This window comes from Crassostrea angulata, chromosome 3 (assembly GCF_025612915.1).
Source record: "Crassostrea angulata isolate pt1a10 chromosome 3, ASM2561291v2, whole genome shotgun sequence".
Classification (NCBI taxonomy): Eukaryota; Metazoa; Mollusca; class Bivalvia; order Ostreida; family Ostreidae; genus Magallana; species Magallana angulata.
The window spans coordinates 46,374,357-46,435,304 of NC_069113.1; the positions used below are offsets into that span (position 1 = coordinate 46,374,357).

The following is a 60,948-nucleotide window of genomic DNA, read 5'->3' on the forward strand; positions in this document are numbered from 1 at the left end:
CTGCAGGTTCTTCCCAAACTGCAGCAATGTCCAGTGCACCTTCTATCATCCAAAGGTAAATATTTCAATATTGACTTTATTTAAAGTTTACCTGGAATCTACCAGCTACAATCATGTGTTATTTTTTTTATCTCATTCTAAGGGTTTTCTGTGATAAGTATACAATATATAGGCCTTTTTAATTGTGTTTGTAAAATGTTTGTATGAGCATGAAATTTAGCATGCACTGGTAAGCCTAACAGATCATTTTATTCAGTCTTATTGTATTTTAGCCTTGTAGATTACAATCATGTGTAGTCTATTTATTTTTACATTATTCTAAGGATTTACTATGCTAAGTTTAGAATATATAGGCTTTTTTAATTCTGTTTGTAAAAATTTTACATGATGTGTGAACATGAAATTTGCACTGGTAAGCCTATCATGTTTTATTGGATCTTATTGTATTTTAGCCCTGTAGATTCGGAATGCAGTGTATGAATAAATCTGTCTGTACATTTTACCACCCTGCTGTGCCAAGCAAAAGCCAGTTAAAGTGGTCAGCTACCAGCAAGCAAGCTAGTACACACATCAGGTATGTACAACACGTAAATAGGAAATCATACAGTACAATGTAACACAAGCTAGTACACACATCAGGTATGTACAACACGTAAATAGGAAATCATACAGTACAATGTAACACAAGCTAGTACACACATCAGGTATGTACTACACGTAAATAGGAAATCATACAGTACAATGTAACACAAGCTAGTACACACATCAGGTATGTACTACACGTAAATAGGAAATCATACAGTACAATGTAACACAAGCTAGTACACTCATCAGATATGTACTACACGTAAATAGGAAATCATACAGTACAATGTAACACAACCTTGGCTTCTCTTAGTCTAAAATCCTTTACAAATACAAAATGTAATATGACATATTATCAATATCAACTTTATTGCACATGCAGTACATAATAATACACGTATTTTCGAAATAATTTTGTGACATTTTCATATCTTTCAATCTTTCATATCTTTCTGTCTTTAAGGTATTCAATGTATAACGAAGGGATATTGAACAATTTTGAATCATTTTAAACTAGTTAAATAAGTATTGCTAGATAACTATGAGAGTAAAATAAACGATATTCACATGACAGACAACATATAAGGAGCTGGTCATTTTGCACCCGAAGATTTTTTAAAGAGTTATCTCCCCTTGATAAAAAAAGAAAATTTTAATTTCGTCAAAATATCTGCGGTAAATGATTAATTTTATTTCATATTTTGATAAAGAGACAGTTTATGCAAGTATTAACCAAAAGAGTTTTACAAATCATAATTTACTTTTTACAATATCTTGATAAAACATATGTTGCCCATAGACTTCAATGCAAAATTCAAGGTGTATATAGTAGGACCATAATCAACATTTTGAAAATTCCTTCGGTGGAGTTTTTTATTTTGAAAACACCTTCAAAATGATATCATGATAAAGAATATCGGACCATTCATTTATTAGGTACAAAATGCGGTCGTTATACATCGAATACCTTAATAGAGGGCTCTTAACCCCTTTATCAATTATTTCAAATATTACAAAGATTTAGTATGAGTATTTTAGGAGCATACCTTTCTTTTCTTACATTCATTCCTGTGAACATTATAATACTACAATGCAATGTCAATGGATGAAGTTTAGCAAGATCAGTTCAATAAATTTCTTTTCAGCCCATATCAACTAAATATATACTGTTAACTCTTTTTTTGCAGCCAAAGACAGTTTGATGCAGGAGTTGCCGAGTCCTTGACAAGCTCTTGAGGGAGAGATGACCATTACATATCTGTAATGTTATACTGGTTCTTGTCTCTAGAATACTGTACTGGTACCAGACACTGAAAGCAATGGCAGCACAGTGGGAGGAACAATTATTTTCTTTTAAACTTCTTAAAAAGGACAGGGAAATTCATTATTTTCCTTAAACCTGTTTGTATTTAGGAAGATTCTTAAATCCAACAATTTATTTACAGTAATAAACTTTTAAAAAAGAAGTTCCAGCTAATTTAGATTTTTTCTCCATTTCTTGTGTTTTAGGAAAATCTCATACTTAATGTGTGTATTTTGGATTTTATTCTGCTCTGAGATATTTCCTGTTAGTGTATAATATTGATTCATGTTTTAACGACTTGATGCTGTTATTGGTATTGTTTTAATACTTTAATCATGTTCAAAGAGGGGATCTTGAATTTGAAATGCACAAGAACATTTTTTAGTTTACTATGCTAAGGGCAGCAACTGTGCAACTTTTACTGTGTTTATAGAATTCTGTAATTTGGTTTTGTTTAATTAGAATTTTCTGTATTGAATTTTCTTTACAAAAAATATTGACAACATACAAACCAACAAGAAATAAAAGATTATTACAAATGTTGCTTTTTGATATTGTTTTTATCATTAATACATGTATTTCATAATTAGATACAGCATTTGAGAACTAAATCTTTTGCCATTTATCAAGCTTTGGTATTTAAAGATTTTATGTTGTTTAACTTGTATCATAGCTTGCATCATAACCATGCAGATGGTGCCAAACGTTACTCACATATTGTGACAAACAAGCCCTAGGGATCAATTTTTACAAAGTACTTGCCAGTTTCATGAACATTTTGAAATATTTTTTTTTTTACAAAATTGAATGAATTATTGTTTTTAGTTGCACTAGATGTACAAACAACATGGTGATCTATCAATAATCTGACACAACCCGTAATTCAAAATATTATTTGTGTTTTAATCCTAATTTCTTTAAATACCTCTCTCTCTCTCTCTCTCTCTCTCTCTCTCTCTCTCTCTCTCTCCAGTCTAAAGAAGAATGTCAAATTATACAATTGTAGATGTAAACCAACCCTAAGTAGTATGTAAGCTAATTGTTCCATCATGCATTGTGCCAGGCTAGCTAGGTGGGTTTTGAAGTCTTCCTTTTGCCTTCCTTTAGGGAGTCATTTGTTCTGTCCCTCACCCTTACCATTATCAAAGATGAAAGTCTACATACACTGTACAATGTACATGTCATGTGTATCTGCAACTTTGAGAAATTGTTTGACGCCTTTTAAGAAGTTGAACACAATTAAGGTGTTGAGATAAAATTATTTCGGTTTTTGTTGTTCTGTACAGATGAACATTGTCATTTTGTATTTATGACGTTTTAATAAACTCCCAATATTGTGCAGGAATAGGTAAGAAATTACTCTTGCACTGTACTCATTTTTGACTAGACTACTTTTGTAACCCTAAGTTGATTAAAGGGTCAAGATAAAAGTAATTCAAGGATTGTAGATGCTTGTAAATTCTTCAATGACTCATCTCGGACTGTAGGTAACTATAACCTGATTGCTATGACGTGGCTATGATGTTTTTTTTAACGCAGTTTGTTATGGTGTGCACTTAGTTTATCTATAAAAAATGATGCATGTAAAATTTCATGAATTATTGTCCACTGTATCAAATACCTATTCGGGATGACATATTTCCTTTTTGGATGAAGTACATAAATGCCATTATGTTTTTCAGTTCAATCGTGACGATTGCTCTCGTCGATAATAACTTTATTACATAATAACCTGCATAATTTTAGAGCAATTGCTTATACTGGTGCTTAGTTTCTCGCATGCATCATATAAACCCATGTCAATTGCTTGAGAGAACTATTCTTTTTTATTATATCCTATACTATCACGAATAATTGTGTTGGTAACCGTTGAATGAAGTACATTGAAAACTAACTTGATCTAGACAATCTTGCAATATAGCTAAAATGTGTTACGTATAAGGCTTATTTCTTGGTGCCGTGACCAGGATTGAAGAAAGGCTGAGGAAAGTCAGACAAACAGGACCCCCCCCCCCCCCCCCAAAAAAAAAAAAACACCCCAGAAACTGAAATTGCAAGTGCATCAACAAATGAAGTTAAATGGGGACCCTTGAGAACTTTGGTAAAGAACACGAGAGATTCAGTACGTGCTTTATATGTCACCAAAATAGTTATCCTGACCACATATCCTTCCCAGTTATGGATGAAATGAAGTATCATCTAAAAGCAAATGCAGATATTGCCTCCTGCAAGTTCGTAAATATGAAATTGAGAAAATGTTAACTCAAAATATATGAACTGGTGATTGAGTCAAGAAACTATAACACCGAGTGTTGATGAAGTTGGCCCTGGCAGTACTCTTCATATCAGGAGTGTTTAGGATGTTTACGGCAAGTAACATCGTAAGGAAAAGGTAATTTATGAGAAAATTTAAAAAATATATTATCTTGTGGAAATTGAACAACTATATTGTGTACGGTCACATAAAAATATTTTTATCTCTTGATTACCAGAAAATCCTAGAAAAGATCTCGTGTAAAGATTTAATTATATCATATAGCAAATAACACCCGAACTCTGTTATCGTTTATTGCTTGATTAAACGTGGTTATTGACTATTGTGGGGGTACGTTCTGTTTTCTAAGGAAAAGAGAAACAACTCTTGTCTGGTAAACGGTAAAAACATGTTTTATAATAATAGTTATTATTATTTATAAAGTACATGGAATCTTGTCATAAAAAAAAGAAATATTTTTAAGTTCAGGCGCCTGTAATACACTAAATTAGTTCTACATATAGAAGATACATGTGGGCCTATAAAGACTGAGCAGAATTTCATTATAGAAGTTTATTTTAATACTTATCAACAAACTTTTATTACATATGCGTATATCCATTTCGTAGAATATGATATGTTGCATTTTTCCTCCCCTCAAAGCAATGAATTAAAAAAAAGAAAGGACGATATTTTTTCCCTGCATGTTAAAATTTCTGTTTTAAACTCGATCACACTCTCTGACAGCAATACATAATAAAAACAATATTATGCTTTTAATTCATTAGGATTAAAACACCTGAGACATCGGGGTTGCGTCTTTAAAGACCGGGGTTGACCTAGTTGAATATCCACACGGACGGCAATTAAGCATATAAGGAAGCAGGTCCCTCCTCCAAACTGATAACACGGTAGAGTGAATCTATTAACAGATAGCTGCATACCAGAAGCACGTGCTGATCAGAGAACTAGATAATTTTAATGGTCATTTAAAAATGAAACGGTGTGCATAGTTCCTTTCCCTGATTTTCATCTTTAAGTAATAAGCATCTACACATGCATGTACTTCTAAATTGATCACTGCCAATACAAGCATCCCTTTTGTTGTTTTGTTTTTTGTATCTAGAGCTTTGTTAAAACATCTATCATAGTAAGCATCAATTCTTCACATACATGTAATTATTTAGAAAATACTTTAAACTTAAAAAAAAAAAAACACCAAGAAATTCACTGGTCAGAATAACTCTAATCAACAACAGTGTGGGTTAGGTGCAAGAGGCTAATGCACAACTAGTCCTGACTCAGTGGGGAATCCCTCCCGCCAAATGTCAATAAATCAGCCTCCAAATCTGCAAATGTGAAAGAGGTTCCAGGGAGGAAAAACTATATCTACCTGATGATTTTGCATGTGGGCCTGAACTTTAATTATCAGAAATATTTTAAAAAAATATTCACATACAATTTATTAAATTAGATGTTAAGGTTACACACTGTAGTTCACTGTAGTAGATTACAAGCTCAAGTTTCCTTTTGGTTTACCTCTGCCCTAATAAAATTCCCTCCAAAACATTCTTGTAATCCAAATTATGGCGGAAAAGATCAAACAGGGTGAATTGGAAGGAAGAGAAATTGTAAAGTTTTTCAACTCATAAATTGGGATGTAGAAGAATTATCGACTAGTGATCTAAGATAGTGCAAAATGAGACATATGAAGACTGATGATTTACAGGGGAGTTTGTTGAACGTTAATTCTGCACGATTCTGTCAGAACAGCAATAACTTAGGAATGTCCCCATTGTTTATGCAGACCCATTAGAGGCTGTCCGATATGGTGGAAATCAAATTTTGGAAAGAAATTAGACTTTATTGAAGGGACAAACTTTTGACAATATGGTTTTACAGAGCTGTATTCTAGCCCAAAAAAACATCTGTGGGAAAGTTGGATTTTTCGCTAGAATAATGATATCAGCATGATCAGTGGCATCAGTGCATAGGATTGCTTTTAAAATTTCTCAACTAATGTGATGACCTATATGTTTATAATAGAAAACTGCTAGAACCTGTGACCTGGGAGGCCCCATGCGTAAACAGATATTGGAACTTGATACTATCAGTGTGAAGCTGCAGGACTGACTCTCCGGCTCTACACAAGTGTGTGTTCTTTCTCTTTGTTTTTAGATTACCAGTGATGATAGAGTAATAAAGCAATTAAGAAGGATTACTTAGTGTTATTCAGTTTTGAGGTAAGACAAGCTGTCCCGCCATTTACTGTGCGTCTCTAGCAATAGGCATTTCCGGTAGGAATGTAAACAAAAAGCCGATTTCTCATCTGTCAATCAAATTTGAGGAAATTTGAATTTCTGGTTCACTTCAAAATTTTGAATATGAATTTCTCAAGTAGTAATGCATCAATAATAATTGTTTTACTATCTAGAGATGCCTTTCAGTTTACTTTAGTTGCATGACAAAATTTAATTTATAGTTTTTGCAGATTAAAGTGTTAATTCAGAAATTTATCCTCTGAAGTGAAAGGTGGCAAGAAAATTGAAATTTCCTCCATTTTCCTCATTGGCTGCTATTTATACCCCAGACCCGGTCTTTAAGGCTATATATATATACAATTTGCATATACATATGACCCGGCAAGGTCACTAGAAGCGCCCTTAGAACTCTGTCGGCGCGCTAAAGTAAGGCACATAATCGCAGTAAAGGCGCAGTGGTAGGTCGAGAGCGCTTGCACGGAAACTTCTCGGAGCGCTTTGGGATGTCATTGCATCACATGGATGTCCTTTGCACGCAGTCAGCGCAATGAACACGCTGTGGGCGCGAGGTAAAATCACTAGGCACGTCATGCATGGCCACTCAGCTAGAGCCCAGTCATGCACGCCAGTTACACGTCGAGGGAGCTCCGTAGAAACGCCTTGGTCGCCGTCAGGACACTGTGACGTCTTTTTTACTGAGATCTTACGGCGTTTCCAGAAATTTCACAACGCCTTGATAACTCTATGGGAACGCTACCTGGAGTGACAGGGCCCTAACCAGGTTTCGGTTATGTATTTTTATGGTTTTATTTTTATCCCTGTTGCAAGTAGTTTCATTTTGTGTCTAAAATTATCCGGAGTTTAGGGTTATCCCATTAAACACTTTGCATACCTTGGGGTTTGTCAAAGATTTAGCCGTAAAGAAAGGGGAAAATTTGGTGATATCATCTATTCGAATTTGTGATATCACTTGTGACAGCTAGTATGACTGTCACTATAGGTCAGTCGGCATTGTACATGTATATAGAGGTATATGCAAATATACATGTATACACGAGACGCTTTCTTAAATTCTTCTTCTAAATTCTTCTTCCGATGAAGTGCGGGACTTATTAGAGTACCATCGCACTTCCTGTAATTTGAGCCACTGCATGGTCGTCATACGTAGTACCACTGTAGAAATCTTCATAATGGACTTCACATAATGTAAGAGGCAAACACTGTCTTAATCGTTGTATAACTTATAACTTGCCAATTTATAGGCAGATAAAGCTTTAAAACCGTAAAATTGTAAGTTTATTACAGAAAAACAAGTTAAACGTATAAGGTTTATTTTTCTATTTCATTGATGTGTTTTGTTTTGATTGCAGTTTAAAGCCATATATACATGTACGACATCTGCGTCGCAAGAATATGAAATATATGTATTATCTATATTTCTTAACAAAAAATTGTTCTAAAATGCTGAGAAAGTTTTTGAAACTCATGAATGTATGTTGGATGAACTAACGTGAAATAGATGCAACCCAAACTTTTTGAACTGATAAAACTTTGTCAAATCTTTTATATTATATTACTTGAAAAAAGCATGCACATGCACTTGCGAGAATATATTTTTACAATTTAGTTGCTAAAAAAGCATATTTAGTGCAATCAAAAATCTACGCGACGTCAGACTCTAACTTTTGCCATCAAAATCATTAACATTTAAATCAAGTGTTATGTTAATAAAAACCGTCAGTCAGTAACGAAAACAGAAATTCGAGAATTATTTTAACTAGTTTATAAATATATTTATAAATTTATAAATAAAAAATAAAATTTCTAGAGAAAATCGTATCTAACGTCAGTTTCTCTGTGACACTTGGGAGTACGATATTAGTAGGTCTACAGCCTGTTTAACGTCTGGGGATATAAGCGAAATTTAGTGCTTCTGACATGCTGTTTTGAACGATTGGCAGGAATATCTTCAGTGGCAATCGATTAATCTCGAATGCTTGATCGATCGATCGAATTATTACCAGGCTCGAAAAGAACTTTCAGACACTCAGAAACAATGCACTTTTTGAAAAAAAAATATTTGAGCCATTTAGCAGACTGTTGCAAAATCTTTTAATGACAGTTCCATAGTGATAAGATCCCAGATACCAATTGTTTGAGTTGAAGTGAAATAATTGAATCCATCATATGTCAAGATTCCATATACTGGGTAGTTATCTTGGTATTAAAATCATTAGTTTGTAAAAGTGTTAAATTTAATGTAAATAAAAATACTCATAGTGTGAAATCCTAGCTCATCTAAAATTCACCTTTTAAACGTAAGGAAAATGGCACGACAAAAAGCATTTATAACTTCAGGGCTTAGCCTAAACACATTGCCCAAATATAAGCATGATTAATTTATTTTAATCCATCTCAAAATTCCCCGAGTTTTACATCGATCCACCACCTCGTTTGCATGTCAACAAAATTAGCGAAGGAATTAAAGGTCAATGTTCAAAAATATCGACGACGTTTTGATCCCGCGTGTGACCTTGCCATTCTATAAAGTTTACACACACCATGTGCGGCGGCGAGACCGATGAGCGACGTACGAGGAACCATGCTGGATAAACTCCCGAAAAGACACAAATTCAGGTTTTCTCAAATCTTCGTGAATGGAATAGTGTTTGTTCTTTCATTATGTGCGTGTATACCGAGTGGTTGGACTTACAACTTCTTTAATTTTGAGTGTGTACTATACGCCGACTTGTCGGTAAGTGTTGAGGATAACAGTACTGTTGTCTTGGACTGGGCAGGGTCAACCTGGGGGAAGCCGACCCAGTGTCATGTGGTCACGTATGCCCCCGTGGTGGCCGCTATACACGCCTTCATTTGGATCTGGTTTTATTTACAAATGGAGGAGTTAGACGGTAAAATGTAAGTGTCATTATTTGTGTTTACCTGAACACAGGGCAACGACGCTCATCAGCTGTTTAAATAATGGATTAATCCTTCTACACACCTATGCACAGTTGTACATAAAACTACCAATTTAAGAAATAAGCTTGTTAAAAAGAGGGGGCCAAACTTCAGTCCCAGTATAGAGGGCCACGATTCATTCGTTTTTACTTTAATAATTATATAGGTGTCTGTTGTTGTCATTTTCATCAGTGACAGCAATACAGGTGTTATCTGCTGGGTAAACCAGTGCAGGGAAAGATTTATCATACAAATGATCAGGTGAAGTCGGGGGAGATGGGTGTCACTAGCCCTTAACCTTTTATTATGGAGAGTGTATGTTTGTGCCATACAACCCTCTCAAATTTTTGTTACGTTGCTTTATTGATGAATCAGGTTTCAGCTATCTGCATAACACACATTCACACAAAATTAGAATGCACAATGAGCTAACCCTTGTACAGTGGAGTCAAATGATTGGCGTGTGATGTAAATTACACGTGAGCTTTCATGACTTTTTGTTATGACGAGAAACCAGTAACCAACAGTCCGTGCTTGATCCATACCTCCCAAGAACTAAATATATAATTTATAAAGAATAATGTATATTTCATAATCAAGATCGGTCATTGGAATGATGAAAGATGAGTCTGGTGTAGGGGTTTGTGAGTGATTAATGAGATTACTCTAGTTGTACCAATGATTGAAATCACAAGACATAACACTTACAAATTCATTATCTAGATAATTAATCAAGTTTTAGATGATATGTCAGCTGGAAATAATTACACAGTTAGGAAGACATTTTCATCTTTTTTTTAATTGAAGAGGATATAAAATAGCATGAATGAACGGTGATAGGAAATGAAAATTCCTATGTAATAGTATCATATCACCAATCCGTCCCCTCATCCCGGAATACCAGGTATAAATTCAGTCCACTGTGGACACTATACAGCGTTCGTTTCGTTTTGTCGTCATGTACCGGGACGTAATGTATCAACACGAAAAAATTATCTCTGTTTATGTATTCTACTTGATATAGTTTTTGGTGGCATTTCCTCATTATCATCACTTGTCAACAGTTCATGTAATGGAATCTAAAGCACCTCTAACGTTGAAAAATGCGTTTCAAAATCATTTTCTTTTTATCATCATTTATTGTAATGTAATAAACAACACAACTTTTTATATGAATACAATTTTAAAATGCTCATATGACGATCCCCATCTGAAGTCCTCGTGTAATTATATTAGTGAGTGAGTGATCCAGCTACACACAGAAGCAGTCAATTAGTGAATCTGTTGCCATGGTTTCGTTACAGCCAATCGCTGCCCGCCCTGTTGTTTGGCTGTGTCCTCCATGGCTGTATCAGCCTGGCCCTCCTCGTGTCCAGTGGGATGCTGACGGGAGGGGTGAACAAGTTGTGTCATAACCTACAGTCCAGGCTCCCCGCATACAGGTAGTTATTGGGTTCATACAGCCCCACAAGGTATAGTAAAGTATCGGGGTTACATACTAGTAACGCTGTCCATTCAGTATATAAAACAATCACATCTTAATATTTTGAAGTCTAACACCAACAAATGTAAATTAATACTTGTAACGAAATATTTACTTTTATATTTACATTTTCCAGTGTCTTTGTTTATGGTAACACTACCGATCAATTTTGTAATGTATGACCCAATACATTTCTTTATTGATTGTACAAATGCTGAAAATTAGATAAATAATAAATATTAATAAAAGGGAATCGTACTTGGAATATTGTCATGTTGTAAATTTAGAATTTACCGGGTGGCAGTAGATACAAAATTTACAACATAATTTTGTATTTACTGCTATCCGGTAAATTCAAAATCTACAGCATGACAATATTATGAGTTTATCAAATACGGTCGGGCAGGATCAAATCTATCTTAAAGCCCATTTTTATTGGATTTGATCACCCGCGTCCGTATTTGATCACCTCATAATACCCAAAAAATAATTCCTTGTTCCTTTGATAATTGTTACTTTCTCACGTATTCTGTTGGTTAGTGCACTGAACAATTTATTTACCCGAGTGTACTAGTATGCGCTTGATCGGATTTATTTCTACAATCTTTTATTTCTGCATAGCGCATGAACTTAAGCGTATAGTGCATGTTTTCTGTATAAAATTTTAGCAATGCTGGGAATTTAAAGACGATATTACAATGTTCAGACTTTTTTGGTACTCATCCTCCATGTGGTATATATACCAGTAAGCCAAAACGCAAAGGGTCCCGAATAGATATGTTATACGTGGGTAAAAAATGTCCCTTCATGAAAGCAGTTTATCGTAAAAGTCATTTTTGTAAAGATACAATATTATCGTGATGCGGTATGTGTACAGCGAGTGCATCTGCAACCGATGCTGCACAGTGTGCAGAAATATCACCAAAGTGACCACAGTCTGCCTGTCTGTATATTGTCTAGTCTGTACGTTGGGAGATGCACGGTTCGTTGAGGTGGCATTAATGGGGTCTGTTTGATGAAGCCGGTTATGTAGAACTTGTAGTTTGTAATCATGTATCACAGAAAAAATTCACGGGGTTACGATTATATGTGCGCATAAGTATGAAGCATGAGGAGGTAAACTAATAAACTATAAAACCAAGATACCGTGGCATAAGTTTTATTACAAATTGCCGTAAAATCTGGGTTAAATTGACAGTAAAACTCAAATTGTGTTCCTACTGTGCTAACAAATTGAGAAGTAATACGTGTAGGTAACTAACCAAGTTTATTCCATAGTTTTGCATGCATTGTAGAAAAACCGAATTCTTAAAAATTTCTTGATAATCATTAAAAAAGCATTGCTCAAGAAAGGTTAAAAAGATATAAGGAAATCATCGCTCAATATGCATTTCGCGTAAAGTTTTCTATCTTTTCGATCAAACACCTAAGAAAATTGTTGTATTTACTTACGTTAAAATTATACCCAAAAATACTTAGAAATTCTGAATAACATCCCATTTTGTCGCCTCTTTAGTTGTTCCCAGTTGGAAGACATGCAGTGGACAACACTAAAAGGAACCGAAGAGTTTTATACCTATATGAAAGTGACAGAGGTACGTGTATGTTATGTGAAACTTAATTAAAATAAAGAAAGTGTCTATACATGAATATGTAAATCTGAACGATTATAGTGACAATATATTTAGAAGTACAAATACGTGACGGAGTTTAAAACTTTTATAAAAGTTGTACAAACACCTGTGTGAAAGTGACAGAGGTACGTATATGTGCAAATCTAGATTAAAGGAGGTGCTTTTGTTATCCTCTATTAGGAAAGGGAAAGATTCACACGTGTAATGAAACTAATTGAATGAATGTGTTAATTAAGTGTATGTTTAATTGCATATGAGAGCCTTAAATAAAGTGACAGAGATACATGTACGTGTATAGGTAAACTTATACGAAATTGTCAGATGTTCGTATGCATACTACTATTTAAAACTTCAACACCCCTGCGAATGTTATTGTCATTCAAATTTAGACCACGTGGTTTTATTTGACCCTTTTAGTTAACCAGTAAAAATCGTGCCTCGTGTTTATAGACTATATCCCAGAATATAGGTACTTGTAGTCAAATATAAAATCTAGACGTTTATTCGTTTTTAAAAACTTTACCACCATTAATTGGTGGATACAATGAGTTCTAGATATAAATGTGACAATAGAAAATATAGACTTTTGTCTGCTCTTGAAGCAAATAATATGCTCAGTAGCGACCCCCCTAAGGTTTAATTTTCGATCCGCGCCTGACGTAGTAATAGCGTCAATAGTGAAACAGACTATACTATTTTATGCAGAATGTTCCTTGAAATTGGCTCGATATATTAAGTTTTAATTCAATACAGACACTCATTCATTTTTTTAAAAGCATGGCAATGCACACCAAAAGCATCAAACATGGCTATGATTTTGTTAAGCAACCCAATGTTTATAATTTCAACCACGTTTAGAGTGGTTGAACACGAACGTTAACTCTGTTCTGAATATCATCGTTTAGTTTAAATAACCGCTAGATGATGAAATAAGACATATCTTAATATATTTTCATGTTTTTAAATAAAGTAGGATGTTATATGAAAAACGACCAGTACTTACGTATTTTGAGAATATTATCCGAACACTTATACTTCCACTCGAAATTTCACAGGAACTGAACAAATCTCGGTGAAGTCTCGTGAACTTTCATTCGAGCACCTCTGGGTTTATTACATACTTAGCAACGATAAAGAAAACATTCCGAACACATTCATAGGGGTGTTCAAGGAAGTTATAGTTTTACATAAATGAATATATCTAAGCCTGGTTGAAATTGAAAGTGCAGATACGTATAATTAAGGAATAACGAATCATTCTTTGGCTTTTATGGGGTGATCATTACAGTAAAGCATGTGATCAAAACCCGAAGGGTTTATGATCGATTTGATCACACGTGAACCGTAATGATCGATCCCATAAAAGTCAAAAAGTGATTATTTAATATTTATCCTTATATCTACATTTTTAAAATAATTTTACGTTCAATAAAAAATCATTAATATTTTAACGTTATCTTGAAAGCAGCGCTTGTACCCCAACAGTGTACAACAGAACGTACACGTGTCAACCCATATAAAACAAATCCAATGCTCAAATGTTTTCTTCCCCAATATCAGTCCAATAAATTCAAATGACGTGTTGTTGGGGCACAAGCGGGGTTTGCATAGTTTAAAGAAATGAAAATCACAAAAATGTGACAATTTTCTAAAATCTAATCGTTCAATGGCTGAAATTTATATAAATTTAAGTAATAAACAGTAATTCTTTTAATATTATGAGGTAATAATTTTGGTCGGGACTTGATTAAATCCAATACTTGTTGAATTCGACGAGCTTTATGATTTAAGGAATAAGAAATCATTCTTTTCGTTTTATGAGGTGATAATTTTAGTCGGGGCGTGGTCAAATCCAATAAAGCCCGACGTGCTTTATGATAGATACCTTAAATAATACAATATCAACAGAGATACTTCTTTATGTGATGCATAGGCGCCTGTACTTCTGTTAATTCGTAGAGGGGGGGATGCAAAAGTGTATATTTATGTTAAAACCCACGTTAAGATTATGGTTTACGTACCAAACGTGTATATGTCTGATTCAACCTATTGAACAGAAGCTTGCATCGAAGTGCATTTCTTGCCTTGAATATCGCATCCATAGTGTATAAAGGATTTTATTTCTACGGCGTTTTATTAATTCCACACATGGGATTTATTGTTAATATTGCATAATAGCAATTTGTTTCTAAACAGGCTATAAAAAATAGTTGCATCGTTGCAAGTTTTTTTTTCCCATTCCTATTCCTTTGTTCATGAATGCGTTGTCTAATACATATTGGATTAATTCTTTTCTCTCTGGAGAAACCCTATTTCATCAATATTTCATTAGAAAAATGCTCCTCAGAAAAATCATTAGATTGATTTGGATTGTATTGACATTTTTATCACATAAAACCAATTTCACTCCCACAAAAAACCCCCCCAAAACACGCCATAAACAAATGCCGTATGACATTAACATTCAAACACTTTACACAAAATACGCCTATTCAGTTTAAGATGGCAATTTCGGACTTTAATTTAAATGAATACCGGTATATTGTAAATATTATTTGCGTCTATAAAAATTCAAGGACTATAGGACCACGAGTTGAGAATGAATGATAGAAGAGTTATATCGTAGCTGAACTAATCCTGCATTCACACCTCTTACTCTCAAAGTTCTCTGAACTCAATTATTTCCACCATGAACGGATTATGAATCTTCAATAATTAACACTTGTTAAGGAATGGAGGTAATTGTCCGATAATACTATGGTGAATTTAGACATTCTTGTGGAATTGGAGCAGTAACATTAGGACTTTTTATATGTATAGACATCGATGCTTCCCATCTAAATCCATGTACAGAAAAATCTTCATTCCCACAGATAAAATTAAATGTTTTTTTAGTAAAGGGAATTTTTAGAACTGATTTATAGATGGGTAACATTTATGGGTTTTTGTTCTAAAAATGCAATATTGCCAAGAGATCGTTAAATATTTATCCTTTCGCGTCCAAGATTGGTACAAAAACAATCTACCTGGTAGCTCAACACGAAGAAGTAAATCGGCTCAGTTTTTGTTTTTTTTGTTTTTGTTTTTTTTTAACCGAGTTATGCAAAGGAAAATTTCAATTATTGAAATGGTATGGCGGGCGGCAGCCAAAAAGGTACCTTTGTTGTACGGATATCTTCTGCAGTTTTCAAGACAGGAAGTTGTTGCTTTGTATAGATCGTTTGTACATATATCAGAGATGTGCATATTAAGAAAATACTGCTCAGCTGTTGAACTTAGATCATTGGAAAAGTATTGCATATAGAGTACCCCGTTCCTCTGGACATTATTCATCAATTCAGGGTTAACAAATGAATTATGGATATTGTTCACAAAAGAAAACATAGTTTTCTGTCACATTGACAGCTTTTTTTTGTTTTTGCTCAGTGTTTTTTTTTTCTGTCGCTTTTAAAAGTGCACCATCCTACCATCTAATAAGCTCCACCAGCGCGTGTCTCGTAGCGCCTCATGCTTTTCCGACCCACAACAGAACAGATTTAGGTTTTGAAGATTTTATTGATCCGTTATCTCTGTATTTGTAGGTGTGTACCTGGTTCAGTGCGATCACTTCCGCCGTCTTAGCAGTTCTGAACGGATACAGGGCATGGAGCATCATCTCTCAACTCAAGCGCCGGGGCGACCCAGAAACAGGCTCAGTGCTGCTCCGCAGAGGGAGACAATTCGGCTCCTCTCATTTCTTTTTGGACGAATCGTTTTCAGTTCGCAGCTTAACTGTAGATCGGCGGACGTCAAATATAGTTTAATACCGTGTTCGTAGAAGTCTTAGAAACTTAATTAATTTTATTGACTCGAAAGGTTGTGCAATATTTGGGTTCTTTTAAGAGTTCTGATTGTGTTTGACCCCAAGGGTCGTTGTATGACGGGACCTTTGCCAAAATGTTAGTGGTAGTGAAATGAGTTTTGTGTATTCATCATGTTCATTAACAAGTCCATTTTTACATTAAATATTATTGTTATTTATTTTAGTTCATCAAATTAATGTTGTTTCATTAAAATATTTTTTACCATTAATAAGTTTGTTTTTTATTTTAAAATATTTCAGTATTTTTAAATAAATAAAGATATTTATTTGGCTTTTATTAACATTGCAAAAATAAGCTTTTTAGCTCACCTGAGCTGAAAGCTCATGTGAGCTATTCTGATCACATTTTGTCTGTCGTCCGTCTGTCTGTCCGTCTGTCCGTAAACTTTTCACATTTTCAACATCTTCTCAAGAACTACTGGGCCAATTTCAACCAAACTTGGCACAAATCATCCCTAGGCAAAGGGGATTCAAAGTTGTGAAAATTAAGGGCCACACTCGTTTTCAAGGGGAGATAATTATAAATTATTGAAAAATTTCGAGAAATTTTCAAAAATCTTCTTCTCAAGAACCAGAAAGCCAGGAAAGCTGAAACTTGTGTGGCAGTATCCTCAGGTAGTGTAGATTGAAAGTTGTGAAAATCATGATCCCTGGGGGTAGGTTGAGGCCACATTGGGGGGGGGGGTGTTAAAGTTTTACATAGGAATATATAGAGTTAATCTTTAAAAATCTTCTTCTCAGAAATTAATCAGCCAGGAAAGCTGAAACTTGTGTGGAAGCATCCTCAGGTAGTGTAGATTCAAAGTTGTGAAAATCATGACCCCCGAGGATAGGGTGGGGCCACAATGGGGGGGGGGGTCAAAGTTTTACATAGGAATATATAGAGTAAATATTTAAAAATCTTCTTCTCAGAAACTAATCAGCCAGGAAAGCTGAAACTCGTGTGGAAGCATCCTCAGGCAGTGTAGATTCAAAGTTGTGAAAACCATGATCCCTGGGGGTAGGGTGAGGCCACATTGGGGAGGGGGATGTTAAAGTAAATCTTTAAAAATCTTCTTCTCAGAAACTAATCAGCCAGATGATTGTTTATAATTGTTAAGACTTTGGCTCCAGGACAATTCTTCAGCCTCACAAGAAGGTTCAGAGTTTGATGTAGCTTAATATCCCATATATAAACAATTGTAAAGGATCTTTTTGAGAACTGCAATACTCAACATGTGATATGACTATAAAATCATCCTGTTAGAAAAGGGACCAATGATTATAAACATAAGAATATCCAGGGGGAAAATGGATTTTATTTATACAGGATCCACATGTATTATTGTACATTGTCCAGATTGTTTGTATTATGACTCCATTAAGCTGATTTTATCATACCTATTGTTCCTCAGGTGAGCGATGTGGCCCATGGGCCTCTTGTTTGAAAATGTTGATGGATATGCATTTTTGAAAAGATGTTACCAGGTAACAAAAAAAATGTCACCTTCAACAAATTTATGAGTAATGCAAACTATACTGAAACTCTCAATGATATATCTTTTTGGGACTTTCTCAGAGATAAATAAAAATATCAAAAAATTCATACATTTATATTATACATCAAAACAACAGATTCTCTGCCATCTTGCATACATTAGGATTACTTAAGAACAAATCACTACAAAATTTGCATAAATAAAATTCAACTATGTATAATGATCAACATGTAAATCAACACAGCTCATTTGAATACATGCATACATAATGAGGAAAATCAGATGGCCAGAATTATCCATTATAACAAGATTTGTAATTTTGCACGCATTCTCAAAAAATTTGATTCAAAGCTGACTATTACCGTGGGAACGAACCTTAAATGGCATAGTTTTGATTGATCACAACATTGATACATGGAAAACTTAAAAGGAACTAAGAAGACTTTTTGGATTTTGAGGTGGTTACACCACCTATCACCTTCCTTCGCTGATTGTGCATGTAAGTCAGCATTGTGTAACCAGCTGAAAGAAAGAAAGAAAAACAGTTGGTAGAACAATGTACTAGATTACACAACTTTTGGTTTTAATTTATACAGATATTCTAAAAATGGATATGAAAATTAGTTAATTTTGCAGTGCTCTAAAATACATATTTTGTTTGCTGAGTACATATTTTAAAAACAATTCAGTCTGTTATGTTTTTCAGGTGATAATGAGCTATAAATATGTACCCCGGTATAAAATAAACTTTCTTTTCTCAAGTACGTAAAATAATAAAGTTTTCTAAAATTGCTGCACTCTTATTTATAAAAAAGATGTATGAATTTCATATGTGCATGATTCTTTTAAAACTTCAAAAAACAGTTTTGTTTAAAAAAGGCTAATAAAATACATGTCTGATTTTTGTATTTAGTGTGATCTCTATAAATTAATATAGTGACTGATACCAAAAATAAATCCTGGAAAAATGAACATCTTATGTTTATACCAGCCTATGTGATCCCATTTTGTGTAGAATCATCCATGTAAGTAATGTTCATAATTTACTGGTTCAATACTCTATTGAATCTGTAAGTATACACATTTCCTCAATCTTCACACTTACCTATAAGAAGAATAGGTGGATATGCGTATAGAAGCCATGGGAAGTAAAAGGCCATGTTGGCATTGTTTGGTAGAGACAGACAGAACCTCTGCGACATCTCGTACAATGGAATGGACATGATAACTACAGCACCTGTAATAGAAATAATGAACAATAGATTCGATAAAGCACCTGCAACTAACGGTGCATCACTATAAGGTCGATAGAAGAATGTGACAGTATCAACAATAACAACAAATCTGTTGCTTTTGTTGATGAACAGTTCCATACATATAGAATATCACACTGCTATTTTGACGCCAACCTGTTACAGTATCAAAATGACCAAGGCTGTTTTCATCCAAAGGCTGATACCATGGCTGAGTCAAAACAACAGTATAATGTTTTTCATATCATACACCCAAAATCAAAGATTATTACAGTAATCAACATATTTTTCTATATACATTTGTATACTCAACTCTCAATTGTCTCTATTCTTTAATACAGATAAAAACACTGTAAGAGTTGTAGGACTTAGTTGACAAACTTTCCAGTTAATTTAGTTTAAATAGATGTCTGGGAGGATATACCGGTATGTAATATTTCTAGAAATTTTGGGAAGCTTTCTTACTCAGTAACCTTATTATGTGCTAAGTTCCTTTACTAAAATTTTGTAAGTATATATTCAATTATTCATGTATTCATTGATAGAATTTCATCTACATGTACATCTTGTGGCAGAGGCCCACATAACTGGCCAACATTAGAAGTAGGTAACTCTTTACCCTCTAGAAATATTCCGACTGGATACAGGGGCATCCACAGTGTGTACCTCAACCAGGTCACAATGTAAATTTTCTTGTCCAGTACTGCTAGCATGTAAAAAGGATATCTAGAAAACAAAATGGTTGTATGTCAATACAATATTTGAAATAAAAAGAATAAGTCTCTGTTAAATGTGCATTTATGCTTTGTACAGTCTTTTTCCAAAGAGTAAGCCTTTTTTAAAAAGTTGTTTGGCTGCCTTTAAGTTTAGACCAATTTAAACCGTAATCTGTTTGTGATTGTACTTAATATACTGGTATTATGGAATGTAGCTAGCAGATATACCAGTACTCTTACCTTACAACTTCTATTAAACTCCAAGTCAGGAGTAAGAAAAATACTATAGGGGCACTCTGTATATTTTCCTCATGTAATATGATGACAAACAATATAAAATTTCTCCCTAGAACCTGTAAAGAAAAAGAAAGGGGATTAAGACCCATAATTGTCATCAATGTGTTGAGAGGATGGATGGGAGTTAATTTGTAATGAAGAAATATCTTATGCATTCAAACCATATCATATCAGCATTGTTTAAAATTGCTGCTAGTAAAAAAATCCAATCATACTAATAAGAGGATTTATTTCCACCAAAATAACAAAGAGGCAAATTTTAAAACCCATATATCATAACTTCAATCTGAACACAGTTATTGCAAATCTTTTCACATCTTTTACAACATCTTCACTAACCAAGGGTTTACAATGCCCTCCCTCCTCTCCAAGGGTTTAGAGGAGAGTGGAGAGGAGCCTAGCCTAAACCCTTGACTAATATATCATGCTTCATGTATATGCATCTTGACTTCAATCCTGGTATAAACATGGTATAAAAGATGATTTTAGCCCCATTTGCCCTCAATTCAAAATAGGGCTAATGCAAAGTTATGGCAACATCTTTTACAAGAGTATTTGGACAAGAATCCAGAACTTTATATTCAGTATATGAAAAATAATGCCTCACTCATACTCATACAATAACAATCACATTAAATAAATTTTGCTGTGAAATATTGAACCCAGGTTCAGAATATCGCATAATATTTTGAACCTGGGTTCAATATTTTGTATATGACACAAGTGCAATAAAGACTTCATACCTGCATCAATGGTGCTAATGCACCAGACTTGACCAGACCCAGCATAGGATGGAGGATTTCCATGATGGCTGCTGTCTGACAAACCATTAAAGGGTTTCCAACTAGTTGGAATCCAGACGTTATCGCTTCTGCAATCCAACAGATGAAAGTTAGTTTTATTACATCAATGTTATATTCTTCTTTTTTTATATATAGTGCATATACATGTACTTCAGTTCTGAATTATATTAATTTAAATCTGAATGATAACAGTAATAATTTAATAGAAATAATTGTGAATCTATGCAATTTTTTTTACATGTTTCATGTGTAACTTTGAAAACAAAAGGACTATTTATTACATTGTTTTCTTCTTTACTTAAGGTCAAGATCTAGTAAATGAAAGGTGCCTACAGGTTTATGAAATTCAATATATAAATTCTTTTAATGATGCTTCAAAACAATATCTTTGTTTCATAGGGTGTACCGGGGCTTAAATTTATGGTAAACACAATGAAAAATCAAGTTTTAAACAACCATTTTCTATGAAATATAAAGGATAAAAGTAACAAGTCTCGGAGTTTTGTCCATATTTGACTAATGAAATATATCTAGAATGCCTACAGTCTCTCCAAAAACCGCATTAAACAAGCTCTTGACCTCTTTTTTAAAATGATGTCAAATTGAATATAGGTACCGGGATTACTTTTCCCCTGATTAAGTATAGAATATCAAAAAATTGTTTTATTTTCTACATACATTCCTTTAAAGCCGTAAAATACGGGAAAAGATTCATCAAATCAATCATGACGTCATAATGGTTCAATCACCAAAAAGACAGTCTGGAATCATTTACTAGATCTTGACCTTAATTCTATAAGTATATTCTATAACTGTGAATCAATAAATAAAAACAATATAATTTTCATTCATTTTGCTGACAGTTTAAAAATGATTTGCTTTGTAATTGCATACATTATTTATCTCAAAGAAATTATTCAAATGATCAAAATAAAAATGTGTTTTAATGGTAATTCTGAATTTAGTACACACTAAACATGTAAAACTTACCCTCTTTGTTTCTTAAGAAATTAACAATAAGAACACAGCTATTGAATGTGAATCCCACAAACTGGAACAGGTTGTACATAAACAGGTACATTGTTTTGAGGTCTGGTACATCTTGAAGAGAAAGAAAAAACTGTCAAATACAGAAGGTGTGAGTAGAAATTCACGTACCCTACCCAAATTAACTATTCCATTTCTACCAGTGTGATATGCATACATCATATGTACAATGTATATTTATAATTCATAGACTAAATTTTCAGCTGTCAAAACTTTTGAACCCCTAGAATCAGGTATTCAGCCATTAATTCAACACCCATATCTGGTTTAGTAAAGGTCTAATTAACTACTAGTATATGTTCCAGTTTATTGCAGAAGTTTGAATTCAATAGGTCAGTCCAGTGACCATCAATAATACATATACACTTCGAGCATCAGCTGAATCATCACATTTTGCAAGGAAAGGGTTTAGGATCTGTTCCTCTTCTCTCAAACAAAATCTTAATCCTTGGAATTCAGACTAACTCAGCAAATGAATGAAGAGAAGTTTATAAACCCTTGGTTTTCAATGATGTCTAATATCATCTATAATCTAATGGGTCTCAATTCCTAACAATATCTGTCAAAGTCATACTTATATTTCTCTCCGATCACAATCTTTTTTATTTCTAGGTTTATATATTAACTTTTTAACTGATGATTTATCTATCAAATATTGAGCATTTGGTTTCAATGTAAACATTGCGGGTGATTTACATTAACCCCAAATATGTAAATATCTCCACCTGGTTCACTAGCTGAGTCTAAATCCAGTTCTTTCTCCAATTGTTTCAAGACTTCTTCTTGGGACATATCATTTTCTGGCTGTAAAGTACATCAATGACACATCAAACATTTTACATAATGATTTCATAAAGCTGCTTTCATATTTTCTGTTCCAATGTGTACGGTACATGTGTTTCAAACCATCATTTTGGAAATGGAGTAAAAAATTAATAATTCTGGTTGCAACATCATATTTGATTGGTTACACAAATTTTATAATTAATTATCATATCTAACATGCTACTTACGTCCCAATTTGATTGTTGTAAAAGGCATATCAATCTGTTTGATTATAAACACTTTACAATTTAACATTATTTTTATCAAAATATAAACTGTATCATTTTCCCAAATGTAGAAGTCTTTTTACCTATGTTACACCTTTGTGGTTTATAAAGCTTGAACTGCCCAAAGTTTTAATGTATGGAATAACATTTACCCCATACCCTGAAGTTGAAATTTAAATTAAATTCTTTCCTTCATATTTGAGGTGTCCATCAATAGACCACCATATACCGGGATATATTAAGACTACTAGAATAATCTGCTTATTAAAAGACTTGCCTCAGATAAATACATTATGTACAAACCTGATCGTCTTCCTCCGATTCATCTTCATAAGCAACTTTATCAAAATCAATTTTGAGCCAGGGGTGATTGATTTTCTTCCAAGTCAGTCGTGGCCAAACCTCTCCATCACCTTTCTTTTGGATGTGGAAGTCAATACACCTATCCAACACTCGGTATCTACTTTTCTGGTTCAATTAAAAGAAGAATTTTCTTAAAATGCTGACTGCACAAATCTTAAAGCATCTTGTCATTAGACAAGCTAAGGAGTAAAATTTTAAGAGCATTGTAATAATCAAGTTTCTTGTTTAGCGTACATATTATGGATTTCTGGATCTTGATTTAAGACCACTTCTTGTCAAGTACTATTTCTCGCCAGTGCATTGTTACATCAATTTTTGTATATACCGGTAATTTTATGTTTGATAAAATGTAATATAAACAATGACTGGCGAGAAATGGCACTTGACAATTGATCTAAGACCAGTATAGAAGGCATAAAATCTGACACATGTACTATCTCTTACATCTGGATCAACTGGATGATAAAATTCTATATCTAGTTCATAGGAGTTATGCCCTCGGATTCCAATTCCATCAGCTTTGAACTTTAATCCATCTTCAGTCAAATCAACTATTGGGTCCTATAAAAAATATACAATATATAAGTTTAATTATGAATTTTGAAAATATTAAAAAAAAAAAAAAAATACTGAATAGTTCCATAATTAGAACCATTTTAACATGAGCTAGGACTTTGGGCTGTACGTGACAAACTTTGATTTGACGAAGGCGGGATCTACTAATGGTTAACTGTCTTGTCGTTGGCCAATAAATATGAATATATTGAATGCAATGACATTCGCCCGACTTCACACAGAGATGTATATTTCGCTGAAACAGCGTCAATTTCACACAGCAGAGCAGATCTTGGCACACAAGAAGAAAGCAGGTCAATATTTGACAGCTTGTTTTAATGGTAACATCCCACAGAAAGTCCAAGCTCTTGTTAAAACGGAAAGGAGGATTAAGCATATAAATACATTAAAAACATATGGCTGGCCAAAGATTCTAACTAAGGACCGCAGCAACTGATACTCTAGTCAGTAGCTCTACCGCTGAGCTACCAAGGCGGACATCTTCGGTCCTTGTAGGCCAAACTACTACATTCCTCCCTCCTTAAATGGTCTTTGCCCCCAGTGATCATCCCTGGCTCTTTCCCCTGGCTGGAGTTAACCTAGTGTCAGTTCCAGGGGTTGGTCACAGCATCAAATGTAGTAGAAAGGAGGAATGAGCATTTAGATATGTTGAAAACATATGGCTGGACCAGGATTCGAACCTTTGACCCCTGCAACTCTAGTCAGGAGCTCTACCACTGAGCTACCCATGCTGATATCCATGGTCTATATAGCCCCAACTACTAATCATAACCACTAACAAAAGTACTTTAATGTCTCAAATTTGAATGGCAAATACATTTCATATTGAAATGAATATATACTTAAGAGTTCACAGGCAATATTATGTCTTGTAACTGACTATCTATTGATGCCTCGGAATTTTCCAGGAATTTTCCAAGCATTTTGTATTTTATAAAATTGGTATATTGACATCTTTGCAACTCCAAAAATGCAATTGCATTATAGATATGCCCATGACAGCTAGTGTAGACAATAAATAAATAAAGATGCCTTACAACAACGTCTTTTAGGTCAATTTTCAACGAGATATGGTCAGTTTTCTGCCCCCAATACACAAAAGGGCTCAGCCTCTCACCCGGTTCCGCCATCTTCTTTTTTGGACAGCTCGTACATGGAATAAACAATTAATTAATATTTTTCTAGAAAATCATATTATAATATATATGGTAAACAGCCAATTTAAACTACACTTCAAAATAATTGACATACATTTATTGAAAATCAAATCAATAAAATAGACATCAACGAACAACTTGTCTAACACAATTAAAAAAAAATTCTCGTGTTTCCCGCACTTGCCTATGTATAAACTGAACAAATGGGAACTGGCTGATTTCAGGTTAGATGTTCCCCCTTCTTTATATATAGGTAATATCATCTAAACAAACATGCATTGCATGACCCCATCAACACAAATTGTAGATACTTGAATAAGTATGAAATTGAAAGTGAAAGAAAGTAAATGGACAAATTCGTTGGACGGAAGGAAGTTTTGTTTTAGGTTGAACATTACACAAGTGCCACAGCCTGTGAAAGTAGTGCATGTGATAAAGATACTTATGGACAGGGTGTAGACTAATACAAAGAAAGAATCATGTGTTATCTGTAAGATAAGTTGGAGAGAATGTCAGAAACATTTGAAGGATATCTTTGTCCTATGACATTTCGACAAATTGAGTAAGATGATAATTTAATACACTTGATAAGTTTGTGTTTGTGAGACACTGTAGCATAATGGCATGCCTATACCAGTTGTCTCCTTGAGATACAGATCTGCAGCTTAATCAAACCATGCACTGATTCAGGCTAATAACATGTTCAAAAGTGTTAATATGTTTATAGATTGAGATAAATAAATGAAAGGGATGGATGGAACCTCCAACAATCTCTTCAGAATTGCAATAAAATGTTATTCTTCAGATTAAAAGTTTCTGCTTGCCTTGATTAAATCAGTATCAGTCTCATTTTATTTTCATAGTTGATAGTTTCATCAATGATTTTTACAGGCCCAAAATGGATGACCCTTTTCCTCGCACACTGGGGAATCGTGCTATGCATTCATTATCTCTGCAGAGGCACCTGCATGATCAAATGCAGTCCAACTCGGAACTCTGTGATGTAATCCTAGTAGTGAATCAAGTGGTAAGTCAATTATTTACAAACATTTTTAAAAAATTATGTATCAGAATTTACAATTTACTTTGGCAAATTTTTTTCTGCCATAGGAAATCCGAGCTCACTGGAGCGTGCTTGTGATGTGTCCCTACTTTCAATCTTTGTATGACAGTGGGCTAAAGGAAAGAATGTCTGGTAAATACTACTCTCCATAATGGTTTTTTAAAAAGTGTACTTAAAATGAATTGGAATCATAATTACAATGTATAAATAATAATTTTACATTCACTTTTAAAGAAAGGATATTTTATTATACTGAGATTGAGGCAGAATTTAAGACTTTTATAGGATTTCACTCCTAATATACACTGGTTTATATTCTTAAGACTTTACAAAAAGTGGAAGTAAAGTTACGTTTTGTTAATAATTTTTTTTTCAGGGAAGATTAACCTTCTGATTGGCAAAACACCAGCAGTAAGGGTAGCCATATCTTTCCTGTACACCGGAGAAGCAGAGATTACCTATGAGACAGTCAAAGACATATTAGAAGTGGCAGACTACTTCCAGATCAACGAATTAAAGTCATGCTGCCAAAGTTATCTAGAAAGCATGACCATGACGGTCGAAAACTGTGTTCAAATGTGCTTACTGTGTAGTTTGTATAATCTGGAGTTTTACAACAAGGTGTTTGAATTCCTTAGAGGGCACCTGCCTGACATCATGCAACAAGAGGATGCACTGACCTTGACCTCAGAATCTGTGATGTCACTGTTGACTGATCCAACCCTGTCTTATGTGGAGCAGAAGCAGTTCTATGAATTCATCATTAAGTGGTCCGAATTTGACTTGGAGAATCGAGAGGCATTCTTTCCTGATTTGTTTTGCTCGTTGGACCTGCAGAAGATCCCTAGGAGTGTTCTTGAGAATGAAATTGAGGGAAATCCCCTTGTGAAGAAGGACAAGAGATGTCAGGTGCACGTATTGAACATCAAGATGAAGTACATCACAGGACTGATCAAGGAAGATGATGGAGTAAGGGAGGCAATTCTGGTTGCAGGAGGATGTAGCCAAGTAATGTTTGCCAGCATTTTTAGCATTCTACCATTCAGGGAGTCCTTGGCTGTCAAAAGTCTGCTGGGATACATCTTAGCAGAAGACAGATGGATAGAGTTAGCCCCACTTCCCCATCAGATGCAACAGGCTATCATGACTTTTTGTTCAAAAAAGAATTGCTTGTACATCTTTGATCAAGGAAACCAAAGCTTTTCTTCTAGAGTGTTTATTTATAAGTTTGATTTGGAGGAAACCAAATGGACTAGCTTCTTATTGGAGCTTCCTGAAAATCACATCAGTGGCTCGCTTCATACCATAGTGGCATGTTCTGGAAAACTGTTTGCAGTTATATCTTGCCATATTATTCAGAAAGGTGGACAAAATGTGCAGTGGAGTACATTCCTAATGGAGGTGAAAGAAGACGGCACCAAATCAGAAATCAAGAACCATTTATTTCAACGCAATGAAAACACAAGTGTGGTAGCATGTGTTATGCAAGACAGAAAGATTTGCATTTTAGCAACTAAAGTAGGAGCTATTCCTAGGAGGAAGGGGAGATCAACAAAATTTTTTGTGTATGATGTGGCTTTGAATAGGAAATATGAATATTCCAGAGGAGTAAATTGGGATAACTTGATGTTTGCGGCGGGTGATGAGATTGTGGTTACCAGGATGGGGAAATTCTCGTGCATGAAATACTCCATGACCACTCGAAAATGGAGACATGTAAAAGAACAATTCTTGCCATTCCCAACTCAACCCTTTGAAAGCACCGACTTCAGCTCAATTTCAGATGGCAGCAATTTCTACGTCTTTGGTGGCAAAGGTGTTAAAAGCATGGAATCCGTAGCCGAAGCTATGTGTTACAATTATGCTGAGAAGAAGTGGAAAAAACTTCAAGAACTGCCCCAACCACTGCGACAGGGTGCAACCTGCTGCATCCAGTTACCTAGCAACCTTGCAAAATGCCACATCAAGTGCCCCCATTGCATTTTCTTCCCAAGTCGCAGCAGGGCCAAGTATGACGTCCATTATCAGAGAGAGGAAGATGATGACGAATATGATTATGATGACGGTAGTGGGTACACCTTTGATGACGACTACGTCTCAGACGGGCTTTGGAGTGACGGAGTTCCAGATTATTTGGATGATGACGAATACGATGACTATGAAAATTGGTTTATCTGACTTCTTATGAAAATAAGGGACAATCCAGTTCAATTTCATTCAGTATTTGAATTTAAAGTTTATATCTGTGCCATGTGTTTGACGTTCTGTTCATACTTGCATTTATTTCAAGTTCAGTGATTCTTGTAGAGAAGGGTTTTTTAAATAAAAACCATTATATTACCACAAGGACTTGATGTTAAAAACATTTCTTTTTAAAAGCAAAGATTTTTTTCCATGATAAATAACATTAGCATTGTGTAGAGAATTTAAACACCGCTGAAAAGAAATGATTTTAATGTAAGAGAGCCTCTGTATATAACATGATAATGTAAATACATGTATTGTAGTTTAAAAGAACTTTTTAGAAAAAAATACTGTGAACAATGTTTTTTTTCTGTTTTTCAGGTTAGTCTAAGTAGCTATTAGTATAAAACTGATATTAAAGTGATTTTAAAAGGATGTTTGCAGAGTTTATTTACAACTCATTTTTATACTCAATAATACTTGTTGAGAACTCGGGCAGATTCTCTGGCAAACCCATCTTGCGTATCCTGTAATATTTGTAATCAGGGTAATTTTTGCCTTTCTACACTTGCAAACAATTTTGTCCCATCAATTTTATTAAGACACAGCTGTGTTTAAAGAGAAATAATTTAAGACATTGGAATTTGCCTTGTCTTACATCTGCCTGCTGACAAGGAGGGTGAAAGGGGCAAAAATAAAACGAGGGTGAATGTTTACAGTAAATATTCCTCCTAGGCACCTGATCATACCTCTATCTTTTTGGAGGTCCGTGTTGCTCTGCTTTGAATTTGTATTTCGTTTTATAGATTTTTGAGATGGTTGACTGTTAGTTATTGTCATTTTTTCATACAGTAGTTTTTTCTTGGATGGGTTGACAAAGGCAGCAATCACTTCAGGTGGGGATTGTTCAGATAAAGCCATCTTTTGAAATGCAAGAAGTTCTAATACCGGTAACTTTACAGTAAAAAGATGGCATGGGGAAATGATTTCTTTACAAAACTGGTACTTTTTAGCTCACCGAGACGAAGTCAAGGGGAGCTTATGCTATACCGTCGGCGGTGGCGTCGGCGTCCGGACCTGGTTAAAGTTTTTGTTGCAGGTCCTGTATCTAAGCTATTACTTGTCCTATCTTCACCAAACTTGTATGGATGATGCATCTGGACCTACTTAGGGACTTGAAAGACTTGGATGCTGAATCTGGGTCCTAAATTTCAGATGCTGGAGGAGGTTAAGGTTGTTGGACCAAGTTAAAGTTTTTGTTGCAGGTGCCCTTTGATAGCAATATCTTAGTTACTGCTGGTCCGTACTTCACCAAACTTGCATGGATGTTGTGTCTTATGATACTGATGCACCAGACAGGCTTGAGTGCTGAATCTGAGCTATAGGTTTTGGATGCTGGAGGAGGTTAAGGTTTTTGGAGCAGGTCAAAGTTTTTGTTGCAGGTGCCCTCTGATGATTATATCTTAGTTACTACTGGTCCTAACTTCACCAAACTTGCATGGATGGTGCGTCTTATGATACTGATGCACCTGACAAGCTTGAATGCTGAATCTGAGCCATAGGTTTTGGATGCTGGAGGAGGTTAAGGTTTTTAGAGCTGGTTAAAGTTTTTTGAGCAGGTGCCCTCTAATGATTATATCTTAGCTACTGCTGGTCCGTACTTCACCAAACTTGCATGGATCGTGTGTCTTATGATACTGATGCACCAGACAGGCTTGAGTGCTGAATCTGAGCTATAGGTTTCGGATGCTGGAGGAGGTTAAGGTTTTTGGAGCAGGTTAAAGTTTTTGTTGCAGGTGCCCTCTGATGATTATATCTTAGTTACTTCTGGTCCTAATTTCACCAAACTTGCATGGATGGTGCGTCTTATGATACTGATGCACTAGACAGGCTTGAGTGCTGAATCTGAGCTATAGGTTTCGGATGCTGGAGGAGGTTAAGGTTTTTGGAGCAGATTAAAGTTTTTGTTGCAGGTGCCCTCTGATGATTATATCTAAGTTACTACTGGTCCGTACTTCAACAAACTTGCATGGATGGTGCGTCTTATGATACTGATGCACCAGACAGGCTTGAATGCTGAGTCTGAGCCATAGGTTTTGGATGCTGGAGGAGGTTAAGGTTTTTGGAGCAGGTTAAAGTTTTTGTTGCAGGTGCCCTCTGATGATTATATCTTAGCTACTGCTGGTCCGTACTTCACCAAACTTGCATGGATTGTGTGTCTTATGATACTGATGCACCTGACAGGCTTGAATGCTGAATCTGAGCGATAGGTTTCGGATGCTGGAGGAGGTTAAGGTTTTAAGAGCTGGTTAAATAAAGTTTTTGAAACAGATGCCCTCCTATGATGATATCTAAGTTATTACTTGTCCTTACCTCACCAGACTTCCATGGATGGTGCGTCTTATGATACTGATGCACCTGACAGGCTTGAATGCTGAGTCTGAGCCATAGGTTTCAGATGCTGGATAAAGTTAAGTTTTTTGGAACAGGTCACATGTTTAATAGATGATAGTACTATTTCAAACTTGCATAGTTGATTTAACTGTAATATGAGCTTGATCTCCATTATCAAGGATGCTAAAAAATAAATCTTAGTTATTACAGGTCCTAACTTCACCAAACTTGAATGGATGGTGTGTCTTATGATACAAATGCACCTGACAGGCATGGATGCTGAATCTGAGCCATAGGTTGCGGATGCTGGAGGAAGTTAGGTTTTAATTGCTAGTGCCCTCTGATGATGATATCTTAGTTATTACTGGTCCAAACTTCACCAAACTTGCATGGATGATGCGTCTTATGATACCAATGCACCTTATGGGCTTGAAAGCTGAATCTGAGCCATAGGTTTCGGATGCTGGATGAGGTTTAGTTTTTTGGAACAGGTACATGTTTAATAGATGATAGCTTGCATAGATTGTGTGTCTTATGATACTGATGCACCTGACAGGCTTGAATGCTGAATCTGAGCGATAGGTTTCGGATGCTGGAGGAGGTTAAGGTTTTAAGAGCTGGTTAAATAAAGTTTTTGAAACAGATGCCCTCTGATGATGATATCTAAGTTATTACTTGTCCTTACCTCACCAGACTTCCATGGATGGTGCGTCTTATGATACTGATGCACCTGACAGGCTTGAATGCTGAGTCTGAGCCATAGGTTTCAGATGCTGGATAAAGTTAAGTTTTTTGGAACAGGTCACATGTTTAATAGATGATAGTACTATTTCAAACTTGCATAGTTGATTTAACTGTAATATGAATGAATAGCAGAGGTAGCTTCAGATGCAGAGCTTGATCTCCATTATCAAGGATGCTAAAAAATAAATCTTAGTTATTACAGGTCCTTACTTCACCAAACTTGAATGGATGGTGTGTCTTATGATACAAATGCACCTGACAGGCATGGATGCTGAATCTGAGCCATAGGTTGCGGATGCTGGAGGAAGTTAGGTTTTAATTGCTAGTGCCCTCTGATGATGATATCTTAGTTATTACTGGTCCAAACTTCACCAAACTTGCATGGATGATGCGTCTTATGATACCAATGCACCTTATGGGCTTGAAAGCTGAATCTGAGCCATAGGTTTCGGATGCTGGATGAGGTTTAGTTTTTTGGAACAGGTACATGTTTAATAGATGATAGCTTGCATAGTTGATTTAACTTTATTATAAATTAAACACAGAGGTTGCTTCAGATGCAGAGCCTAATCTCCATTATCAAGAATGCTAAAGAAATCTCCTACCTCACTCAAACCTGCTTGATAGATAGATGTGTTTGTTGATAAATGATAATAACATGATTCCTATGATATAGTATTGTATGATATGAAACAATATTGTTTGATATAATACAATATGATATCAAATGTTATATTATAAAAAGTTATATGATACAATATGATATTGTATCAATTTTTTTGATATTTTATGACATGATTTTGTATCATGATATTGTTATGTACTGTATTGTATATTATGATACAATATTGTATAATATTATATTGTATTTTTAATTTATTATTTTAACACATGATACAATTACATAAGATATTGCAAAATATTATATTGTATCCTATGATACAATATTGTAATTCTATAATATTGTATCATACAATATTTGTATAATATGATATTGGTTTCTGTAATATAGAATTATATCACATGAAATTGTATTATATGATATTGTAATATTATGTAATATTGTATCATACAATATTGTATGATATGATATTGGTGTATATGATATATTATATCACATGACATTGTATTATATGATATTGTAATATATATTATTGTGTCATGTGATACATTATGTATAATATTATAATGTATTTTATAATGTTTTACTTTATCACATAATATTGTATCATTTGATAAGAAACAATGTTTGAATCAAATTATATTGTATTATATGATATAATATCATACAATACAATATCATACTATATTATACATTATAATATCATGTTTCAATGTTATGATGTATTATGTAATATGATATTGTAGTATAATACTATATTGTATTATATTTTATGATATTGTATTATGTGATCTAATACAATACAATGTCATATCAAACGTTACAATATCATATCTCATTATTGTTTATTACGGTATTTTATTGTATTATATGATATATATTATAAATATGACATGATGCAATATTTAATTTTATATCATTGTATTGATTAACATATGAACATATGATTATCATAAAAAAAATTATCAGATGATATACGATATTTTGTCAAAACAGATTCCATGAATATCCAAGATCATAAAGTATGATTTTCATATAAAATGATAAAGGTGGTCTTATGAAGGTGATGTCTCATAAGGGTGATGCTCCGTCTCGGTGAGCTTAGTAATCTATGATTAACTATGTTTATTTAACAGTATTTGTTAACAAGAGGCCCATGGGCCAAATCGCTCACCTGAGGAACAATTGGTATAATAAAATCAGCTTAATGAAGTCATAATACAAACTATCTGGACAATGTACAATAATACATGTAGATCCTGTATAAATAAAATCCATTTTTCCCCCTAGATATTCTTTTTTTATAAAATTAGTCCCTTTTCTAACAGGATTATTTTATAGTCATACCACGCGTTGAGTATGCAGTTCTTAAAAAAATCCTTAACAATTGTTTATATGGGGGATATAAACCTATATCAAATTCTGAACCTTCTTGCGAGGCCGATGAACTGTCCTGGGCCCAAAGTCTTAACAATTATAAAGAATCATCTGGCTGATTAGCTTTTGAGAAGATTTTTAAAGATTTACTCTACATATTCCTATGCAAAACTTTTATTCCCCCCCCCCCAATGTGGCCCCACCCTACCCCCAGGGGTATCATTATTTTCACAACTTTTAAGCTACACTACCTGAGGATGCTTCCACACAAGTTTCAGCTTTCCTGGCTGATTTGTTTCTGAGAAGATGAGTTTGAAAGATTTACTCTATATATTCCTATGTAAAACTTCTGACCCCCCCCCCCCCCCATTGTGGCTCCACCCTACCCCCGGGGGTCATGATTTTCACAACTTTGAATCTACATTACCTGAAGATGCTTCCACACAAGTTTCAGCTTTCCTGGCTGATTAGTTTTTGAGAAGAAGATTTTTAAATAATTACTCTACATAATCCTATGTAAAACTTTGACCCCCTCCCCCCATTGTGGCCCCACCCTACCCCCAATAATTTCTAATTATCTCCCCTTAAAAAGGGTGTGGCCATTAATTTTCACAACTTTGAATCCCCTTTGCCTAAGGATGATTTGTGCCAAAAATGATATTTTATGCAACAAGATAGAATTGGATTTAGGCAGTTGGCACAGCCTAGTTTACCCTTCTCCCTTTACTCTTTATGTAAAGCATAAGCAAAATAGAATCAATGATAATGAATATATATGTTCCAGACAAAGATTTTTTTGCTTATTTGACTTTTGACCAAGAAATGTTAGTACAAGGTCACTGTACACCCTTCATCCAAAGGCTTTTATGCAGGTGAAGTATGAAAAAAGATTGGGCAAAGAGAAGGGAATATATGGTCTGGACAAGGATTTAACAAACTGGATTATTATGACTAACTTTTGAAACTGTTTCAAGGTCACTTCACACCCTTTATCCAATGGCACTCTGTGGGTGAGGTATGAGCCAGACTGGGCAAAGGGTGAGAAATTGATGTCAGATGAATAGATAAAGAAACAGACTGATCATTATAAGAGTTATATAAGAACTTTAGTACTTCCCACTATTTGAAACCACCAAGATTTTCTTTGAATGATTTCTTGCAAAACAGTTTTCTTTGTCTCCATACTTGATAAATACCAGTATTTCCCATTGAACAAATTTTTTATGTGACGTCAAAATGAATTTCACACAATATGGCTGTAAAGACATTACTATAAATTGCATCAAAAGGCCCATCAAGTAGAGATATCCATTGAAACAAAGTAAAAACATATAAAAACAATCTCCAATGAATTTTGGTGGTATAAGACAAATGATACGCCACCAAAAATCACGATAAATCTTGCACTATTATGCTGTCAAGCTTCATTATCTCAACCGATGTATCTCAATTCCTCAAAAATCTGGAATTTTATTTTTTGTTTACCATAATCACCTTTGAAATAAAGTGGCATTATTTGCCTGAGGATATTTCAAAAAACAATGCAAGTTCTGATTTACTACATTTATTATACAACTTAAAACCTTTGTTAGAGGTTGCTATGGTAAAATGAACAATGGAATCGATGAGACATGTGTCGTAGATAGACTCTTTCTTAATGATATGGAATTTAAAAAATCCAAACAAAATAAACAAGCTCTCACGGAGTACTATAAAATGATTCATACATATAGTACACAATTGTCAGCATGAAACTTGAAAATCTCTAAAAATTGAATTGTACGTTGCTAAAAAATTACATGAAATTCATATTACACACAATACTGATCTGGGTTACTCTAATAAATGACAGATTCTGACTCCAACTCTTTCTTGCTCTTCATGTATCAGCTGTATAAGATAAATGCTTAAGTTCATATTAAAAGGAAATGAACATCAACAATAAACTGTCATCCCCAAAAATAAAACAAGCCTTCATAAATGCATTTTTACTTGAAATGAAAGATACCGAATTCAGCAATAAACCTATTAATAAAAAAGTTGTAGAAATTTGTTTTTAAAGAGAGTCCTGTTATATCACATACATGTAGTTAAAACAAGGACACATGGTCATGTTTCTTATTTTGCATATTGTAATAGCACACTAGCATGTACATAAGATCTTTGTACTGGTAATTACGACATTCCCAACTTTGACAAAATACTTGTGTCAGTACATGTAGCCAAAACTGAAAAGATTGTCCCAATACAGGTTCTTGCCATTAAGCATAACAGAGATTCAAAAAATAATTACAGAAATATCCGCAGAGGCGTAAATTTATAAAGGTCTAATATTCCATAAATCTAGACTAAGTGCAGAAAAAACAACCCATTTAATAAATAGCTTGTAAAATAAATACATGTGTGTATCAACCATATTTTCGTCTTCAATTAAAACTGTATTTGGAGTTTATCAATAAAAGTTATGCAAGATTAAAAATGAAATAAAATCTGAGCTTATTTTTTTGTAATACCTAGAAATACACACATATCCTATCAACCCTCATGAAATTGCTAAAAACATTTCTTATACAATGCAAGAGAATAAAGTCAATTGCTGAAAATGCTTGGAAATGAAACCAGCCTTTTTTCATCATTGAGGAAAATGTTTTTCTAGGGTAAGGAAAAGAGTATCAATATATTGTGAGCCAACACAAAAGGCAATCAACATGTTTGTACATGCATTCACATTCCTAGAATACAGTGTGTATAAACCAATCAAATAGCTTGTATCAAAGCTGTAACAAATTATTTGCTCGAAGTTGTGTGCACTTTCCTTGCATACACAAATTTGGTTTTCTTTCAAATCATGTGTACAAACACTACTGTTATAGAAATTGTACGGGAATGGTTGAAGAATTTTTTTTCTATTTTGTATGATATATTGCAATCAACGTTTCGCAACTCGAACGATAAAAAAATGAAAGCATTCAGCTACTAAAATGCATAGAATGCCACATACATGAGTTATTTAAGAGACATCTCATTTAAATATCAACACAGGAGAAGTTTGTGCTTGAGTACATTTTCCCTCCAATTTTCTGGCATTTACTTGTTGAAAAGCCTTTTTAGAATAGATACATATCCATGTAAATGAGATCAATACCAGAGTTAACAATAGAAAATTCATTACCACTGTTCAAGTTACACATAAGATTTTAGATCAACATGCTTTAATGAAACTTTGAACAACTGGCACAATCTGTCAATATTGTTTTTGTGTTTAATTGCCATATTTTACAATGTTTCAAAAAAAAAACAACTTTCAAAAAACCCTTCCAAGGTACCACAAAATTGGAAAGAAAAGAGGAATTTCCCCTAAAAGTACTATTGGTGTAAGCATCAATGTTTGTTTTTTTACACCGGAAACAGGTTGACTAGAATACTGTGAAATAGATAAATATATATTAAATTATATAAAACTAGGACTTAAAAACTTAAATGCAAACTGGTATTTGTACATTATTAAATTAATAATTTATTAAACTACCTGCAAACATCCACAAGTATATTTCTTCAAATACAGAATTCAGTGCTTTCTTCACCTCAATATTTCTTGATTTGAAAATATAAATAGCAGCTTGCTTAATTCATGAACATCTATCATTTGTGATAAGATTGTCATACTAGAATTTTTCTTTATAAAATAAAGAGTCCCAGAGGACAAGGTAACAATGCAGCAATATGTTTCTTATAGCATGAGAAATCTGATGATGAAGTAAACATGGTATAAAAACATTTACAGCATCATAGGTGACCATGAACATAGGTTTTGTATTCTTCTTTTAAATAGATAAAGAAACTGAGGTATTGAATGAAGAGGCTGAGGAGAAAAATAAACAATGAAGGGGGTATTTTCTAAAGAACTGGTGACACGCCACAACAAATCGCTGGAATATATGGAAATATTGGTTCGTCTGTATCTACCCAAAATATTGTCATCCGACATTTAATTACTGTAGATAAAAAAAAGGAAAAAAGAAATTGAGTTCCTCTTCTAAATTATCTTCTCTTCTTTTTCCTACAAATCCCTCTTCATTTCTGATGCCTCTGTGACTGTCGTTTTCTATTTTCTTTAACATATCAATTTGCGTAGGGGGAGCAAGGGAAAAAATCACATTCTTTCATTAGAACTAGCTGGGGTCAATGAATATCCGAGGTTGGACAATAGGACAATTTTCCATAGTCTGGATTGATAAATGAGAAACCTTGGAATTCCTCTTGGTTGATTGCTTTCACAACACTCATGTCCACTGGAGTTAGTGTTGGTTCCTCAGAAGTAAAGTCTTTATCAAAGTTGTTGGCATCTGTTCTTGATTTCTGAATAAACATGACATGTATGATTTGAGTTTCAGACATTACTTTGAAACCACAAATTCAATGGCTTATGTGTGCATAACAAATTGACATTTTGTTTATGAGTATAATGACCCTGTCAATATGTTTGCATTTTTTGTAATTTCAAACAGTAATCAAACTAAATTCATTGAGAGCTACAAATTATTTCAAACATTATCATATAAGAAAATATTTTCTTCGATTTCAATTTATATACACATGTATTAACATACAATGAACCGATAACATTATCTCTCCTCAAATTCATAGGGCTCAGTATGTGAAAACCTTCAAAATGACATCATGATATATTTGCATAACATTGACCACTTACAATTTTAGGTTTAAAAGGAGGTTTTATTTGCCTCTTCTCTAGTAAATCCCAATCAATTTTCTCATGAAAAAATGGGTTAGTTAAGATTCCTTTTTCTCCTCCATGATCCTTCACACACCCCAGTCTCTTGGCAGGATTCTTTGTCATGAACTTGAATAGGAAAATATCACACACAAAATTATTTTTCATAGTTTTTATTATGAAGTTTACATATTGCGATGTTTAACTTAACACCATAACTTGAACTCTACTACTGGTGGTAGAAGAGGGGGGGGGGGCAAAGTTTGAACAATTCAGATACTACACTATGTCAGAATATTTGCACCTATTATAACAATTTTTAGCACTGTAGTTCTGATGAAGATTTTTAAAGCTTTTAACATATATCTACCACATTTTTGGTAAAACCTTGAGGCCCCACTGTCAGTTTGGGCAATGTAAAAATCTACACTTCATCTGAATTGTTTCATTCATATACAGTATCATAAATTGAAGCATTGTAGTCTTTAAGAAGCAGATTTGAAAGAATTTCCCAAATATATTTCTTTATATATATTGCTAAGATTTGCAATTCTCTTAAATCATATAATGATGCTTTGTAACAAGTTTGTGAGTCTGTAGAAGAATTTAAAATGTGGAGAAGTTTAACAAGTGGATATATGTTGGAAAGAAGCAAAAAGTCAGCTACTATTTTTCATTTCACATATATGCATGCCTTTTATTTGATCGTTTTCTTTTTTATCTTTTTTGAAGGAATCATATGGGTAATATTATGAGAAAAATTAAACTGTCACTTCTACACACCGTTACATGTACCTTGTTGTGACAAAATAAATATTTTATAAGAACACTTAAGCCATATTTTTTTCATAAAGAGAAAAAGTACATGTAAAGCGTTGTACAGTAAACCCTACCCCTCGGAGGATCTGCACTGCTTCTTTACTGAGCCATACTGGATACAGAACATCATCATGTAGGATGGACTCAAACAGATCCTCTTCATTATCCGCCTCAAATGGGGGTTGTCCAGCCATCATTTCGTACATTAACACTCCTAATGCCCACCAGTCTACCGATGCATCATAGTCCAGTTCTTGTAATATCTGAAATCAGCAGGCCATAGCTATTGCATTAACTTATTACATGTACTTTGATAAAACTAAACAGCTTCATGCTTTGTTTCATGATAAAAATATGTCACATTGCAGAGAATAAAAATTATGTGAAAAAGGAAAAAAAAAATCAACAACACAGCAAGATTTGAACACTGGTTACAAGAACTTCAAGTCAACAATGTTATTGTTATTACACAATGTGTTAATTTAATGCAAATCTCAAATGTTTAACAAACATAAACAACATGTTGTGTATACCAAGCCCTGTGAACTTATACTCCTCACCAGGTTCAACTCTATTGAATAAAATCATAAAAGAAACAGCTTGAAATGAATGCATGCATTATCAATGACCTGTAATTGCCCAATAAAAGCATGTCTTATATACTGTGGTTCCATTAATATTAGTGGGCATTAATTTTCATAGGTCTCGTATATTTTACACAGTTTCAAGGACACATAAATTCGTGGACAATGGTCTTATCAGTAAACTATGTTAACAGATTTTGTACTTAATACACATTTGATTTCATGGATTGACTGAACAATGAAATCCACTCTAATAAGAAGTGTTTGACAAAATACAGATGAAACCACAGTATATGCAAACTGCATAACCATTAGAAAATGTGGAAAGTTAACATTCCATAAAAACTGGCCCACTGAAATTTATGTGAATCAACAGTATCTTTCATTTTAACACATACAGTATGCATTTCCAATAAGACCAATATGCAACTTGCTCTTATAGAACATGTTTCCTCATATTTCAATCATGACGCTTCACTACGACTTAAAATACAAGTAAAACTGTATGCACGAAGTATCAAAGTTACTAGTATTTTAACTAATGACAAAATACATGAAATTATTTTTTGCATGCACCATTTGTGCCCAACATTATATTTACTTTGAGAGTTTTAAGAGTCTGTGCATCATTTGTTGGCAGCATTACATTTATTTTAAGACTTTTGAGAGACTGTGCGTGTTTGTTTGGCCTATCTTACCTCAGGTGCTATGTAATCTGGAGTACCACAGAAGGTTTGTGTGAGTTTGTTTTCCGTCATCCCTTCCTTACACATTCCAAAGTCGGCTATCTTACAATGACCCTCTGCATCTAATAATATGTTATCTAATTTCAAATCCCTGAAAAAGAGATCAAATGAGCATTTAATTGGATGCTTTTCCCCCAGAATTTTTTTTTCAAAAGTGTATGAGATCTTACAGATACATTTGCATAAAATTAACAGATAAGTAATGACATAATAGGGAACACAGTTTCAGACCAAAAAATTCACATGAAAATTCATAAAACACTGCATACAATCTTATTTATTAGCTAATAAATATTACTGTTAATTCCTAATTCACCACAAGGAATTAATATCTGCATAGAATTGTGAGGAGCAGCCACTGCATATTCAATTTTTTACAATTTTGCTACAATTTTTCTGAAAGTTGTGAATTATAAAAAATTAAGACAAATGTTATGTCGTGAAGTTTTGTGTTTGCAATTTCACATTCTTGATACAAGCCAGTGGGATTACGTAATAAAGTACATGTACTGCATAAAAAAAGGAATTTACAGAATTTTAATTTGTAGCTATAAAAGAAAAATTGAACACCTCACCTATATATTATTCCATTTCGATGAAGGAACATAAGAGCTAGAGTTACTTCTGCAGCATAGAACCTGGCTCTCGGTTCATCAAATTTACGAGCTCGTTGAATTTGGAACATTAAATCACCACCATTCACATACTCCATCACAAAAAATAGTCGGTCCTACAATCAATCCAAAACATGCCTCTAATAAATAGATATACACTTAAATCTCAAGTGCACAATATAGTATATTTTTAGGAAAACAAAGTGTCAATAATGATTATTACAACAGATAATTCAATCAATTGATACCCGGTAATCATTTTTGCTGAAATATAAATTTATACAATGTATGTATATATATTAAGCTTATAAACATCTCTTTATATTAAAGGATCACTGAAATGAATTCCATGTTTATAATATAAAACAATATCTCACAGATTTCAATATATTCTAACATATCATGAAAGTTAAATTTTAGATCATTATTATCATAAACAGTTTCTTCTTAAAACATTATAATGGTCAAGAAAAAAAATACACAAGTAATGTCCTACCTATAAACTACATGTATGTTCAATTTTTTACATTTTCTTATCATTTTGACCCTTTTTTAAAAAAAAATTTCACATCCCTTTATAAAAGATAGAATTCTAGCAGCAGCTTGGCTAAGGACAGATTGAAGTTTGCAGGCAATGTACATGAATTATGTGCTGAGAAACCCATTAGAGTTTCATGTACAAAATTACTTATGGCAAAAGTGAGTAACAAGTAGCTCAGCAATCTTAGCATTCTAAATTTTGCATCGAGTACTTACCAACTACCTGGTAACTTTACAACTGAAAAAATACCACTAGAGGTTCCTGAAGAAATACATGCATCACTCTTTTTTTTCTAATGCCCCCAGGCTTAATTAACATGCAAATTCTTTTCCAGTGAAAATCAATATATGTTACATTTATAAGAGGGATTGGAAATGAGAAGGGTATACTCAGGGTCAGGCTTGGGGCGAATTACATTGTAAAGTAATGCATTACATTACCATTACTTCATGAATTTGGGCATTAAATTACCATTACCATTACTTGATTTTCTTGAAGTAATGCATTACATTACCATTACATGAGTAAAGTAATGCATTACCATTACCATTACTTTTTTTTAAAAGTAAAGCTAATAAAGAGTTTTTGCAAATGTTTCAAATATACAACACTCTTTAACATATCTACAGCTTCATGCTCAATATCAGGTTCAAATTCAATGAATAAACAAGAGTCATTCTTTATTTGCTCAATATATAATCATATTGTGGCAATATAAACAACATATTACATAAGTAAAATGATATTTATAGACATTTGGCATGATACAATATCAGATATGAAATAGAGACACAGGATAACATGCGTAACAAAAAACAATTTATGAAATAATGTTGCGGTTTTTAAAAGCTAAATATAGATTTATCCCCAGATTACACAAATCTTTATAATTTTGGACACTTAATTCTATTAATTTATAAACAGATGATTTTTCCCAGTTATATATCTTAATATTTTTTATTCATATTTCTTTTTACGGAGGACACTTTAAGACAAAAGATTGCTGTTGCACTTTATGATCAAAGTTTCAAAGGGTTCATCTTTTAAATGCATCCATCTTCCGGGCTATATACTAAATAAATGTTTTGCAGGAGCAGACAAAGCTTGGACTGGAAAATACTGTTTGACGATCTTTATCTTAGGATATATTAAGTGCAATAATAGATTAAATACATAAATCTTGTATTTTCTATCAGTCCAAACTAATGTACAGTGTAATTAATTTACAAGAGAGAGACAGAGAGAAAGAGAGAGAAAATAAGTAAGATTATTTTCAAATAGGTTATAATATTGGAAGTGATATTGATTTTCATCATGGATGGACAGTGCATTCATTTTGCTTTTAAAGGTGCATGTCTGTCTCCTATTCTATTGTGACTTAGCGAGGGGAAGGGGATTGGGGTGTAGCGCTTCTTATAACATTAGATTGTTTTGATACTTAGATTATCCTGGGGGCATAGTGTGTTGTTGACACATTTCTTATTGAAGTGCAAACTAATTGGAGTAAATTGTTTAAATGATTAAAAACTCTTAATAACAACACTCTTAAAAATGTTATGAAATTGTGCTGTTATCTTTAGTAATATAAACAATTCAAAAATGAATTTTAAAAGACCTTTTTTAATAAAACATGTACAATTAAAACATTTTTTTCTCAATAAGAATTATTTCTTTCTTCTTTAAAAATAAATATAATCAAATTCAATTTCAACTATTCATTTATTCATCACATTTTTTTTTAGTGAACATGCATAAATATGCAAAGTAATGCCATGTAATGCCAGCATTACACTAGATTTTGGAAAGTAATGCATTACATTATCATTACTTGTAATGCTAATTTTGAGGCATTACACATTACTAGCATTACTTTGAAAACATGTAATGCATTGCAATGCATTACCATTACATTTAGCATTACCCCAAGCCTGCTCAGGGTATATATTAAAGAATGTTATTTGATACATGACATGGACATTTTTCATACTGATGATGTAACCTCGACCTCAAGTCAAGGTCAATACATTGTCTTAGGTCATGAGTAACCTTTCCTCCTGGTATATTGAGCTATTGCTATCGATGCTTCTTTAAAAAGTTTGGTATGACTCAAATATGGAGATTCCTACATGCTCCCAATAATTCGCTTGTTAGCGTGGGGTTAAATAAAAGCATCCCCATGCCATGAATACACCGTGACATTCTACAACTCTACTGATTACAATGCTACATTAATGCAGAATGAAGCACACATCACAAATCTTACCCTTGTTTGGAAGCATGAATGAAGCGCTGTCAGGAAGGGATGATTGGCCGATAGAGCCAGTATCCTCTTTTCTGTCATGGTGCACTCTACATCATCGTCTTGTAAAATGGTTTCCTTTTTAAGAACTTTAACTGCAAAGACTTCATCTGCACCCTTCTTTTCTGCTAACATTACCTACAATCATGGATATCAACAATCATTCTTAGATAAATGTGAAATATTGTGCAACATTTAAAATCAGACAAACAGTATATTTTTTCCACATCTGTATTCAGGTTTTGGGTAGCTTTATAAACATATGAAGTTTTGTTTTTGCATGATATTTTATTATTCATTAATTTTTATGGGCCGTTTCTACATCCATTTACTAAATTAAAACACCTCAAGATTATTAATATATTATTATCATTTTTTTAGGGGGGGGGGGGTATGATCCACTGACCAATGTTATTAAAGACTACCTATATGTTTTATTCAATTAATTTTGACATATGAATAAACTTGGTACCTATGTATGTCATGTTGAAATACTGCATTTCCATTCACATGTACAATACACATGAAGAGCAACTTTCTAGAACACATGTGGTATACATTTTTAAAGTTTGATGAAAAAATTTTGAACTTTTTTGGAGCTTCTTTTAGCTGAACACTGATCTAACCACTTACAGCGATCAATGGACAAAAGGATGGAAAACAGAAATCAAATGTCAAACACTTTATGTCCTGTATATATGGGTAAGGTTTATAAAAAATAAGGTATTAATGTGTCACTGCCCTTACATCAATTTTAATTCTTCTTCAGTGACAGATATGAGTATTTTTAGAGAAGTTGGTCAAAAAGTGATACAGAAAATACTGAGACATAATTCAATCCCAATTTCTTCATGAGAATTACAAACCTTGCCAAAACTGCCTTTGCCCAGAACTTTAATAAATACAAAATCTGCTAGCCCATGTCTATCCATACGTTTGCGGCCTGACCGTTCCTGTGACGGACTACGCCCTCGACCTAAACACATGTCATCAGACGTCAATGTGTTCTGATCATTGTCATCTGGATATTCATCATTTCCATCATCTAGAAGCAAATGATCAGAGAAAATACATTTTAGAGTTACCATTAAGCTCTACAGTCCCAACCTGTTCAGAAACATAAGATTCAATGTCAATAAAATTAAAATACAGCAAAAAAAAATTATTTTTAGTTCTAAACTTGTATAGATCTTAATGTTTTAACTTCAAGCTTTAGATGCTCAACTTTTATCACTTGTAGAGTTTTTGTTTGCTAGCAAAGCAATATATCAAACTTTTACATTATTAGGTTTTAAGAATTACAATTCATATTTTTTGCTAATGTTAGCTGAAAGCCTTGAAAATTTGTATATTATTTTCACTGGTTAAAATGCAGTACAAAATTTACATATTTCAGTAGAATATACACAGGTGTAAATTCCATTCAATGGGAGAGGTATTAAATTTTGAATAAGGTAATTTTACTTCAATATCTTTTGAACAATGCAGTAAGTATTGTAAATTTGGAAGAAAGTTAGCACTTGTAAAAGTGTGTGTTGATACTAAGAACACACAATGGTATGCATAAATAAAATTAGACACATTTGAAGACTTAATGTAAACATTACTAAACAAAACACAAAATAATATAAAAACCATCTAAACAACTGCAAAGTAGATTTTCTGTTTAGTTTACTATATGAAACATGTACTGAAAAAGGTCACTCAATCAAAAAACATATGTACATATATAAATAAATGGATTAGATTTTGCACTGCATTCATTTTAAATAATAACTTGCATACATGTATGAAGTTATACATATGTATAATTGCTTTATATATCTATTAAATAGGCAATGCAAGTAAGCAATGTTATGCAGCATACGTTTTGCAGTTCAACGGTTACACTGATTTACATTTAAGTTCTAGGTTCTCACTCTCCATTTTTAAGCTCTACTCACTACAAATGCATATTTGATGTTATCTGTTATGATATAAAACCAAGTTTTGCTTACTTTGTGATACTTAGCGTATATAAACTTTAATGGCATGTTCAGTTGTTTTTCATTTTTCAGTGATAATTTAAAGATTAAGCAAATTTTGGTTTTTAATACATGTATTATTGAAAAACAATAGGTATTATGTCCAACATTTCACACTCAAAACATTCAAATCTATTGATTGTTCATCCACAGCATTTCCAAAACATCTATACATACCAACTGTATGTGCTATAAAATGAAATTAACAATCATGACAAACACCTCATGCTTTTGAAGTTTCACCATGCATGTTCTGGACAACTGATGGGAATGAAGATATAAAACAATTCATTTGATTGGACATAATCCCTCCAATGAGATGAAGCCACTCAAAGACAGCATGACACCAGCTCCCGACAAATTGTACACAATGTTTCCATGCATGCAGCAATGTAAATGAATTTGTCGCTGGCTACAATATGATACATATTATGTATTTGGCGGCTGTCTAACGTGTATGAGATGCCAGCAGAGTATGCCTTAGGTACAATTAAAAGCACTATTTTTTGTCAAATTGATTTTCTTACATACTTCTCTTTTTGTCTTTTGAGATTTCTACACCCTTTTCATCTATTAGATATATGTAAAATTGGCTCATTAAAAATATCTAGTAAAACTATTTCATAATTTTCTTTATAAAAGGGAAAGAATTCGATATTGCAAAATGAATGAATTTATGATTGAACAAAAATCCTACAGAAGGAATGGGACAATTCTCCTAAAATACACTACACTACCATACATATTTATAATTTAATGCAATTTGATTAGGAATTTTTTTCTTACATTTTTTCTTCCAATTTTACATAACCTCATTGTTCAACAGCATAGCGCATTTTATCATGATGTGTAAACTGAGTTCAGATTGAAGGGTTATAAGATTTTTTTTTTAAATACTGTTAAACATTTTATGGCCAAATATCAAAACTCAAAAAAAAAAAAATTCTAACGGATACCTTGATCTCAATTTTCAATTTTACTACTAATACAAATTGTCCCATTTCACCTGATGAAATAATATGCAACATATTTTAAAATTTCTCTTTATTCACATTTTATATAACAAGTAATGAATTATGAACCAAATAACTGTGCACAAACCAGATTTAGCTTAAATTAAGGAATTAACAACATTTCCATCACAGTAAAATTCTTGTAATAAAAATTTGTTAGAAAGTCCAAACTTTACAGGTAAGTGTCCAGAGATTGAAGAGTTTTAGCTTTGAAAATGTTATCTGCAGTTTATTAATGCAATTGAAATTGCTTGATTGTAGTCGGAGCTATGGTCACAGAGAGAGAGAATGAAAAATGTGTAGCCAAAGACAAACACAAGTGATTCGTTACATACTAGCAACTGTGTGACTCCGCATGTAGGGAATTTTGTTCCCGTTTTTCTTTTTTTCTAAAATAAAATTATGGAAAAAAAACATATTGAAAAAAAGTTACCAGATAGAGAAGAAGAAAAAAAAGTAGCAAATTAAATATAACATCAAGAGAGTCTGAGATTGAAATAAAAATTAAACCATGCAAAAATTTGTAAAATAAAATAAAGATTGTTTACTAGATTACAACAACATATATCACAGCACAATGAAATATTCATTTTCATTCTTTATAATAATGCGCTATATTTTATAAATCTATTAAGTGTCAATCTAGTAGAAGTGCAATTTCATATAAATGACCTTCATTCAATTTTCATGCTACTATTTATTTGCTTGATATGTTCTTCCCCTTTTCAGAAAAATTCATAAATCTAATCTATAGATCCAAATCATATACAGCTTTTGATGCTCATGCAGATTTTGATTGGCAGATAAACACTATATAGATTGTCGTTATGCTGTCTAATCTAATTTGCTTAATCTAATTAACACTGTGCAGAACAAATCTTACCCAAGTCGGGAAGGGGTGATGTCAACCGTCCTTGTTTATCCTTGTTCGGAGAATCCGTACTTATTGATGGCTGCAACAAAAAACAAAAACCTATCATATAAACTCCATGTCATTATAAGCGTACAGAAATCAAAAGGAACAAACAGTGGTTTCATCAATATTTACTGAATGCCAATTTTTATAAAATTTGATCTTGAGTCGATCCATGAAATTTAATGTTCACTGAAGTATGAAAACATATTGCTGCTGAGAGATGCTAATCCTACTGTGCTTTGAATAACCATTCAATAATTTCAATGGTTCTCTCATAACTTAACCTCTCTTACCTTTTTTCTTGTATCTGGAGTAAGTCCAATATCTCGTATCACCTTTGCAAATTCTTTAGGATTTATTCCACAACTATTTGCAACATTTTTCTTGCACCTTTTGTGAACATTTATTTTGCAATCTGAAAACAAAAACCATGGCAATTAAATCTACAATTAATCATGATTTGACAGTTGTTTACAAAATTTTGAATGCAGAAATATCTATTAAAAATATCCAGACTTAATACGTCCAACATTTTTATTTAAAAAAAAAATGTACGTATGGAAACATAAAACATTTTGAGAGTCGATGCTCATATACTGTCAAGTTTTTTTATCAGATTCATGGGGACATTATTTTGTCTATTAATTTCTTGAATGATTAATGAATACAGAGGGTTCCGCTTAATCTGATAGTCAATTTGTCTGAATAAATTAACAGATTAACCGATTACTAGATTAACCGATTTAGCGTTTTTGTGGTCTTTTACAATCACAAAGTGATTCTACAGTGACTTGTGCTTTGACTATTATGATCACAAAGTGATTCTACAGTGACTTGCACTTTGACTATTACAATCACAAAGTGATTCTACAGTGACTTGCGCTTTGACTATTACAATCACAAAGTGATTCTACAGTGACTTGCGCTTTGACTTACCCCCACACTGCTCTCCTTGTTTTACAATTCCATACAGTAAGGATCCGCAGTGATCACAGAATGTTGGTCTCTTATAATTGTGAACACTGAACCGATGTGGAACATTGATCTTCACACGAGGTCCCTGCAGTAAAGAAAACCAATGAATTATACACCTACAAGTTCAGCATCATTACTGTTATTTAATAAGGACTTTGAACAAAATTGTGGAACAGCAACCAGTTCGTCCTCCCCCTTCCCCCCCCCCCTCCAAAGAGATATATAAAAGTATTTACCTACCATATATAAAAAGCAGCATTTTGAGTCTAAATCAAAAGATAAATACCTAATTCAGGGGTTTTTTTAGGTCCCAAAAGCAAGGGCCTGGGCCTTTCCATTTGGGAAAAATAGCGACATTTGGATGAAATTGGGAAAAATGTCTTACCTTACATTTCTCTAAATAATTTCAAATACGACATAACCGTATTGTTAGAAAAATATGTGTAAATAGGTTTAACCAGTTTTGCATCATCCAGTTTATTTTTTTTTCTGTTATACTTTGAATTGTGCGACATAGTCGACAGTCACAATATGGCGGCCCTTATTTGGAACATGCGGTTTAGATTTTTAAAACCCTGATCCCGATTTACTTTTCACGAATTTCGGGACACATTTTTTTTCTTAAACGACATTTGTTTTAAACATTTTGGAATTTTCTGTGATGAAATTGAGAAAAACATGTTCTTTTCACCGTTGGGAATCGGGCCGAATACAGGCCCCCTATGATCCCTAAAAAAAAACCCTGTAATTCGACAAAAAATCACAAGTATCTCCTTTAATCTGGTTAAAATCAGATCATCGATGCTCCCGTTTTAATGATATGTCTTAACGACAAATCATTAAAATGGGAGCATTGAGGATCTGATTATAATCAGATTGGTATCTCCTTCTACGTTCCTGCAATTACAATTATCCTACTGATTTTTGGTCAATGAAATACTGACATCCTTCTTTACACTGACCACACTTAAACTGCCTCTGAATCCCCCGTCTGCATTTATCAGTACCATGTATGTTCATTCTGGTCATCATATATAATATTGCTGTACTACTCACCTCTTCACTACCATCCTCTTTGGAGCCTGGACATTTAGTAACAATACTTTTATGGCAGCGTTTGTGAACCACACACGTGCACACTTGACATTGATAGCCTTGATTCCAAAGACCCCTAGAAAGAAGGGAAAAAATGAAAATACAATATGATGCATACATTAAACAATTCTCAGTATAGACATCATTGCTATCTATTACATGAATTGTGGAATATGGGATTTGTTTTAGTGGGTTAGAAAGGCATTAAAAAGTGTTCAGTTTATTTACATCAAATTAATTTATAATTAGAGCATACTCTGAACAAAAAAATTAAACTGTAACATTATTCAAAAATTTCTTATATTTTGAGAATGTTAAGGACATGTCAAAGAAACTATATCAGGATTTGATATTTCTAGGATCAACAGAATACTATCATATTTATAAATGTACATGCAGCAAGGTACCTTGACTTTGCATAAATTATGAAGTTCAGTTAGTAAAATAAAAATATGTTTTCAACTTTTTATTATGTTTCAATTTACCTGCAATTTTTAATTAAGTTTCAGCAGTGACAAGTGAATGTCTGTGGGGCTGATCTGAATAATGATATTCATAATACTGTATATAAATTATAAACCTATTCTTTGACCTTCTATTTTTAGGATGCATAATGACTTTGACATTTAATTAGTATTGCCAAAGATCACTGATGTAGATCATTAGACACATATATATCACTGAAACCCCAACAGACACAACACAATTTATGCTCATTTTACTTCATGTCTTTCAGAAAAACAGTCATGAATGTCACAATCTAATCTAATTAACCAATGTTTTTACCTTAATAAATGCTTGAATTTACCATTAGAAAGAATCTAACACAGATCAGAGTTTGCTTTCAACGGTGGCAAAATACTGATGAAAAATATTTAACCTTTGAGAAATATGATTGCTAAATATGAAATCAACAAAATAATGTCAAGGACTACCGGTACATAGTAATGTATGGGTATTGGTGTTTTCAGCGCATAAAGGGCTTACATGTAAGGATCACAAAACAAAATAATCCTTGATAAACAGGATACACCTGCACCAGAACAATGCCTTATCCAAACCTGAAGTGGTTTAAGATCAGATGTCAAGTCTTTCAGGCCAAGAAATCAAGATTCTGTTAAAATGGCTTTTACAAGTCAGTAAAATGTCACTTGGCTACATGTTCATAGAAAAGTGACAGTTAATCTTGTGGGTCATTTCAACAGAGTCAATTGTTCTCTGACAAATGAAAAGACAGAAAGGGAAATAACTCTTGCACTCTCACCATATAAAATCTCGGCAAAGTGAGCAGAAAGTGGGTTGACGCAAAAGAGTAGCCATGAATTTATGTCCATTTACTTGGTGAACCCTTCTACGCATAGCCCCACGCCGCCGATTGAGTAGTCCTTCTTTTTCTTTAAACACTCTCTCCTTTGGGGGTTCTGAAAAATGTTCAAAAAGCATTTTGATACAATTTTCAAAAGATATTACATGTAGTAATAGTTGTTGTCATTTACCAGACTTCTGATAAAATTGTTACAAAATACATTCTTTAGAAATATTTATGTCTTGTACTTTTATTTAGTATATAACTATATATACCGGTATCAATAATTAAGGCTCTCATGTCACTTTTTATAGATTTCAACTGGGGCCATGAACATTTGGAACCTTTCACTCTTTTGGAGAAAATCATAATTAATAGAAACTCAAAACAATATTTTTGTTTGATAAAGACATGCTGTTTCTTTTACTTTTGCTGTTAATATATGTTTTCTGCAAATAAAAAACATAATTTTAGTTGGGAAAACAAGATTTCTTCTTTATATAAGTTTTTTAGATAGTACCTTTCAGTGGTTCTAATCACCAGCTCTGATAATTCAATTAAAGAGAAATTAAGTAACTTCCCAAATAAATCAAATTCAGTCTGAAGTGTACTAATCGACATAGGAAAAATATTAGGGTCATATTTTATAGTGTTGTACATATAAGTGATAAAGTTATGTTCTTAATCCTCATTTTTCTTTTTTTTTTTAAGGGAAGGGATGGGGAGAAAACCCATTAATTAAGACAGTCATATCAAATGATTAAATTATTCTTATGTTTTTTTAAAAACAGGGTAAGAAGGATACACAAATGAGGTCCCTATACAGCTAAAAGGGCATAGAAGCTTATTAAGAAAATTCAGTTACAAGGAACTGTTACATATCATTTTGATTTTGAAACATTTTCCTAATTAATAATCTGACTAAAATCTACATTCATATCAACTGTATTGACCAAATATTAATTAAGACTTCATAGATGTTGAGCTGTCTTGTAATCATGAAAATATTAGAGAAATTGAATGTGTCAGATTCAGGGAATTAATTCATCCTTTAAAAAAGTTTAAAGTTCCAGTACTTTAAAATTACCGTACTGCAATTCAACTCCGGGAACAAAAAAACTTTTTTGAACAAAGGAGTACAGTTTTAACACATAGCATCCCTTTATTTTAGCATAATCTGAAGCTAATTTTTTAATGGTTTAATGATATTCATAGCATAAGTACTTTTGTGTATTAAAATAATTGGAGTAATATTGAGCAGGAAATGATGCAAACTTTATATGTGGTATTTAGAATAAGGGTCCTCATAATGAAACATATTAAGTAAGTATACTAGACACAAGTACTGCAAGTATACACTTCTATAAGCCTTGTGGATGTGTATTGTAGTATGCGTACCAAATTTCTAAGTACTACTGCAAGCTACAAATGGTTGTCTGAAGTGGAAGTTTACACTGTAGTTTACCACACATACCCAGCATGTATTTGAACCAGTATTATCAAGATATTACTTCAGTTACAGACATGTGTGACTAATAGTTTGAGTGTTTAATGAAATGAGTAACAGTACAAGGTAGTACTGAACCTTCAATTGTACAGTATTATGTGGTGTTCATATATAAGAAAGATCTTTAAACAACAATGATGTAGATAAATGAAAAGTATGTAAATAAGTGACTTATAAACAAATGAGAGAGAGAGAGAGAGAGAGAGAGAGAGAGAGAGAGAGAGAGAGATAAGCAGTGAAAAAGACATTGAGGGAGAGAGAAAGGAGAGGCAAAAAGTTAAATCAATGAGTACCAAGAAGGTTCAAGCAATGCAGGAAAATTTGGAGATAAAATATTTATTCAAAATTTGTGGATTTATAAATAAAAAAATTCCAGCAGCAAGATGCATAATGCCGCTTTAACAACTAAGTATTTAGTGTTGTTTTCCTTAAATAACTGATACACAAGTATCAATCCTGATGACCCAATGTTAAATGACGTTTCTCAATATGTGGGCTAGAATCATCCAATTTACAGACAAACTTTAAAATCAAAATATACTTTTTAATTTGAGAATGTTTATTTTTGAAAGCATGGATTTACGGACAACTATGGTAGTTTACTTTCTAATTTGCAATTCATCAAAACAACCAAAAAAAACAATAAAGTTAACAAATTTTAACTAAAAAAACCCCGATTGTAAAGTTCGTGGGTTGGATATTATCTTAAGTTTTTAATAGTTCATATCATTAATAAAAACAATTGGAATGAATAATTTTAACTGAATTTAAAAAAAAACATCTATCAAGGGGTGTATTTTCGAAAGTTAAAAACGTAAGATAAAATGTTTGGAAAAGTATACATATTCTAAATAAGGTGACATGCTGCGATGACAATTTTTTAGGAAACATGATTATCAACATCATATGCTTATTACCACAAATAAAAGAATTTGGATTTCAATCTGTGAGCAACCAGCAACAAAACAAGGCTATTCAAATCACAACTCAACGTTTCCTTTATAGACAATATACTTCATATTGATAAAATTAACCATGGAAGAAAAATGGTTTCAAAACAAATAATTTTAGTTAAACTTGCAATCACTGTTCAATATATTGCCAGCTATGTAAACCATAAATAACACAAATAGATTACCCGCAGGGGCACCTGCTGCATGCAATGTTTACATACTTGCAATAATCTATTTTTACTTTTGAATCACCCATCCAATTGGTGTCTTTCTATTATCATTTTGATTGATCACAACTCAATATATAATTTGTGTACAGTGCACATACTCGTAATATTTATTTTATTATGATAAATAGCTCCTTATTTATTTACATTGTTAATATTGGTGGTAACCTCATTAACATAAATGATCACATCGACGACAAAAGCCTACGTCATTGGCTAATCTTCACATCACTTCTCCAAACAAGAGGGGTGCCAATATTGCACCGAGAGAGCATAACATGCAATCAACATTAACAGTTGATTTAATAAGAGTGCTTGTACAGTACATACGCTAAATATACTCAAAGTTTGACCTGAAATTGAGGTTACGAGCGGAATGTACAATATATGCTAATGATATGATGTTGTGTATTACCTTCAGATGTTGAACCCTGAAGTTCCAATACAATGTGTATTTGTCCATTTGGTTCCAAGTCGACCTAAAATTTATCAAAAAACAGAAATATAAGTGAATCTTCAGTTCAGAACAGCAAACAGGGTTAATGTATATGGCACATTCCAATAAAATATACAAAAGCGACTCGTCTGCTGCTATTCTGGCGTCCATCTTGAATATCCGAATATTTTCAATTCCAACATTTTGGGACCTGTTTGCGTATAATTCCAAGCACTCCTCGTCACGAAAACCACAAAAAATACAATATGCTTTAAACATACCCATAGATCGTTCGTTTTCTCCTTGATTTCCTCAAACGGGATAGAACAATTCGCAACAAAGTCGTCTGGGGGAATGGCAGCATCGTGGAAAACTGTCAATCCGATTGTGCGCCCGTTGTGCACCTCAGTCACAAAATTCTCGTTCCACACAGGAGTCAGAGTTTTCGTTTTAGTGGTGGTTCTAGCTACTTCATTGTCGTCAACATCTACCGATATATATGGATCTATCAACAAAGCCCCCTTGGCTATTTGATGGCGAGTGGAGCAGTCAGTTGGCTTCAGATCATGCGCTTCGCAGATCTTTAGCGTCATAGATCCATTGAAAAACTTCATTTTGGGTTGAATACAAACACAATAACTTTATATCATTGTACATCCATCATTAATCCTTTCGCAAATAGCCGAAATAACTAAACTTTACATCGCGGAAGTCGGTCCTTTGCTGCAATATATGCATTTTTACGTGTTACGCATGCGTGAAAATATACCATCATGACCTTGAACTTACGTTGCATGGATTTGTTTTTATTAGGAGGCTGACTCCAAAGCATCGTAATTAATGCGATTATGGAAATGATAACCACTGTTTTTATTTATCCTCTTAAAGAATAATGCATTGATATTAAATGATATGTAAACAAACTAGCAAGTGTTCCAAATGTTAAAAAAAAACTTAAATTTGGAAATTTAACAAATTTATTTATGTACATTCTAACGAGAAACGATTTAATCTTTTTTATCTTTTAAATATCTATGGGAAATATAACTGATTTTAATATGTTTAACTTGCTTATTAAAAAAAAATATATAAATATAACTCGACCTAATTTCGACGTAGACATATATACAATATAAAATATTCAGTCAAAACCATATAGGCCTATACATGTATGATCGTTCTCATGACTGAGGATGCCCGCCATTTGATATGAAATCAAAGAAATTTCTAAATTTGAACAATTATTCACCATTCAGAATATATCATATTTATTTATACATCTATAGTGTGAGGCTGAGGTCGAAACAGCTAAAACTTATGGATGTGTTTACCCTTCGGAATAAATTATTAAACAAAATTAATATACATGTATATAAAAATACAATTCGATCTTTTCTGGGACTTGAACGTGCATGTAGAGTATTTCAAATATAGTTCTTAACCTGTTTGATAATTTTTGTCTTCAGTACTAGTTTAAAAAAATACAAAAGGTAATAAGAGTATCCTCATATACTTTGATTTTAAAGATGGGTAGACAGAAATGTTCCAAGATCGGTGTGAAAACGTTGTAAATTATGCATTAAAATTCTAAGATTGTTTGTTGTGTTTTCCCTCTCTACGCCTATTACAGACTAATGAAAATGAATTGAGCTGAATTGGTTTAAATTTTTATTGTTTCAATGTTGAGTCACACCCACACATGCGCAGATTATTAAAATATTTAGGGGGAGGGGGTTGGGGGCTCCGAGGCCTATATACGGTAATTTCCTATGTTAATTTAATAAATTTTCCAAAGGGGAACCCTTACCCTAGATCCGCGCATGCCACAAATCACTGAAAAATAAAAAGGTGTAATCTGTCAAAGTAGAAATGTTGACAGAATCAATGATCTCCCGCGTTTTATTTTGGGGGTAGGGGATAATGATTATATAGATATATCGCATTGAAAGTCATGTTTGCATATATTAACTACAAAAGATTATGTTCTAAATCAAATAACAAGGACGCTCTTTTGGGGTTTAAAGAAAGAGAAAAATTGTTTAATGCGGTTGACGATAGCATGAGTGAGAATTCGAATCGCATAACAAGGTTACCTAACACAAGAGATATTTTTTCGGTGGGGATGGGTACCTCCTATACATATCAAGGCAGATAGAACTCGGGGATTTTATCAAGAACTTAGAGAAATAAACGACATAAACATGGTGTGATGCATGACATGTGAATGTGGTCGTTAACCAACATATTTTTTTTTACTTTATTGGGTATTTTCTTTTAGTTATTACATAGTTAAGGCAAACGTGTTTAAAATCATCACATGTAAACACGACTTCAAATCGCTTTACAAATTTGATGTTAATCATGTACTTCAAAAGTAATATTTTCGATAATGTGGATCCGGGATTTTTCTCTTTTTTAACAGGGAGGGACAGGACTAAGAACCCAAAATTGGATTCTGTGGTCATTTCAACAAGGGGAAAACAACTTTACCAAACGTTTCCACATGCAGTGGCTAAAATACTAATTGGTGGGTTGGGGCTTGGACCAAGGAAGGGTAAATGAGCAACATATAAGGTTTTTTACGTAAAAAAAAAAACAAATTAAATAAACAAACAACATTTCGACTTATTAACGAATGCTGTCTAGATATTTATTTTTTTTTGGGGGGGGGGGGGGTAGGATTGAAGGTATAGGTATTTTCCAATAACTCTACCCTTTTCTTATGTAAATTTACCCATTCTGCCCATGGTCGTAAACCACGGTTTTGAGTACGTATGCAAGCTCCCTCAGTGATAATGGAGAGAATCGATGTGAATAACACGTGGGTTACCAATGATGCCCTCTTCCGAATCTCCTCTTGAACCATACATGGGTGATAACATTAATACATGTATTATCACATTTTGTTGAAACGGTTTTCGTCGAGTTTACAAGGAGTAAAAAAAAAATCAGAACCCCACTTGCCCACTTGCCTCTCTCTTTATTTTTTGGGGAAAATCCTTGTTCCGCGCTTTGGTTTTGAAAAGAACATTCTCTCTCTCTCTCTCTCTCTCTCTCTCTCTCTCTCTCTCTCTCTCTCTCTCTCTCTCTCTCTCTCTCTCTGTGAGAAAATGCGTGGGTTTGCGACTACTTTCCTATGATAATTCGGTAAACCGGCTTTTAATTTCCCTCTCTAGATCGTGTAAAACAAAGTGCTGAATCTTGTGGGTTTCTGTGCTGGATTTCGGTGGCGTGCCGCAAATCTTTAACGTGTCACGTTGCAATATTGTTTCTTCAAAACATCCTGCTAAAAAAGTGGGTGTTTGTCGTCTTATAAAACGGAAGCGTTCGATTTTTAAATGATTGAAAGCAGGAAGTTTGAGAATTGCTCTTTATAAAAAAAATGAATATACTAAAATTTTAAAAACAAAAGTAAAAAACAAAACAAAAAAAAATCTATTTTATTTTCTCAACAAGACGCTTAATTATTCTCTATCCCGGGAATTGACAAATACATGTATAAGAGAACATCTTTTACTCAATTTTAATGCAGACAAAATTAAATACTAGTATATTGTACTGCGTGTAGATCATAATATATAGAGCTTGATATTATTTTGTGACAGGCACGTAGCATTTTTTTTTTAAAGCACGTAGCATCGTTATTGAAAGAAGGGGGTTGTGGATGTGAAATTAAGTAGCCAAGGGTTTACAATTCGCTACTGTTACCCTATAAACCCTTGGATAATGAAGATAATTGTAAGGCCGTGGAAATTGTGATTTTGATAAAAACTCATTTTAAATAAACGAAAGCTTGCCTAAATTTTTGAAAACCTGGAAGGAAGTATACAGAAGATGGATTAATAAGGCGTGTGAAATGCCTGTAATGTATATAGTAGGAAGGATAAGAAAGTGAAAAATTGAAATTCCAACACATAACTACATGTACGGTGTGAACCCCCCCCCCCCCCCCATAAAAACCATTAACGAGTAATTTCCAGTTTCAGAACTTCAAAACTAATTAATTGGTTTTGCTATAATATTTGTCAGTTCAGATCACTTTAATTTATTTCACTCATAACCATAGAATGGTATATGGGGTACAGGAACAAAAATAACGTATTTACAAAGGAACATTGTCACTGTGAAGTCAAACAGAAAGTAAATGGGGAGAACAAACCATTTGATTAAGAAGATGGGGGAATAAGATGGCGCAAATGCCCATTCGGTTTAGTAGTGAAATACAATTTTAAATTTATTTTTCCCAATTAAATCTATTCAAATATATTATAATACAACTTTGCAAAAGCAAAATTTCTAACTATAGTCAGTTTTTAATATATTTAACAATAAAAAAGAAAAAAAATATTGTAGGAAATTTTGGTGGTATCGAACCCGTAACATAAAAACCCTAGATATATAAGGTTGGCTTATGCCAGGTACTCTAACCACTGAGCCATTTCAGACACAACAAAGCGGGCTTTTTAAATATTATGTGTGACTAAGGTCACGAACTACCGGACTTGTATTATTTTTTCAAAACGTTCAGTTGTTGGGATACAAAATTATATTTTTAATGTATAGTGGGTCATCTCTCCACGTTTTTGTTGATTGAAATCGGTTTGTTTTTCAATAGACATTAATTAGACTATGAGAAAAATATGGAGCACAGACCCACTCTATAAAAGAAAATGCCTTGAAGTTCTAAAAAATGACAGTATTTGCAGGTTTTGATACGTATACGCCTGTTTGAGTCAACATATTCCAAGTAGTGAATATACCTATAGGTTAAAAATCAATGATTCGTTAAATATATATTGTTTTAAATGATTTAAAAAAAAACATCAGATTTATTGATACTTTAATTTTTCAGTAGCCTGTCCGATCGCGTATGGGCATTTTACACGCCTTATCCACCCATCTTCCTTTTTAAATAAACATAATTTTTTTAAAGTCGCATAGCTATTTGAAGTCATGACTCATGATTTCAAAATTCTTTTTAGGATTAGGAGAAAAACAGTAATCTTAAGCTAAGAAAAGGCTGTTCGAAGTTAAAGCTGCTTGGTCCGATTTTTTTGTCATTACAGTATCAATTTTTTTCCCAAACAAATCATTTATCTTAGAAAGTTATGGACTTTCTCCTATTTACACCAGCAGAATCAGTTTCCTTTCAAAGTTAGAAATATTCAAAGTAAATAAAAATAATTTCTCTTTGGGCAAACGAAAAAACAAACCAAAATGCATCACGGGAATGTTTAGAAAAGGAAACCGCTTGGTTTCGTCCCCCGAATGATTGGGGTTATTCAACCCGCATGCTTTGCATCGATTGTAAAGAAAGCGGACTTTGGAAATATAAGCGAACAAAACGTACACATGTTTATTTGTAATTTGTCTGATCATTTTGGCCTTTATTTAAAGCGATGTCAAATTCGAAATACAACCATACTCGTCTCGTCGTCAGGGGTGAAATTTAACATGAGGCGAAAAAACGCGGTACCTTTTTATGTCGTTTGTTTTGTTAGCAATTTTTGTACGTATTTTTCTTCATTTAAATTTGGCATAATTGACGGATAAAACTACTGCAATGTCTATTATTATACATATACTAAGCATAGCCATCGTTTAAAAGCGTGCATAAAATTTGATATAAAATCGGACCAAGCAGCTTTAATTATATGTTTAACGTTGCCCGCGCGCGAAGGCTTTGGGGAATTGTTATTTTAAAAGAAAACAAACAAATCCTAATTTTCAGTTTTATATCCCCCCCCCCTTTGATTTTATTTTTTGCAACTAAAATACTGCAATCTGTAGAAAAACGAAATGTTTAGAGCGCATTATTAATTATACATCGATAGTTATTGGATTTGTCTTTAAAACTGATAGGAAATATCCTATATTCGGAAATTATTGAGACAACACAAATATTTTATTTTTTTTGTGACAAATATTGGTAAAAATTGGAATAAACATTTGAAAAACCTAAACAAAAAATTAAACAAAGTATGATATTTAATATTTTGTTTACGACGGTACACAAACAAGTCGGTGGTCGCGGTAGCCGGCGCAGGCACAAACTTAAAGATTATTAAACTTCATCAACTATACTTACTAAGTGTCGATGGTCCAACAATTAATAGTAAGTAAGTAAGGAAATCATTTATTATAGTGACATGTGTATCTTTTACAACTGAGTAGTATATACAATTACAATTACATATATCAAACACCCGGACCATTGGACCTATAAATCACTGTAAAAACTATGTACATGTAATAATTTTTTATACATGCGCGAGAATTTATTTTGTCTTAATTTAAAGCAATATGAGCTGTATTTTTTAGAATTTTATTTTGCTGCAAAAACCTGTTAGTATGATAAGTCTGCATATTTAACTTTTATGATAAATAAAGTTAGAAAAAATCATTAATTTTTGTCAGAGGAAAGATTTCTCTTCTAAGGAACGTATAGCAAATCAATTTTTGTACGGGACGACAATAATTCAATTTTGCTCCAATTAAGGCTTCTTAATGGCCTTATCACAAAAATTTGGCGAATAAAATTTAAAAACCATGGTATGTTTTGTCATTTTTGTAGAAAATATCTTTTATCATGAAAATTGCAACTAATATTGCTTTAAATGCAGAATGTATAAAATTAGCAGTTTGTCTTGGAAAATTACAAATGAGAGTTCGAAATAGGTTGCCTTGAGATA

At 33.2% G+C, this 60,948-nt stretch overlaps 5 protein-coding genes across 9 annotated transcripts in view; 3 read left to right on the forward strand and 2 right to left on the reverse strand.

The window, feature by feature from the left end:
* LOC128176755 (zinc finger CCCH domain-containing protein 14-like) overlaps positions 1-2,428 on the forward strand; it is a 15,711-nt gene extending 13,283 nt beyond the window's left edge. For both annotated transcript variants that reach the window (XM_052843281.1, XM_052843282.1), the window contains exons 16-18: positions 1-55; positions 453-574; positions 1,773-2,428. The exon at positions 1-55 is cut by the window's left edge and continues 73 nt beyond it. In XM_052843281.1, coding sequence (XP_052699241.1) covers positions 1-55; positions 453-574; positions 1,773-1,821 — 226 coding nt within the window. In that variant the 3' untranslated portion in view covers positions 1,822-2,428. The remainder of the gene's footprint in view (positions 56-452; positions 575-1,772) is intronic.
* Positions 2,429-8,911: 6,483 nt separating this feature from the next.
* LOC128176381 (transmembrane protein 179B-like) lies at positions 8,912-16,609 on the forward strand. The gene is made up of 4 exons (XM_052842662.1): positions 8,912-9,322; positions 10,669-10,806; positions 12,364-12,442; positions 16,063-16,609. The coding sequence occupies exons 1-4, from the start codon at positions 8,985-8,987 to the stop codon at positions 16,282-16,284; spliced, it is 777 nt and encodes a 258-aa protein (XP_052698622.1). The 5' UTR covers positions 8,912-8,984; the 3' UTR covers positions 16,285-16,609.
* Positions 16,610-17,919: 1,310 nt separating this feature from the next.
* Positions 17,920-25,096, reverse strand: LOC128176380 (very-long-chain (3R)-3-hydroxyacyl-CoA dehydratase 3-like). Its single transcript, XM_052842661.1, has 10 exons — positions 24,966-25,096; positions 23,797-23,913; positions 23,293-23,457; positions 22,663-22,741; positions 21,881-21,991; positions 20,831-20,958; positions 20,031-20,143; positions 19,694-19,800; positions 18,927-19,058; positions 17,920-18,343 (listed from the first exon to the last, which is right to left on the reverse strand). The coding sequence occupies exons 1-10, from the start codon at positions 25,056-25,058 to the stop codon at positions 18,255-18,257; spliced, it is 1,134 nt and encodes a 377-aa protein (XP_052698621.1). The 5' UTR covers positions 25,059-25,096; the 3' UTR covers positions 17,920-18,254.
* Positions 25,097-25,207: 111 nt separating this feature from the next.
* On the forward strand, positions 25,208-28,769 carry LOC128176379 (kelch-like protein 41a). Of its 2 annotated transcripts, none has more exons than XM_052842660.1 (4): positions 25,208-25,309; positions 25,977-26,112; positions 26,196-26,280; positions 26,525-28,769. In XM_052842660.1, the coding sequence occupies exons 1-4, from the start codon at positions 25,272-25,274 to the stop codon at positions 28,324-28,326; spliced, it is 2,061 nt and encodes a 686-aa protein (XP_052698620.1). In that variant the 5' UTR covers positions 25,208-25,271; the 3' UTR covers positions 28,327-28,769. The 2 variants fall into 2 exon arrangements, with proteins under 2 accessions (XP_052698620.1, XP_052698619.1); XM_052842659.1 differs by lacking the exon at positions 25,208-25,309 and adding an exon at positions 25,362-25,647.
* Positions 28,770-35,017: 6,248 nt separating this feature from the next.
* On the reverse strand, positions 35,018-55,018 carry LOC128175881 (calcium-independent protein kinase C-like). 3 transcript variants are annotated; one of them, XM_052841742.1, is made up of 16 exons: positions 54,538-55,018; positions 54,236-54,299; positions 51,092-51,248; positions 49,789-49,903; positions 48,694-48,817; positions 48,051-48,172; positions 47,725-47,794; positions 47,177-47,230; positions 46,360-46,398; positions 44,671-44,849; positions 43,769-43,942; positions 40,926-41,080; positions 40,303-40,441; positions 39,095-39,283; positions 38,181-38,330; positions 35,018-37,828 (listed from the first exon to the last, which is right to left on the reverse strand). In XM_052841742.1, the coding sequence occupies exons 1-16, from the start codon at positions 54,868-54,870 to the stop codon at positions 37,652-37,654; spliced, it is 2,241 nt and encodes a 746-aa protein (XP_052697702.1). In that variant the 5' UTR covers positions 54,871-55,018; the 3' UTR covers positions 35,018-37,651. The 3 variants fall into 3 exon arrangements, with proteins under 3 accessions (XP_052697702.1, XP_052697703.1, XP_052697705.1); XM_052841743.1 differs by lacking the exon at positions 46,360-46,398; XM_052841745.1 differs by lacking the exons at positions 46,360-46,398; positions 47,177-47,230.
* Between the last annotated feature and the right edge of the window lie 5,930 nt (positions 55,019-60,948).

Coding starts and splice junctions, on each gene's coding strand:
- LOC128176381 (XM_052842662.1), top strand. CDS start 8,985: ATGAGCGACGTACGAGGAACCATGCTGGATAAACTCCCGAAAAGACAC. Junction 9,323..10,668: donor GAGGAGTTAGACGGTAAAAT/GTAAGTGTCATT, acceptor GTTTCGTTACAG/CCAATCGCTGCCCGCCCTGT. Junction 10,807..12,363: donor TCCAGGCTCCCCGCATACAG/GTAGTTATTGGG, acceptor TCGCCTCTTTAG/TTGTTCCCAGTTGGAAGACA.
- LOC128176380 (XM_052842661.1), bottom strand. CDS start 25,058: ATGGCGGAACCGGGTGAGAGGCTGAGCCCTTTTGTGTATTGGGGGCAG. Junction 23,458..23,796: donor ATCATCCAGTTGATCCAGAT/GTAAGAGATAGT, acceptor TAATTGAACCAG/AAAAGTAGATACCGAGTGTT. Junction 22,742..23,292: donor AATCGGAGGAAGACGATCAG/GTTTGTACATAA, acceptor TGTACTTTACAG/CCAGAAAATGATATGTCCCA.
- LOC128176379 (XM_052842659.1), top strand. CDS start 25,595: ATGTCAGAAACATTTGAAGGATATCTTTGTCCTATGACATTTCGACAA. Junction 25,648..25,976: donor ATGACATTTCGACAAATTGA/GTAAGATGATAA, acceptor TGATTTTTACAG/GCCCAAAATGGATGACCCTT. Junction 26,113..26,195: donor TCCTAGTAGTGAATCAAGTG/GTAAGTCAATTA, acceptor TTTCTGCCATAG/GAAATCCGAGCTCACTGGAG.
- LOC128175881 (XM_052841742.1), bottom strand. CDS start 54,870: ATGAAGTTTTTCAATGGATCTATGACGCTAAAGATCTGCGAAGCGCAT. Junction 48,818..49,788: donor AAGAGGATGGTAGTGAAGAG/GTGAGTAGTACA, acceptor TCTTTACTGCAG/GGACCTCGTGTGAAGATCAA. Junction 48,173..48,693: donor ACAAGGAGAGCAGTGTGGGG/GTAAGTCAAAGC, acceptor TTTTGTTTTCAG/ATTGCAAAATAAATGTTCAC.